The sequence below is a fragment of the Schistocerca piceifrons genome, unplaced genomic scaffold (assembly GCF_021461385.2).
Source record: "Schistocerca piceifrons isolate TAMUIC-IGC-003096 unplaced genomic scaffold, iqSchPice1.1 HiC_scaffold_1881, whole genome shotgun sequence".
In the NCBI taxonomy this organism is placed as follows: Eukaryota; Metazoa; Arthropoda; class Insecta; order Orthoptera; family Acrididae; genus Schistocerca; species Schistocerca piceifrons.
The window spans coordinates 125,868-196,904 of record NW_025727769.1 but is presented as its reverse complement, the minus strand read 5'-3'; the positions used below and the strand labels follow the sequence as shown (position 1 = coordinate 196,904).

Sequence of the window (71,037 nt, the reverse complement as noted above, 5' to 3'; positions counted from 1 at the left end):
CCAATTTAATGTGCCAGTTCGTTGTGACATTTTGGAAACTGTTTGGAGCGATTCTTTCTGAGTGATTGACACACTACATTTGTCAAGTGAGTCATCCACTACCAAAAATAATCTAAATTGACTGGGGGTGGGGAATGAGAGATTCTGTGTCCTCTTTTGGGTGTCTCCTCTCATTTTAATCAATTTTATTAGTGTTCTATGTCATTGCACGGTAGTAACAGACCGAATAAGGTTATTGTAGTGAGAGTATTTGTACTGAGAGCTCAAAAAATAATGTTCACTTGATTCCTATACGTGTTGGGTTACTTCCCTGGGTGGCTTGTGCGAGGCAACCATCGGAGGACGTGGCACATGGCATTTCCGGTTGGGGGCTGCACTTCCCTGAATCTGAGGGGTGCGTACAATAGGCTCAAGCCCCTGGTGGAACGACCTGCGAGACGTCTGAGTGTCGCCGCAGTTTATGTGTTTACCATTCCGGCGCGTCCGGAACGGAGATTCCTGGCACCGACTGACTGCATTCTCCTCGTGATTCTGACAATACTTGTGTCCACAAGTCTGGGTGCGACTGTCTGGCGCCAGATGGCCCGCGGTCTAGGCAGGTTGTTTTCGTAGCCAGTGAAACGGCAAGTTCAGTGGCCTCAGCTGAACAGCAGAGGCGTGACTGGTCAACTTAAACTGAGGCTGGTTGACGTCATAAAGCCCTGCTCGGAATTGCAGGGAACGGCCGTTATTGGCGCGAATGATGTTCCGAGACAATGTGCGGGAATTTTGCAATCAGCGGTTTCCGGGGAGAGTAGAGAGTTCAGCAAGGCTGGCTTCGCTCTTGCTTAGAATTGTCAGACAGCCTTCGCTGCCAGGGGTTGACACAGAGTCGCTGCACGGCACAAGTCGGCCCCTGCATCACCAGGACGCTGCCTGCCGACGGCGCGCTGCAGATTTCAGTACCGGTACAGCATTGTGCGGCTCCAGCATTGTAGGTCCTTATCAATACTGAATCACTCAGCAGCAGGCATGCTCACATTGTTACAAGTCCACCTTGTCTGTTTCTCCATGTGATCCCCTCTCACTGCTAATTGCGATACTGCTGTATAGTCGGGAGATTAATATTTGATTCATTAGGACCTCCAGTCATTATCGTCAGCCTGTTGCATCACAGACAGTAGGAGCCCCTTGTTCTCGAGCCAACTCTTATTCTCATAATATTTCAGTAACCCTACTCTTTAACGAAGTGTCTGTGTCGATAATCATGTGAATTTATGTTCTGATGTATAATAAATCTCGTTCTCATATTTAATCCGTATATGTTGTCGTAGAGATATGCAGAATCCCTTTTTTCTGAGTAGATTACTATTCTTATTAAATTATTGTGGGTGTGCACTCGTTATTTAACTAACTAGCAGGGGCCACCATCATTTTCCTCCATTACCATTGTGCGCATAATTAATTAGCTGGTAGATAAGGAGGGGGTCGATTGCATGTCTTGTTCTCATACAAAATTCGTCATAATTAAAGAGGTACAAACTCTTCTCCACTCGGCACCTCGCAAGATTTCATTAATGACTTAGCTGTCACGACAACTCTATGATGGCAGACATCTGTAGCTAAACCTTTCTCTTTCGTGCTTGTTTATCGTTGTTGCGAAGAAAATTGCAGCATTCATGCATATAATGCAGTAAGTAATTCGGTTCCCCTTTTACTAAGTATTCAGTTTATAAGGTTAGTCGCAACAGGAATGGCTCGGACTGGAGCAGTTGCTTCCTGGACAATTACATGACAGACGTAAGAGTGCTATATCGTGTGAGCATTTTGCTCAGTCTTTACCTAAGAAAAATACCAGAATAGTAACAGTAATGGTCAGCTTCGCCATGAATTACAGGCATAGTTTAGTTCATAAGAAGTGGTCTGATTCAATTGTGTGTAAAATAAAATGTGCCAACGACGATAACTTTAGTGAGTTTGTCTCTGTAGTGCGTAGCTTTAAATCTGGGTTTATGTAATAGCTGTTAACTCAGTCCCACTACGTAATTTATCGTTTAAATTCGTCATCGCATGAAACTACCAGAAACGTGCTGCTTGACTGCTAGATGCCGCGTTCTTTACTTCTTTCTGTTTTTATTCCTTTAATAGAATCACAATTTAACTGCCATCGTTCCGTGGCGCCAACACCAGTAATCGACCGCTGATGCAGCGACAGAGCTCTCTGGTCTGCAGGAGACGGAGAACAAACGGAAAGATAAACTCAGCTTCTACATTACTATGATCTGCATTTGCGATCAATGTCTGAGGTTGCTCACAATCAGTACAGTGTCACTATGAGAATCTGATGCTGCGTTCATGATTTTGAGGCTCGCGCGCTGGCTTTCCAGTGTGGTGGCGGAATACAGGCGGACGAATGGGCTGGGAGTCATTCAGTGAGCTGTGTGTAGCGTGCGTAAAAAGTGAATTATTTGAACAGGGCTGGTTGAGACAGGTTTGTTATCCAGCGCCGTTATACTGGGCGCGGAAAAAGTGCAGGGGGAAAGATAGCATGAGACATAGTATTTTGTGTATGGCCACTAAGGGTCGTAGCTGCACATTTCCTGGGCTACAGGAACGTAATTGAAATCTGACATACGAATGTCTTCACTCAAATGACTGGCAATTTACAGAAAATGTATACGTAAACACAATATTTGGACTAAACAATCGTCGCAATGAGAAAAAGGTAAATTTAAATTATCACTTTCACCTGTATCAGATTTAGCTGACGCACGCTAGACAGCATTGTTCCAGAAATGAAGAAATAACATGTCCATGTTTCATTTTTCAATACGCCTTAAAAGGGCCAAAAGGAACGAAAAATAAGCCACCAGTTAATTAACAAAATTATGTGGAGCAAATGTTCCAACTGACCACGGTTCACGCTGGCATAGCGCCTTAAATACTCAACTGCGACCTCTACATTCCTTCACTTGATGCTTTGGCTTTTGGTCAAATTCTCGTTCCGCACCCTGTATATGCCAGACAATGCGTGACAGAATGTTGGTCGAATGCTCAGGAGTCAAGTACACCTAACCTTTGGTGGAGAGTGCTAACAAAGGCAAAATGACGGTTGCGTCGGTAGCGATCAGTAACTTTAAAATTCAGAGGACAATAAGTATGATACGTTTGACAAAGGCGCTAAGAAAATAGATGTATAATACAAAAAGTCCTCTAGTAAAGTAGTAAATGTGTAAACGTCGTGACATGAGCGTCAGTCACGCTGTTATGGGGCAACACATGAGACCCTACGGAATCGGTATTATTGATAGCAAAGACTGTGCACCGCTGGTCGATTGCCAAAGCATTGAAAACGAAACAAAACTTTGGTCACATCGATCCTATCACCATGCGTAAAGACGGTATTTTTTAATATCGTCTGTGATTCAGTAGTGATGAACGAGAGACTGTTCAATACGGTGATATTAATTTCTTTTTGTATCTGTATATGTACCTAAAACATATGGGCAATGACCTAAGGTACCACGCAGACGTCGGCGAGAATTCAATATTTGCTGTGATTTTCCACGTAGCCTATTTACTGAGCAGGCAAGGTGAACGGTACGACAGATTCGACGTTTACACCGGACACAACATTCAGAAGGCGAAAATTTCGGAAACCGTTTTTCTCTACTTATGTTTACATATTAAACCTTGACAGGTTTTGCTAGTCCTTATTACGAGATTCATAATTTTTACGTGTATCGTCTCTGCAATGCAACTGTCCTTGGTACAGCGAACTTATCGGTGTTTTCCTAATATGGAGAGGAGACATTAACAATTATTGGAGGGTATGGATTTCTTACGTACGCCAGTGAAAATATAAGGAAGAGGGGAAGGAGGAGATTGCACGTAATGAGATGGTCAAAAGTACTATCCACGTCCGTTAAGGTGTTGGAAGGTGCTATATTGAGCGTCCAAAGTTAAGCTTACTGGTGCACGGTTGTGAATTAAGTGCAGATATAAGTTGCGCAGCTATTTGTTTTGCGGCTTTGTGGTATAGACTATTCAAACACGATGGAGAATGGACGGCATACTTGACAAGAGGTTACAAAAATCATAACTCTACGTGTTTCCACATTGTCAACAAGCCAAGTACGGGCCTGTTTTTATATACGACCGGAATGTGCAGGAGACCACAGCACCATATCGGGAAAGAAGACGTCACAGCGATGTAAACATGTCGTCCACCCGGCTCAAGCGATCCTTTTGCTGAATCAGGAGACAGCGATTAATAATTATATAGTTGGTAGCTGTAACCAGGAGAGCTAAGACCAGGCGGAAAGATGTCCGCCGTTTGCGTTTTCAAGGTGTATTAGGCGTAAACTAGAGCAAAAATGGAAAAAAATGCTTCTTTAGTAGGGTCACTCGATTACAGGGTTGGCGCGTTTGTCAGGGCAGGATCGCTCGTAATGAGTGAGTCGCGAGTGTCGATGTTATGACGTCACGATAGTGTCAGCGATAGACGCCCACCCGAGATCTCAATATATGTAACACCACTGAAGCGAAGGGAACAGTTGATTCTGGGAAGCCCGCCATATTTCCAACATTTTCCCTCGTTTGATACTTGCCTAATCTGAGCGTAATATTTCGCTAAGCGTTGTACGGAAAACTATTTGGAGCACTGTTAAAACGAAATATCGAGGAATACACAGATTCCTTTCTATAAGAAAAGGGCTTTACTTTTTCTGTCATCATAGAGGCCGCACAGATCAGATTTCGCAAACATGATTTCAACCTGTACAGCGGCTGTTCTGCAGAGCACTTCGTCGAATCATCTGCTTCCCGACTTTGGGGAACAGCGTCGCAGACGTCGACACCTTGTCTGGCAGCACGGCGATAGTGATGCGGAGACGAAAAAAAAAGGCGATGGACCTATCTGAATTAATGCTGAACTGCTACTAAAGTTCATCTCGACAAGAAACACGAGACGACGCCGCCACTCGGCTGATAACCCGAGGAGAATTCGTGGAGTGACCCCTCGGTTTCCGGGCTCGCGCCCCTCCTCCAGGCCCACCAGACTCAACTGTCTCAGCAAGCTGGAGAGAGCCTTTAATCTCCCCTGCACAGCCGACACAGCTGTAAGACTAGGCGACAGTGGTAAATGGGAGAATGGCGATGTTGAACAGCTGAAAAACTTTTTTTTTGTCGTAGCCCCTTTCATGGTTTCAGACCACTCTTTCTCACTTCTCTTTCGCGCTGCATCTGTCATTTCCTCACTGACGCAAAATTTCCGCTCTAGTTTCCTGTTGCACTTTCTCGGGCCCGCTCTTTGGCCGGCTTGTGTCCTGATTCATTCACAGGACTGCAGAGTTTTACTTCTGATCATTCCAAGATGAGGTGCCACTCCCCCTTGCGCAGTACTCATTTATGCCCTTATTTATCTAAGATTGCTGTAATTTTTCAGGGAATCCAGCGTAACTGGACTGTCTGTGCATATTTCTCGTGAGTCGTCCTGAGCTTCTGTGCCTATATCTGGAACAAGCAGCATTTTCTAAAATATATTTTCCAGTTCCTAAAATTATTCTCTGTTCCATGGCTCGAAATGCCTCGATAATGCCCACGCGTAGCTCATACATGTGAACAGTCACAGTTACTTTCATCATTTCCACCGGAGGATAGCGATGGATTTGCAGGTATGTGTGCAAACTGAGGAAGTAACTTAATGAACCATGATCGCTGCACCTCAGAACTCTGACGATGCTGAAATGACGGTCGAGTGGAGGATGCTTAAACTTTGCTATCAACACACGAGTGACTGGCCTTTTCCACTACCATAGACATATTTTTAAGGTACAAAGAACGAAATACAAAAGGACTGACACGTCAAAAAGAGTGAGAGGTAAACTATTTAGTGCTCGTTCCACAGTATCGAACGTGAAAAAGTGCTCATAGCTCATAAGGTATGCATTTTAGAACTTAGTTCACTGGACCGTTTCTCTCTCTGATCGCCCTTTATAGAAGTGTCCTTCTTATTCTACTGAACTGGATAATGCGCTGTATTGCAGTATCAGTAGCTTCAGAGACATTTAAGCTTGCCTCTCCATTACTTAGTACTTACGTATTCCACTTTCTTCCGTATCGTTTCTTCCTGACTAATGTTTCAAACTCAGTCTACTCTTCACCACTATTAAATTGTGAGCTGAGTCTATAACTACTCCCTGGGTATGCGTTACAATCCAAAACCTGATTTCGGAACCTCTGCCTGACTATAACGTAATGTAACTGGAATCCTCCTGTATCTCTCGGGCAGCATGCTCTCCAGACATAAGCCCTATCGAACATGGCTGGGACAGATTGAAAAGGGCTGTTAATGTGCGACGTGACACACCAACCACTCTGAGGGATCTACGCCGAATCGCCGTTGAGGAGTGGGACAATCTGGACCAACAGCGCCTTTATGAACTTGTGGATAGCATGCCACGATGAATACAGGCATGCATCATTGCAAGAGGACGTGCTACTGCGTATTAGAGATACCGTTGTGCACAGCAATCTAGACCACCACCTCTGATGGTCTCGCTGTATGGTGGAACAATATGCAATGTGTGGTTTTCATGACCAATAAAAAGGGCGGAAATGATGTTTATCTTGATCCTATTCCAGGTTTCTGTACCGGTTCTGGATCTCTCGGAACCGATGTGATGTAATACATTTGGATGTGTGTTTCTACAGGCAGATAGGATTTGCAAACCTTTTTAGCATCAAATGCTAAGCATTGTCCTAAGAGAAAGCCTGAAAGTAGTACTATTGGACCTGCTCTTACAAAGTCAATACCGTCTTCAGTTGCTCATATCTCTGTTTTAAGTATGTGGGTATTTGCAAGTAACTTGAACCCTTCTTAAGCTGTTTTAAATGTGTGTTTATATCGTCGAAATTTTTTGACACTGTACCATACTGGCTCTATTCACTCAATGAGTGAATATATTTACTGTATGTATGATTGAGGGTTTGCAGAATAGTATGACGTATTTATCATATCTGTAAATATCTTGCATAATATTTGTTTTGCACTGGTGCTCTTTCAATGAAAGACAAATACACATTTTAAATAACTTTGTTTATTAACGTTTTATACATGCACAAAATAAAAAAACAATTGTTGACTCATTTCTTAATATTCGCTCTGTCTTATATCCCTACATTATTCTTTAAATAACTGGTTTTTTTATGCTATAAATTCTGCTTCCATTGTGTTCAATGCAACAGGAGCGACGTCGTATCTCCGTCGTCTGTCTGTAAACCAGGCTGTACAGTTTCAATGTTTATAGGATTATAGTAGCAGCCCTTGGTGCTGCAACCATACATATGTTTACATATTGTTCTAAATCATCTTGTATGCAACATTCACTTACATAACATACAACATCGTTTAGTAACGCTTTCACATATACTTGCCACCGTATTTGTCTGTTGCAATCCGTAGTGCACTGCATAACCAATACAACTTCACGACACTTTTATACAGGTCGATGATGGTTGCCTTATTGCTACAGATGTTCATGTGAAGAGGAAGTTGAAAAGGATCGTAGTCTGTTGTTATCAACCTCTCAGTTTGCTTCATCGGCAAACAATGCTCCCCCTAACTCGTATCTGTAAATTGTGTTTTACATTACGACGGACATCCTCAGTTTCTACTATAACTTCACATTCACGATCTCATGCTAATCCTACATTTACATGTTTTGAACCATAAGCTAACATGTATGTACTGATAAATAGTAGCATTCTGAAACGAACTGATAATATCATAGAGCTGTATGGTTTATATACCTCTCTGCAGTATAGATGACCTCGAAATCCCAAGACTTAATGCAATAACATGCAAAAATTATATAGCACGACGACAGGGCAATTAACACACTTTCTAAGCAGTGAAGACATAGTGAAAATGACACTGTGCCGCGACTCCCGTCGGTAAGTACTATTTCAGTATCCACAGTCCAGTTCACTTCAGGATACAGAGACCAAGACCATGGGAGAAGCATAACTGATAAATCATACTCAATTATTTGATGAAATTATGACGTACACCTCAGGATCCAGAAGACAGCCCCTGGGTAATTACATATCCTGATGATTAAGCATGTAAATAATCGAATCAGCACATGTGAGGATAAAGAGATCTCTGGAATTAGGACGATTTGATCATGTGACGTCACAGCAGCGGGCAGGACGTGCAGCTGCCTCAAGTATGTTGCAACATGTGACCCTGTTTCTGTTATGATAATACTGAGGCCATTGAAACTGGAATATTTAGAAAGCGACATTGAATTGTCTGTAAAAAGAATACTTACCCCATACTTAAGATAAACACATCAGCCTTCTCCACTGCTAATCCATTTCAAGATCCTCTACTGATGTCTAGGGATATCGAATCCTGTCCGCATGAATGGGTCCTTGACTAGATGCTTGTTGACTATTGATGGCGGATTCCACTGAATTTCCCGTAAATGGTTGACAATCAAAGAGAACACAACGAGGTTTTCTGCTGTGCATGATGAGGGTTTCCCTGATTTCAAGTGTTGATGTTCTGCCTGTGGAGCATCTCGATGACTGGCCAGCTGAGGATTCTTCAGAATGTTCTTCCAGACCTTTAAGAGAGCTGGTTTCTTAGAGCTGGGGGTGGGATGATGCTGAGAACAGGAAGTCTTAGAGCGATTGTACTCTGAATACATTCCATAATACCTGATTCAGTTGGACATCTATCTTCTTAGTATGAGCACTATTGATCCTGGTCGAACAGTAATCTTCAGCAACAGAGCACCTATGATAGGGTTAGAGCTGTGGATCTCAAAACACGAGCATTAGCTCCCCATAAGATACCACCAAATTTTTGAAGACTGTTGTTTCTCGTTTTGACTTTAGGTGCTACTTGTAAGTCAAGAGTTCTATCTAGCGCTGTTCCTATGTATTATGGTGTAATGCAGTACAACGAGACTTGGTCTCTGAATCTGTCTTCTGGTGTGCACTCTGACTGTCTTCTGCATAGATGTAATGTAGATACAATTATTTTCTGTGGATTTAGGTGGAGCCACTATTTCTTGATGTATACATCTAAGACTCCCATATCAGTGGATAAAGAGGTTTCAGCATAATAAACGTTGAGGCTCTGAGCCACCAAGCAAATGTCATCAGCATAAATCAATTTTTTGAAGACTTTTGGTAAGCTGTCCATGTACAGACGAAAGTGGTAGTGGACTCAGAACAGACATTTGAAGTAAACTGTCATTTGGTTTAAGTACCCTGCATCTGTCATTGTGAGAATGGATATGAAATGCTCTATTGTTTAGCATGTTGTTAAGTAAGTCCTTAAATTTACGACACAATCGTGAATTTCTAAAGAAGTGCTTCTCACCAAGCAGTGTCGAGAACAGCTGATAGGGCCAAAAAGGCAGCTACACTTACTAATTTCTGCTCATACTCATTTTAGATATAAGTAACTAGAGAGAGTGTCTCTTCCTTAAATTACTTTCGCTTCTTAAGCTGGGCTAGCGCCTTTATTCTTAACGAAAGAGTGTGTTTCGATTGTTACTATATGTTGAGAGTTGCACTCTGTATCTTCGTTGGTGTAACCAATAGTCTATGGAAAATGTGGTTCATTAGTCAGCATGGTGTGTTTTCATTATTTCTATTTGCTTATTTCTTTAATATCTGAAAACAGTTTACTATTCACATTCACCCAATAGGTACTTTCAAATTACTTACACAGTTCCAGGAAATGCTATTAGATGATGGGGCTCAAGCCTACAGAATTCTTAGCCAGGTAGTATTTACCATGATTGGCAAATCATCACGCAATACTAAGTAACTTTATTAAATTTGGTTAAATCTAAGGCAATTCCCTGTTTATTGTTTCTTTTACAAGCTAACAATAGTTGTTTGGCAACCAAAACGTGTAATGAATGGTAAAGCAATGTGTTTTTGCGGTCAAGAAAATTAAAAGGTTTCGTAATTAAGTTTTAATGTTTTAGAAATACATAAGATCACTTACCTGCAGCACCTGATAAGTCAGGTCTTAATAACATGTCATTAATGTCAAGATCATTCGTCGACTACTTCAGACTGACTTTGTTAAAGAATGTCTGTTTCTGAGTAGCTGATCCCAGTTACAGTCACTGTTGACAGGGGAGAGGTGAAAATGAAAATATTTAAGTTTAGTACAAGCAGCAATGTGCCCTAGCAAACGAGTTACTCTTTGAACGGATATTCGCTTAATGATCTGGTGACGCTGTTCATCTTTAATCTGAGGCTCTTATTTGGTTTGGACACAGCGTGTAATCCTGGCGGATTGGAGAACGATGTTATTCTTACAGCTGAGTCCTGGCATTCGCCTTATGAGTGGGTTAAAACCTTCCTTTAAAAAAGCAGCACCCGCGTTTATTTGTCCATCGTTAAGGCATTTTGTTTCCTGTCACATTGTATTGGTAGTCTTTAAGACAAATGCTTAGGAACTAATCTCTAGTATGATACGAAGGGATTTGTAAGATAACTTTGTAAGTCAGAGGTAAGTGCTATGTTATGTGGGAGAAACTGCTGTCTGAATGGTGTAGTGATCTATGTCTTTGTATAGTCAATAGCATAGCTACATCATATTTATAATATCTGCTGTCATTACATTATATAGATTTTGTTTTCAGCAAATGTAGTTATGTCAGTTATATCTCACTGAAGGTAATATTACAGATAGGGAAGTGGTCATGGATGTAGATGAGGTGGGAGATGTAAGTACGAGATCAAATTTGACAGTGTTCTGGAATATCTAAGTCGAAACGCGGCCCAGGGAGTAAACAGTCTTCTGGCAGGATTACAGGCAGCCTCGGGAGAACCGGCCACGGCGGAGCTCTCCGACCTGTTGTGCCCGGCGTATGAGACAGGCGAAGCACCCACAGACCTTAAGAAGAATGTAATGTTATCAGTTCCAGAGAAAGCAGTTGCTGCTAGGTGTGAAAATTACTGAAGTATCGGTTTAATAATTCGTCGTTGTAAAATACTAACACAAATTGTTTACAGAAGAATGAAAAAACTGGTAGACGCCGACCTCAGGGAAGATAAGTTTGGATTACCGAGAAACGTGGGAACATGCGAGGTGCAACTTGACCAAATGGAGGGTCGGTTAGTAGGACACGTTCCGAGACGTCGACAGGTAACCAATTTAGTTTTGAAGTGAAGTGTAGAGGGTAAAAATCGTAGAGGAAGGCCAAGTGGTGAATACAGTAAGGTGATTGGGATGGATGTCGGCTGCAGTATGTACTTGGAGATGAAGAGGCCTGTAAGTTATACAGTAGAATGGAGAGCTATTTTTTAAACCAGTCTTCACACAGTTGGTGTATTTCTTCATTGTTTATAACTGACTGTCAGAGTACCTCTGAAGATGACGTGAGGAATACATATTTATTTAAAGTAGGGGTAGTTGAATACCACGGGTAGGTGATGAAGGATAGATTTCGTGGATCCACTGTATTTTAATCTACTCGACTTGCTTAGCGATGATTCCTGCTTGTTTTTGAAGGGGCTGACCTGCTCGTTAGTTCTGCCGCATGTCGGGCCCTGACAACAGTACGCAGTGTCGTCTGTGTACAGGGCTGTTGTTTCGATCCTCGACCTTTAGCGATGTCAGCCGTGTTGTTGGTGTGTAGCACTGGAGACGTGACTGTCCCACGTGGCGTCGCTGCGGCTGGCGTAATACTTGTCCAATGGTGATCACCAAGCAGCGCTTGTACTTACCTGTTTCCAGCAACGTTTTTAGTAAACTGCACACTTTGGCATGCGAAGTTCTAAAGTAACGTTTCAAAGAGCACTCCAGCATGCCACAACCAATGGAAGGCGCGTTCGCCGTCCACGAGAAAGCGTGCCGGCGTCGCGCCCGACGTGTTGCGTTCAGCCTGCGTCGCTCTGCTGCTCAGTCCTGGGACCGGGTCACCTGTGCTGTGGTTGCCGCTGAACCCGGCTTGTTCTTGTGCCATTATGTTGCTCTATTCCTTGAACAATTTTGGTCTGTCTCGAAAGCTTTCCCTGTCACTGAGAGCACGGTAACCTGTGATTTGGTGTTGTTTTTTGGTCTTTCGGGTTGGGAAATCATCTTAATTTTAGCTTGCTTCTATTTTAGAGAGACTATTTTCAGTTTCATGGCCGCGATGAAGAAACGTCTCGTGTCTTGTGAAAGGAGTGATTTATTTTGTTATCTTCCAGTGCTTCCAGTCTCTGAGCTGCTTTCTTTCCATTTCATATTCGTCAATCTTATAAAGTAGCGGATGTTAAGCGGTTGCATTCGGATTTTCGAATATTATTTCCTCGTCGGTTTCATCGAAATTTGGATACCACAGATGACCGTGAATGTTTTTGTAGCACTTTGAGGAACTTTTTTGAGGTCGTCAGTAATGAATGACATTCTCATCTGCTATTAAGGATGGCTGTTAGCAAATGGTGTGCTATGACCTGTTGGAACTTTTTTCCAAAAACTACTGCTATTGTGGGACCTAATTCTTGTGATTACCTCGCGCATCCTTTGGTGGGTTTCTCTTCTTATTAGGTCATTGAAAGCGTTCAAGCCAATCGTAGCATATCCATTTGGTTAGTGCCGTATGGTCTACAGAATTTCCCTACTGTTTAATTTTGTTTCTTATGTACGTCAGGAGTCTTCCTCTTTGTTATGTTATTTTCTTCTTAGGGTAGTTTTCTGTATAGCAGGTTGTATTGCTTCCACTTGTATTTGGTAATTACAGTATGTTATAAGGAGTGGTTTGAATAGTTGATTCGTTAGTTTTTGTGTTAAAACTTATCAATCTGAATTTTTCGACTATCCGATTTCGTGAGTTTATGATCGTTTTAAGTTTTTTCCTAGTTTTTGTGATTCACAGCATAATAAATGTGAGGTATTCCTTAGCTATGCAGTCGCCAAATTCAGTGTAGCTTCAGAATCTGGGTAGCTATGTTGTACGTAGTATATGTCCTAAGATAGAAGTGCCATAGTGATTGATAAAAGGCGGCGAGTGATTTCTGAGTCTAGCGTGATTCAAAATGGCTACAACAAGTTTAATATCTTTCTTGTTCAATTTTTCAGCAAATATCGCAGATCTAACACTGAGTCTCCTGTTCCTTTAGCTGGGCACAATGAGGGTATATAATTAACGAGATCAGTTGGCGGTTCCTCGCCAGGATACATCGTTGTGGTGTTTTATGTGAAAGACTATGAAGCATCTATCTCAGCTTCTACTACGGTCTGGTTTGCGTGACAGATACAGTTATCTAGATTGATTTCTCTACCTTCTCATGAGGTATGTGCTGCGACTATAATACCAACTTCTTTTTCTCTTACTATGCCTTTAGGGAGTTTGTTTTTACAGCAGAAACCCAGTGTGTTGACAATACAGATAGTGGCAACATCTTTCTTAGGCTTGAATGTGAAGGTTAATTCTTGTTTCCTGGCGTCTCAGGCTAGGTTGGGCATAGGCCTCCTTGTCTATCAATATGGCGATATAGACGTGGATCCGTGTTCGCCAAAGAACGTAGTAGGAGCTTTTTAGAAGCTGCTGTTATTATTTCCCTTCTTTCAAATATCATGTAGTGAGGACTCAGAGTATGTTTTCCGTTTGATTGTTATCTTGACATTCTTGGATGAAGACCATAATAGTTTGATCAATGCGCTTAATGTTTTCAGTTTTGTTTGCTGAGATGGGCTGTTTTGGTCTTTCTTTGCGACTCTCATCACTATTAACGTTATCAGTGTTGCAGCTCCTGTATTTTGGTGCTTCTTGTTTCGGGTCTATTTTGCAATTAAAAATTCGATGTGCTCGACTCGGTTCTTCACATTTCTCTTTATATCGCAGCTTTTCGTGGCTTATTGGAAAGTGTTGCAATATGGACGTAGCTGTTATTGAGGAGGTAGTGTTTAAATAGTCCAACCTTGTGAGGTACACAGTGCATTCTGAAATGGTGAACAAGTAGCTTGTTAGTTGGTTCTTTGTAACTATAGATGACTGGAAGGAATAGCGAGGAATTTTAATTTAGTTTCCTGGTACCTTTAGGTCCCCTTCAGTTTTTTCGTTTATTGTATCACGGTCAAAATTGGTTATCACAAAGGCGAGCGTGAGTCTGCGTGGGTTCTCTTTTGCTTGGTGTTTGGCGTGCGGTGTGATTTCTGTTACTGTTGCTTCAGATCGGCAAGTAACTCAAACTGTTCTCTCGGGTTTCGATATCTGATGGGTGTGTTGTGGTGAATGCAAATTTTTTCGGATTTTTTTGTGAACGACTTGGTGGCCCAGGCAACTGTTTTAGTGCAGGTTACAACGATTTGGCGGTTTCTTTGCCACCTTCTTAGTTTATAGTTTATTGCACGGTTTGCTAATGTGGCATAAGCTGTGTTAGATGTGCTTTAATTCCATCTGCACCCAACCAGTTGTAAACCTTGTTCTTCGTGAGATGTATTTGGATGAGTGTAAACTTTTTGTAATTGGAGTATCGTGTCTGTGGCGGCTTTGCCTGTTTACTTCGGGTTTCTTGTCCGGGATTTCGGCTAGTTCGCGTAGCGTTGCGTTTCTGGAGATCTGGTGGAGACAGAGTTCTCTACTTGAGTCTGGTGCGCTGAAAACTGTTGTTGCATATCGGAAACAGGACGCCCTGCTTGAGAACGCTCGCAGTCAGCGTTGAGTTCTGTGCCTTTAGCCTCGGCAGATGCGGGTTGGTCGTCCCTGTCTCAAGTGTGGCGGTTGTGCAGACTGCCGATCCCAAGTCTGAGTCGCTCTGGCAATGCTGCATTTGACGGCAGTGGCGCGAGTTACGCATGATGCACTTTGCAGGGGACATCGTCTGAGTAACACGTGTGCTGTCGAACAACTACGTACATGTAACAACAGTTCAAGCAGTTTCGGCTGCGAGAATGCTTGTCCCCAGATATATCAGAGGAAAGCCCTTAATAGGTATATCGGTTGCAGAGGTTAATGCTTGATACCCCACGAGTGAAAGGGTTGTAACAGGTGATTCCCTGACCACCCATATCTGCTCCCTGGTTCGCCTTTTTGAAGACCAGAACGTGACAGCAGCGGCTGTAAGCAGCAGCAGGGAGTGGCCAGTGGTGGGGCTTGCGGTCCTCTGCTGCTCCTGATTGGCTGAAAGGCCCACGTGTAAAAGGATTTCGTGGAGAGGCTCGGAGCTCGGGGAATCGAAAGCTGGCCGTCGGCGCCCGTGTGGCCGACGTGGCGGGTCGCGGGCGCTCTGGAGCGGAGTTGTGTGTCGCGACGCACAGTGTTCTCGAGTTTCAAAACGCGTTCGGATAGCGATAATCTCAGTTTGTTATCCAAATCTGGGAGTAATGTTTTTTGAGTGACTGTCTTCCTGTTGAGTTTTTGTGTATTTCGTACAGCCAGTCGAAAGTAATTTCCTGGACTCGGCTGTGAATGTTCCCAGTACTGCGGTCGGAACTCGGGATCTTGCCTGGGGGTAAGTAGGTAGCACGAGGGCCGTTACCTACTGGCTTTCGAGCGATGTGGTTCGATACTTTCCAGCGGGTCGAGGCCCGGCTGGCGACCACTGTGTCGGACCGACTTTACGCGTGTCCCGGTGGTGCAGGACGCTTGTGTGGGTGGGCCGCTAAGCGCCCCCAGTGCGCCCCGTGTCGGCTCTGGCCGCCACCACCTAAAGAGAAGGCCGCGGCGCGCTCTCGTGACGTCACGCAGAGCGGGCCAGGGTTGGCTTGGCGCTGCGCTGACAAAATAAAGGCGCACGGCCTGCAAATCTTCGTCAAACGGTTTTACAGAATCTGTTGAGCTGCCGGCGCCCCCCTGCGGCCAGCCGGGCTGCACCCGGCACCTGCCTCCCTCTGGTTCCACTGCGTCCAAACGGAAATCGCGGTTAACACTGCGGGTGCCTGCTAAGTGCGAAATTCACGAAAATCACTCCACGTAGTACTATTTATCACAGGATTTTCAGTTGGGCTGGATACTAAATTCACACAGACACTCCTTTACTTTGCTCACTCACGTTTTATTTGAACAAAATTGATTACGAATCACAACAATTTCGGCGTACTGTGTGCTTCTAGTGAAGCTACTATGGCACATGTTTTCCAGGACTCACAGTACTTGCACAAGTTTATCCTTCCACAGTACTGTTTCTGTAAATACGCCTTTAAGTAATGTTCTTCCTTGCTCAAGAGTGGCACGTGGAACATTAACTTTTAACATCTGCCATAGTACCCTTACAAACCTCTAGCTTAACAAATCACCATCTTGTCTCACAAACCCAATAATGCTGATCTCATAACTCTGCCATTCGACACTTTGCGTTCACTTCAAGCCACATTTCCCACAACACGTGATGTGTTACTTTATTACTATACCTGTTTCAGCCACTCTATGTAATCGAACCACTAATAAGCTGAACAAACCCATTTACACTTTCATGCACACACCACTTCAGTCATTCGCCCCTCTCTTTTGATTTTATAAGTATCTGAATGTCTCTTGTCATGGTACTTGAATTACAAATCATGTAAAAGTACATCTTTCACACAAATATGGAAAATTTCTCTGTGTCAGACATAATATGATATATACTAATATCATACATTATACATTAATAAAATCGACAAACTGCAAAGAGAGATCCTCGACGGAAAACGGAGAAAAAGCGTCATACGAACATGTGTCCAGAAATTCACCATCGCCACGGTAGATGACACTGACGAACGGGAATTCCTCCGACAACGTGCTGCGTTTTCCTTGTATATAACAGGCCGTGTGATTGACGCAGCCTATTGTATACACGAAGCATTTCCCAACAATTTTAGTGAGTAGTCTCAGTGCATTAGAATAGGTAGACAGAGCTACCACTCACAAATAAGCACACAGTTATAAATGAAGGAGACGTTAGGAAAGAGAAGTACTGGCTGTACGATATGAGATTTAATGACATTTAATATTGTCATACCAGGTAGAGTCCATTTTTATTGTTGGGCTTAATGCAGTGTAGTGTGGAGACAGTTATTTGCGAAAAATACTGAAGGAGGCTACAGCGAGGATTCTGAAAAGGGAGACTGTTCATTGTTTCTCCTGGCCAGATTCCTCTCGGCTGCCGAACACAGCTCTAGACCTGCAGGGATGTTGGTTGGGTTCCACCAAAGAAGTATCCTGTTCTTCAGTAGGGGAAGCGTCGTTCCATTGCAAACGAAACAGACGAAGAGCACTGGTCCTTGCACCATCGTAACTAGATGCATATAGTACACTACCTGCGCTATTCCCTGAGCCTGGTGGAACCCAATTCTAATAATAATTCCTGTTCCACTTAATATAATGGCCTTAACTGACATAAAAAGACACTCCTTCTTTGAGGCAAATTTCTTGTTATCAACAATTTCGAGTTGCCGCATGGAGCACCGATTACGTAGGTACATGTATCCAAGCAGTCCGAGACAAACGAAATTGAATCCCACAGACACTGAAATCCCTGCAAGGACTACTATGCGACTGTAGATCAGGTAATATTTACTCGTCTTTTCCAAAGCAACAGCTGCCACACACACTATACTCCACGGTATAAACACGCACAGCACCTCACGACGGAATAACTGGCTTACTTCAGCAGGTAGTAGCTGGTCAGGAAGCCTGAGATGGCGAACACAAGCGTACATGTGGTAGCAGAATGAATTCAGCCAGATACAGCTGAGAAGTGTGAGGGCGCTGTCTATCAGCACTGCTGTAGGTAAGTCAGGGACGCCTGCCATACGATACACGACCTCAGAACACAGGATCTGGACTATGCACGTGATCTGAAAGGACAAGAGTATCTTTCCAGGCAAGTTGCGCAACTGGGGAAGGTACATGTATACTCCGGCAGTCGAAAAACGGAAAATGATATTTATCAGTATAAATGACATTTCTAAAGGCTTCAAGCTGTCAATTTTGAAATCCTTGTATTTCAAGGTGGCGTTGGTTAAACTGTTTTTGTAGTTCAGTGTTTGTTCTGTTAGCTTTTGATCCAGTATACTACTCGTACTATAGGCCCATAGAGATCCCAACGTACTGAACGAACAATTATGGGAAGTCTTAATGGAGGAAAAGTCGCGACACTTTAGCAACAGAATAGCTCTGGAAACAGAGCAGATGGCGTCTGTAGCGTTCGACTGCAGACACGATTGATCGTCAGGACTATCGAAATAGCAGCGAGCATCGTGCACGGACTGTATCATACTGAACGGGACGTCCTGACAAATGCCGTACGAGTTGACAGCCATCCAGGCCAGCAGACAGAGCTTGACGTTTGCCCTCTGCGTGTAGGCCAGGTAGCTGGTGACGGGTACGTGGGGCGACCTCTGCACCACGTCGTCCCACAGCTGCTCGCGGCACCGCTCGCGCTGCTTCACGGCTTCCAGTGGCAGGTCTTCCAGCGGACACGTGGGGTGGTCCAGGGCGTTCACCAACAGCTGCACGCAGTCAGTGCCCACGGAGAGCGTAGCGTGGCTTCTGTCCTCCAGCTGCCACTCCTCGTCTGCAAGAAAACGACAGCAAGTAGGTGGTGGCCGTACACTGCAGGCAGCTGAATCCAAAGTCTTCTCTGGGTGACGAGCCTGGGCGTCGTTTACCCGCATTACCCTGGTTCAGTTACCCAGAACTATGTGAGGCGGCATGTCAACACAAAGTAAGAGTATTAACAAAGACAGGTATCATTCTTACTATGCACGTCTATTTCATCTACAGGGTGCCCAAGAAGTCCCTGCATCGCTCTTGACATAGTAAAAATAAGGAAGTAAATAGGTTTTATTGATAGTCCTGCACTGAAGATGTTAAAAAAATAATGTTATCAGAATTATATTTTTGTTTCAGCACTGCAGTCTTTGAGTTCCGAATCCATGAACCAACAGTTATCTTGTAAAGGAGAGATTAGTGGAGGATTCGTGCGTGCATGAACGTCCGCAGATAGGAAAAACTATGTAACGCATGATGAGACCATTTGCCTCAGTCCCCCTCGTAAAGTAGCCATGCCTGATTGAGATAAATGTCCTGTATTTTCAGGCTGTCTCAAAGACAGACCACATATTGGAAGCAATAAAAAGTGACAGGAAACGTGTGTCACCCACTCTTAATCAGATGAGCAGTCTCCAATGAAAATCATTTGCAAGAGAGCAGTTCGACTTCAAGCATCTTGTTCAACAATGCACGACCATATTGAAAAAATATGAATACGAAAGGATTTAGGCCCATGTTTGTTACTGAATTATCTGACAATGGTGTGGAGCAACGATTTGTAACCTACCGTACTTCGTTGTGGCGACTTCTGCCGTGTCTCGCTCAAGAGTGTTGTTTATGTATAAATGTGCCATATACCACTATTTGATCAGGAAAAAATTGTTTTCTTGTCTAAGGAAATTACCCATTACCAGCAAGAGTTGGAAAGGAACCTACCTCACCTTATGTGGGATATTATGTAATCAGAATACCTGTTAGGACCACATTCTTTTGAAGCTTACATGAATGGGAATTTCATATTTCTCAGTACAACAGAAGTTTTTAGTATCTCAGCTCCATGACAAGGCAATCACGGATCTTGTGTGGTTGTAGAAGGAAGGAGCTTGAGTCTCGTTTTGTTGGTCAGATTTGTGGATTTCTTAATGAACAACTTATTCTCGGATTGTATTTGGTTCTGCAGCATTTAAAGCCACATTAAGATCGTTACCACGAAATCCCAACATTACCACCTCAACAACCTTTTGAAATCGTCATGACAAACTTTTGATCTTACCACGCAAATAACTGAATATGAAGAATAATAAAGCCTCATGTGGCTCAACGTTGAAAGATTAATGGAAAATTGACACAAGTGTTGAAGAAGTCTTTCTAAGCAGAATTACTAGAACGATCCGCAATAAAGCAAGGGGGACAGCGAGACACATAGATATCTGAGGAAGGTGTGATCGTCCATACACTGATCCGTTGGATACGTATTTTTTTAAATATCTAACTACGTCCATATAGAATATACTCTTTTGACATAACTCCATAGGCGTCCTGTACAAAGAAATAGGATGCAGGCTGAATTCTCGTCTGTGTGATATTTCACTTTCCTCCGTGAACTTAGTGACCCCATCACGCAGCGTAAAAAAAAGTGATGGAGCATATTTGTCACCAGTTTGTTTCGTTAGCACGAGATTGTCGAGAAAAAGCACAACAAAATACAGTAACTGACGATTTAGGAAGTACCTTTACCACAATGAACGATTTACTGTTAATAGTCTGTTTGCATACGTTCAAAAACACGCAGAAAAATGTAATTACTTCGTCTCACTCGTACCTTGTGTAATGATAATAACGCAGAAATAAATGCAATTGGGACATATATGCCTCAGCTGCTGAGTGGATGAATGTGGGATTGCAACTCCAGAGATTTGGGATTCAGGCATTGCTCCCGAGATTCCTTCTGTCACTTATCTCTTCTTTCACCTCTGACACTGATTTATGGGAAACGAAAATGATGGAACTGTAGAATTGTTCGGAGACCCAATAATTAACTGTGTCCCGCAATTATTAACTGGGTAAGTTAGTTCATAAGTAGGAAGACGGCGAGTGACGACAACCTGCAGTAGGACAGCACTGTCGTGACCAAACCAGGCTTCAGCTTGATGACGGCTTTACCTACTGCATTCTGAGAAGTCCTGATGGTCGTTGTCCTCGAGCACTATTGCTGTTCAGAGTACAAATCAAAGGAGAGTGATACTGATATGCTACACGTCATCCAATGTATACCTCATTGGCGTGTTGAGCGCAAATGTATACCCAGTAAAACGAATAAGTTCTGAAAGATTCTTATACACAGGCACATCCTGTGGAAGGCCGAATGCACGACTTTGTCGTAAACACTCCATTTTCTTTGTTATTCATTCCATTCCCACCACATTATCGTGTGGTGCGCAAGGTTCAGACACTTTGCTGCTTTTTGGGGAGAATGAATAAAATGGTAGGTTTCAAAAAAATAAAAGCCATAGCGTCTCTACATAAACACATGTACATTGAAGCTGATGATGGTGCTATGGTGAAGATAAGGCTCTTGCTTCTGGCAAGTCACTGGCAGTCAGTTCCCAATATCTACTACGAGGGTAATACAGTATGATGCAGGTGCCGGCCAGAAAGGGTGTATGTATTCAAGGTGTTGGAGTGGGCTGGGAAGTTTGATTGACAAGTTGATGTGGGTAGAGGGAGGTGTGAGGGAGGAATGACAGTGGTCAGGAGGCTGGAAGCGGGATCATCTACATATTGAAGAGGCGTAGACGCTAGGATTATAGCTGGTTGGAGGAGTAAGTGTCTACATACTATTCTGGAACAGGGAGAACCAGCCAGCTGAAGTTCCGCTCGAATAGGATACAGAAGGGTGGCAAGTGGAGGGCGCACCAGAAGCCTAGGTATCCAGAGGATAGGCGAGAAAAATTGCTTTTGTTTCCCACGTTTATGGAACGTTTGCAATTTGTGACAAAGTTTGAGGAATCTCAGAAGAGAGGGCAATCTAATCAGCTGGTAGAGGTTGCGTCTGAGACTGCAAATATGATACAGAGTGCAAGGTGTTCTAAGACTGTAAGGAATGTTAAATTTTTGAGAGTGCTGAGATCCAAGCTATATTGGCGGAAGTAACACTGGGGCCACTAAGGCTTTTGGAAAGACGAAGGAAGAAACAAGATCAGGGGTTAACGTCCTGTTGGTGAAACAGCTATTAGAGCATAACCCAGAATAGGGAAGAACGGGGAAGCAGGACAGCTGCGTCCATCCATAGGAACCGTCGTGTCATTCACCCTACGCTGAGTAGGGACATCGCAGAGAAACTAAATTTGGTCGAAAATCAAGTTTGTAGCCACCAGCTTACCACAGCATCGCCTCGTTCAGTTGGTTTTTTCCAAGTACAGAGGATGGCTGGATGATGGAATCCCCACATTGTCGAGTTTGCTGTTTTCTTAATTTGAGTTTGTTGTAGGCTGTGGTTCCGTGATTATTCCAAGATATAAGAAAGTGAGAGTCCTCTGCCCATGTCAGCAGAGAGAAATGGAGCAGCAGGTCCACCGCCTTACTGCGAGCGCTTAGCTTCCTCCACGTAATTGGGCACTGTCCTTGCATTGTGAGAGAACTGTGACTCGGAGTTATCTATTGAATGTACATGACTGTAATGGATGCGTTAGGAACTTAACATCCACATCCGACACACATGTTGTTGTGTCTTGCTTTTAATAAATTTACAAGTACATAAATGAAACAGTCAAAAGAACGCCTTTTTGTTTGGAAAGCGATAAACTTATTTTTAGCTCCTCGCAGCTGTGACTGCAGGAGCACGTGTGGTATTAATTGGGGTTCAGATACACAGGAGCTGCTGAAAACACTGAGCGGCATTACAGTACAAGTCTGCAGATGATGAACACTGAACGTTTACTATAGTTGTGCCAAATATGTGTCTTTTGTGGGCCATCGACTCTCTGTACGTGCATGCTTGGCCTAGGCTTGACTGAGTGACGTTACGCCGACACTGCACTCTGAAGGCAGAAATTCGTCGCTTCTCTGCAGTCGTCATGGAACTGTTGATACCCTCGTAGACAGAACAGAACTCAGGCTGGACTCTGGCAGAACTCGTACCAGGCACTGGCAGAGCTGGAAATACTTGTCGTGTGTGGCGCCTCGAAGCTACAGGAGGAGTGGCTTACTGCTTCTTTCTCATAGGTGGTGGCGATGCTGCTTACGTGTACAGCATCTCTGCGGTGGTCGATTGACGATTTGCTGCAGGCGATTATCGTCGACACCACATGTGTCACCCTCAACAGTGTCACAAGCGTCATCAGTGTATCATGATACACTGAGGAGAGGTAATGTAATGTAGAACACTGACACGAGGTCTGGTGATGAGAAACTTTATGCTTCAATTCCCCCTCCCATTACTGGGGAAATACCAGCAATGCAAATTTCTTCCATCACCTGGATTCGAACCAGCTTACCTTTGAAGAGAGTACCACCACACAGTCATGTTTATGTGTGCCATGGTGGAAGTTAGGGAGAGAGAAATGATTGGTGGTATTTATTGTAATAATTCCTTGGGTTTTTAACAAAAGTGTTTTTGATGTAGCAGAGGCTACACCAAGAGGTGAAGTAGAGCTAGTAGGAAATAACAGTTTTACTTCTCTCTCTCTCTCTCTCTCTCTTTTTTTTTAAGGAGGTCGAAAGTAATGGAGTCATGAGCAGCCTCTCATAAGAATTTCCTGAAATTGTAACAAGTCGTGGTCTCCTTCATTGCTTCCATATTCCGCCCTCACAATCATATTCTGCACATCAAGGCGCTTCATTCGAGCCCAAACTCGATAAGATAAAGTCAGTATTGTATGAATTCATGTAAATGATATGCAAATAACTAATAAATCGCAAGTGCGCACCGTGGTTGAAATACCTGAGGCTGACGTACACACATACATTCCAGACTCGACGGTCACAGGAGTTTCTAGCTGGAGAGAGGCAATTGCACCCCAGGAGGCCGGTCCCAAGCTATCTACGTCGGCCAGTGAGCGCCTGTAGAGCAGACAGCGTTAGCCCGAGTGAAAGGACGACCCCGTGTTCGGCTTAAAAGCAAATTCCACTACATTGTGTGGGAGCGGTTAGCCTACGCATTCTTTACACATAGAACGCAGTTTCAGAGATTTTCACAGGGAGACAGCAAACGCCAAACACCGATACTACAGATTTCCGGATTGGTCACCTTAAACAAAACGCCATTCTCCCGTTTTAGAAGAGCAATGCTGACTGGCAGAGGATATTTCTGACGCCTTGAGCTGAAGGAGTAATGGAAGAGATCGAAAGATATACCCCTTCACGTCTGGCGTGCAGAGGGGCTGTTCCGTTGTCGCTCTTGGAGCGAGAACACGTAACGACAGCGTGCGCGCTCGTACGTGTACTCAAAGAGCGAGGAACAAGTCTCTCCTCAGTACTTCACTGGGAGAGCACCTCTGTCCAGAGCGAATCGAAGTGAAACTGTATATTGAGTCCTTGTGATTAAGCGTTGTTCACTGTGTTGGCCGCCACACTTATTGTGCGGTGTGAACGGACTGAGTTATAGTTAAACGCCTGCGAGCGAATTTTTGAGTGGCATCGCGGTGGACTGGTTACCTGACCGGTGTACCACGCCAATAGTTAGACTAGGGGCGAACAGGAGTCCTCGACTTCATCAAGGCGTAGGGAGAGTTTGATTGGCGAAGGTCAATCCAGATAGAACGAGAGTTGTCTTATTTGTCGGCAGCGAGCGGCGCAGACAGCAGTCATCGCAGCCACAGCTCTTGCGACCCCCACATTTCCTCCACAACAGTACCCTTCACTGCATATCACACGTGACAGCCTCCACTGTACCTAGCAGCATTCTAACCGATAATTATTCAAGTTGAGTAGGTGCGGCTCTCAGCCATTCTGCCAAGTCAATAACAATCTTAAACTTTGTATAGAAATTTCATTACCGAATCCTATCCTTAAGAGGTAACTTCACATTCTGAAAAGAACCCACAAATAACGTGTTCAATTCATAACTAAAAGTGCTATTGTGATTTCTCAGAATTTTTGCAAAATAAATAATAATTTTCGTTACTTTCATGTATATCTTACACTAACTAGCACTACTCCAGTACCCAAGTATCCCACTAGTTACGTAACACATTTTGTGAATTTTTATGTCATTTCCTTACAGTGGACGACTCCGGAAGGTATTTATTGCTGAAAGTTATTCAGGCATTTCTCTTTAGAACTTTAGGAGTGTCTGTCTGACTTCTGTAGTAGTGTGGGGGTGGAAATTGCATCTTGCAGGGGCAAAGGGTAAAGGGTACATCTCAGATTAATCTGTTGCGCAGAATGACAGAATAGCACCACCCCACACGCTCACAAAATGTGTGGCTTTATAGTCTTGTGTTGTAAATGCTATATTTAATTCGTTTTGTGGCGTTATAGACAGGTATTTTAAACTGGGACCAAGAGATATGGTGGTCGTATTTGTGTGACATTGTATGTACCGAATTGTCGAGCAGTCATTAGATACAGTGAGTATATCTTTAAGATATGAAGCACTGAGTCTGGCTTGTTGAGGTTGTTTGGTAACGTGTGGTTGTTATGGATGAGAGGAGAATGAATCCTTTTTCAATAGATTGTTCAGTTTATGGAAAATGTGGCAGTGTTTTTGTTCATGTGTATCACCAATCCCAGGGTTTCTGATCTGCAGAGTGAGGTGCTGGTATCAGGATGTCTCACAAGCACCCATTGGCAGTACCATCTGATTGTATGTTGTAGCAATTATCTGTGCTTTGTAGAGTGTATAGTGACTGGGAGTGTGTTACGAAACTGTAACAATTTTCATTAAAGTATAGTTGTAGCATTGAGATTACATGTGACTGATGAAGATCTTGTTGGAGCTGAGGGAACAGACATGTGGATGGAATGCTATGCTGCTGCTTTGTCTTGATGTTTTACGTGGCGAAACAAGGTTAGGTATAGGTTTTAAGCTGATGTTTTGGTGTGGCTGAAGATAAAGTTGGATTGCTTTTTGGAACAGGTGACTTGGATGTTAAAAGTGGAAGGTGACTGTTGGTGTTGTCGTCATCTGTTGGACGAGAGTAGAAGGCGAGTGAATGTTGTGGAAAAACTGGATGTCTTTCATGTTAGGGATGCGACACAAAAAACTGTTGAGATGATGACGGTGAGCTCGACTGATGGTGTAGAACACTGTGGATCTGAACTCAATATATTTGGTGGTGAGGATGCAATGCATGTAGTTGTTGGGATGCGGAATGTAAGTTTAGTGTCGTGAATAATGCGTTTACTTTATATTTATTAGATCATTCGAGTTGAGGCTGTGTAGATGATGCAGTTGTGCAAGGATTGTACATTTGGGCCCAGTTAACATGGGTGGTTTTACGAACTTCCAGTATGCTGCTGTAGTTTGGGTCAGCAACTTCTGGTAATCAGTGAACGAAAAACCGTTCCGAGGTTTTGTTCATTCGATGAGTTATCTGCATGCACTGCAAATGTTCATTGCACGTTTTTGACATCTTCGGAAATGCCATTTTCGACTATGTTATGGTGATTTGATAATGGGTCTAGGTCCGAAACAAATCATCGAATGAATAAAAAATAAAAATTTGCAACTTGGACTGGTCTTGTTTGTAATTGGGATAGGCCAGGTGGTTCTGCGATACCGGGTCAGATAGTCGTCACACAGGAAGTATTTTTGACATCTGTAGCCTCGGATTTGCGATTTAGTTGATTTTACACAATGGCAGCGACAGCAAATCAGGACTCAGTTCCTGATACGTTGGTCTGTTGTGGGCAAGCATCTAGTTCTGCTGGACAGTGATGCGTAAAACAGCCGACAGTAAAGCGCCACGGTTTTAATAGTGGCGAGGGCAACTCTTTCAGACAGGGCCGTTGTAGCAGCCCGCTGGATGTCGCAAGCCATCTCCAACATCGCCACGTGCTCAGAAGAGATTCGCACCCGTTTCTTCTTTCTCTCCCCCTCCCCCCCCCCCTCCCTATCTCGACCGAACTGCCACGCCACGATCTCTCCGATCTCTCTGGATTATCATGACAACTTTCCCCTGAAGATATCTTCAATGTCGGGCTTAAAGTTAGCTTCCAGACAAACGGTTAGTTGTCCACAACTCTGTAAGGTCTTGTCGCTGCTCATTCTTTAATATCTTGTCGCCACTCGTGAGGAATTGAAACATCAACTACAGCTCACACGTTTGTTCTCGGTGTCCATAACAGTTTCAGTCATAGTTATAGAGTTGCTGCCGAGTGCAGCTGAGTCTAGAAACAGATGGGGTAAAAGTCTGCCTGTTTAGTAACTTGCTAACAATGCGTATTTCCGTTTATGTGCCACTATTATTCTTATGAGTGTCTGCAGTAAATTATCGGCTGCAGCAGAAATTTTGTAAACACCGTTCTTCGCAGTATTACAGTCCGTGGTTCTAATATACGCGTATTCTTATGATAACTTACTTCTTTATGTGTTGTAACCCTTTTCGACCACCTTAGTTTTTTAATTAGTTGGTTTACTACCAATTAGAACCCTGCAAGTTCGATTGCCTGAAGCGGTCAAGAGTGACAACGGCAGGCATAAATAATTTTTCCGCTGAGGGAGCACAAGCCCACTGTCTCCCCTTCCTCTCATTTAAGTGGAGTTACCCCCTACCGAACAAGAAGCTATCAGACAGTTACAAAGAAAGAAATGAATGGACGATTACAGCTCGTTTCATGTCTGGTGCAACGATAGATAGATGATCGAGTAAGAGATAAAGTCCAGCAACGAGAGCAAAATAATAAATTTAAAGAATATAGTGATTCGAACAAATAGAGTTGATTACCAGACAGGTTTGATAGCTGAAAATACAGTGTTTCCTCAGTCCTACTACAGTTCATAGTACTGACACTTCAAAGGATAATATTAACAGTGTACCTCATACAATTAACTGTTCTGTTACAAATCGAAATATTGTTCGTCAAAGAAAATTAGTAAATACGAACAGTATCATGCCAGGATCATAGACGAGAAATGTAGAACACTACACGTTACAGTATTGACTAAACATTAGCTTGTCTGAAGCCGTTAAGTTGCAGAAACCATTCGCCATTTTCAAAACAAGCCTTAGACTAGGTCTGAAAAGAAAAAAAAAAAAACTACGTGTACAGAAGTTTAGAGCGTTTATAGAAGATAAGAAGGAACACTTTTTTATATGAGGCACGTGTCGCACATATATGAAGGTCTTATCTGCACTGGCGTTCAGAGACGGAGTTCAAAGTGCTGTGGGATGGGCCCTGTTTTAGAGGTGCTGCGGGCCTCCTACGGGAGGGAGACGAGTTGTTCAGTGTACCAGACACTGGCGGACACCCCAGGCGACGTGGTCGCCTGTTAGGCTGAGGCTGCAAACATTATTTGTGAGACACCCACTTGTTTCGAGTGTGTTGCACAATCATTAGCAGCCAGCTGGCACTTGAGTAACGTCTCCAGAACATCACACAGCCTCTGTACATCGCCGGCATCGAAACCTTCACGGGCCACGAGCAGCTGGGGGTACACCTTTGACCTTTGTGTCACATAAACTTGTCATAGATCCAGACGGAGAGTTGCCGAGGAATCTAAACACTGACTTTGGAAAGAGCACCAGAGATTACCTTGCGTGGCATGCAAAATCACGCAAGAGCTAAAACTACATATTCAGAAGGATATTTGAATTTCATTCCTCGAACAACTTGAACACTTGTCAGCGCATAACCGTGAAGTGGCCGGGTCCCAGTATTAAACTTACCTACAATCTTGACAACATCTTCGTAGAATAAATCGATGTGGTCAGCTGCAGTGTACCAGTAGAAACGATGGAAGGCGTACAGTTCGTCAGCGAGGCTGAACATTTGCGACGCCTCTGGCTGCCGCTCCTTGCACAGCGCACTGAAGTCGTCGTCAGAGGAGGGGTTCCACGGCTGATAGCGCAGCAGGCGTTCACTCAACAGCGGCCGCCTGTAGCACACAAAGTGCCAGGTTAAAAGTTAAAGACCTAGCATGTATAGTTTATGCAAGAGCGTACAAGTATCCAAAAATGTGTGTGAAATTTTATGGGACTTAACTGCTAAGGCCATCAGTCCCTAAGCTTGCACACTACTTAACCTAAATTATCCTAAGGACAAACACACACACACCCATGGCCGAGGGAGGACTCGAACCTCCGCCGGGACCAGCCGCGCACCCCATGACTGCAGCGCCTGAGACCGCTCGGCTAATCCCGTGCGGCTAAAAGTATCCAGAACGGATTTCCACTCAGCAGTGCATAAGATACTTCCTGGTAGATGAGTACTGTGTGCCACACTGGCACACAAACCTGGAACTTTTTCATTCTTTAAAGGATGCATAGTAACACAGCAAACAAACGCAAACCCATTGGTCTTTTTAGCATTTTCATTCTTTAAAGGATGCATAGAAAGACAGCAAACAAACGCAAACCCATTGGTGCATTTCAGCGCATCGAGATTTCATCTTTAGATTTCAGAGCACTTGAGTGATATACCGATTGTAACTATTTCTTGCAGATCATCCACTCCGTTGTGTGCTACTATACCGTTTTAACTGGTTCAGACACATCAAACAGCAGAACTGCAGCGCTTGCCGCAGAATACCTCTTTTCTTTAAAGAAGAATTTCGTATTCATTGCAAGAGAGTGAACATGTGATATTTATGTTAAGGATATGAATGACTTGTTCGAATTTGTTATAGATGATTTTAGACGCTGACATGTAGACATGTCTGTCATTAGCTGAAGCAAAATCTTCCACATTACCACTTGAAAATGGATCAAAAGGTCGAAACTGCAATTGTAAAACAATTTCTAAAGTCAATGGCGAATATGACGTCCTTAAAAAAATAGAGCTGGGCAGGCAGGAACCGAGAGCCGGCGTCGCAGCCTTACTTCCGCCAGTAGCTCAGCCGCTGCCTTCCAGCCGTCACAGAAGCTCCCCTGCACGGCTGGCGGGACCAGCGCTCCCGGAAGGATGGGCACTGCAGTGACCAGAGGCCTCGGGAGTTGCTTCCTGGGCGAATCCTCACTCTGCAGTGGAGAGTGCAGTCACTTGAAACGTCGGGGATCCGACACACGGCTCTGACCTGCCAGGGAGTTTCCTATCTGCTTTAGGTGATGTGGCATCTGCGATAATTTTCCGTAAAGACTGTACGACAGCTGAAAGCAGAACTCCCACAGGAAGAAGAGCTCTATGGACAATCGTGAGTGTACCGTCAAGCAGGTCCACTTATTGAGTCCCTTTCAACTAATCCAACGGCTAAGGACAGCGCGATACGATAACTTAAGCTATTTCAAAACCGTCTTTGCAAATACCAAACATGTGTTTTTATTTCACAATAGGTCTTTCGTTTTACTCATTATACCCTTATCAGTTGTGGCATTTTTATAATGTTTCTGCTTACATCCGGCAGTGTGCATCCCACCATCTCACACTGCTATGCTTGACGTGCAGAAGTACATGTCTGCTGACGTAAAACTTGACAAAATGACGCTTCACTATTGCATAAAAATGTTTGTTTACTTGGCTCTGAAGCATTCGCTCCGTCTCGCTTCGTGATTGGTTGGTGCGGGTGTCTAGTTTGGCAGTGAAAATTATCATACAGAAATTGTTGGCCTAAGGTACATCGATTCGATGCATATGTGTCAGGTACATATTATGATGAGAATGGAGCCCTCAGAATCTGGTATGAGACAATTTTTTCCTGATTAATCTACGACTACATTCCCTATAGCCCATCAACGATGGAAAGTTTCCATACTGCCAGATACAATGCAGAACAATCCGTACTCCCTGTACTCCTTGTAGTATGGTCCTTGGTTATCACTGTTACTTGACAACGTCGTTGCCAATTAAAGCATGAAGCTGCATCATAATGAGTTCCGTGTGATGTCTGGGTCCCCAGTTTGACCGGAAAGCTGTCCCTCCCATAAGACATGTGGTGCCATGGTGCTAAGGCTCGCAAATCATTTCCACGCCACGTACACCAGCACGCTGTTCTGCTTGGAGGTACAGTACCACACCTGCAACACTGACAAGCTGGGACTCAGAACCCGTGCCGTGATGAAAATCATCATTTCTACGCCCCAGATGGAGGATGTACGTGCATACTGACAATGATCTGAGTAAACATTATACGGAGATTTGGTTGTGGAAGAATTTCGGGAAAGGGCTGTTTTTAACGTTCATTCCGTAAGGCAACGAAAGAACGGATTTAAATGCAGCAAGGAAGTGAACAAACAATATCCACTGAAACAAGCTCTAAAGAAAATCTGGACAGTTGGGAATGTACTACACAGCTATAATGATACAACACTGACTGCCATATTCAGTTTAGGAGCAAGTGCGTTGCCACACAAAGTGGCAAATCAACAGAGGACGCAATACATACTCGCCACATGGAGCTGGAGTGTCGACAAGCGGGGCAGACCGCTGCGACGGAAGTCAATCGTCGACAATTTGCGTGCAGAGGCAGGGGTCTGTGTGCTATAGGCGGCTTTGGCCTGTAGTGCTGGAGCCATTACTGGACGTACCATGCGAGTCCAGTAACGAAGTGGATTGACGGAATTTAGAAATGACCGACTGTAAATGGCGATACGTGAACTACAGAAGAGACACGAAATGGTGCGCTGCCTGGACTAGGGGGGCGCTACCTAAGCTGCACCACTGCCTCTGTGGCCCCTCATGCGTCTTTGGTTCTCGCCTTTGTATTGACATCCAACAGAAGGTAAACACGCTGGGTCGTATGAATAAACAAGACGACGTTCTCTGGAGAAGATTCTCGGAGCAAAAGAACATTCTCAGGGAAAGTTCTTACGAGCAAAACATTCGAAGCCATAATCTCTGACGAGAGGGTTCCTTTTTCTCACTACCTCTGCTCCCTGCTGAGTTCTCGGTGTGTGTGGTCTGCCGTGTCCGGCACAGAAAGCACGTGCAGTGTCACGTGTCATTCAGCTCGCTCAAACGGGCGACATGTCTGGAACCGGCACCAGTGTGTTCAGGCAGAGTTGCACTACGTTTCATTTTGTTTATTTTATGTGCGGCAACAAATTATGAAGACAATTACGTACAGCTTATGAAAATGCATTTTCTTGAGGTTACCGAATTTACAACATGCGGAAAACTTTTCAGTTATAGAAGTTAGGCGAAGATTATGCGAACGAAATCTTAAGATTACATGACTTTTTACCTACTCCAAGCTGGAACTCTGTCAGAGTTCTCTAACACGAGATAATTTTGGTTAAATACGGCCCACAACTGTCTGCTCGCTTGGAAAGCACGTAAGCGCCCCACCATGCGTCCCTTACGAGTACCAGGTAGCTACGTTTGCGATAAACCAGTTATTAATTTTTCTGGCAACCCTACTTATTTCTAACATCACACTATATAAGACTTATGCTGTGAGAATAGATGATGGTGAACGTCTGGAAAAGTCAGCGACACGGTTGTTTGGTGTAGGCCTACAGCTAAATGTTCTCGTACGTCAGTCTGAAAACTTGGGTCTACTAAATAGCAACAAAAATGTTTCAATTTTCACTTCTTTTGAGAGGTCGTCCGCAGATGATGTTCTTATTGTCAAAGCGATATAAACTTCTACAGCTCCTCAATTCAGCACTTCGTTGGGCTATATATTTCTTTTTTTGCCTCCCAAGCAATATGAATTCTGCCATCATTGCCAAAATGTAGGTAAAACTTAACAGAACTTACTCAGCCCGAAGACTGCTACAGATCTCGCTTCAATATTTTCCGATTGTGAGAAGCTCCTCTAGTTTTATTCATACGTAATCGGAGAACGCTCTTTGTTTTGAGCAACATCCCTCACCCTTTTACTCGCGATGAGCACATTCTCGGCTGGAGTATATTCTCTGACTCGCTTTACTCATGTTAACCTCAAAATGTCCTCCCAAAATTTCCAGTACGAAGTATATCCTCCGTTTTACTGACACGCCCCACTACACTTCGCCAGCACCTCAGCTCTCACCTGGACTCTCCCAGTGGTTCTTCGCCGACAATCTCCCACCCTTCGTCGTCGTCTTCATTGCTTCACCACTCACAGACAGCCGTAGTCCGGCAGCTCCTTCGCCACTGCCTGCGTCAAATGCTCCACCACCGTCGCCACCACCTGCGCCACCGTCGACTCCCTCTCCAGCAGCCTCTGCCGCTGGCTCTGTCGCCAACACCGTCGCCAGCCCCAAACCGCGGCCCGCCCCAACGCCCCCACCACTGCCGGAGCCAGAAGTTCCAACCACATCCACATTCGTCACCGCCGTCATAAACTCCTGTCAATGTCCTTATCTACACACAACTGGGGCCACCTATTACACCACAACCCTCATGCATGCAGTCACAAGACTCAAACAAATGAAATAGAATAGATAAAACCTCACGATTCCAAATGAAACCAAGCCAAAAATGATTTCACTAAATTTACGGACATGAAACCAATAATTCCTCTCAACTATCGTCTTTTGTATCTACATCTACATACATAATCCGCAAGCCACCGTGCGGTGCGTGGCGGAGGGTATCCTGTTCCACAACTAGTCGTTGCCTCTCCTGTTCCGCTCGCTGACAGAGCGAGGACAGACGCCTGTCTATATGCTTCCTTAGGAGCCGTAATTCCTCGTATCTTGTCTTCGTGGTCCCTACCAGAAATGTATGCTGGCGTCATTAGGATCGTTCTGCAGCCAGGTTCTCTACACTTGTTTTCTTCGAAATGAGTGTCTTCTTCCCTGCCGCTGCTCACATCTGTTACTTTCCCCTCTTTGGGGAAGTGTGAGGGGGAGTTTGTAGCCTTTCGGCTTCTACTCCCCTGTGAACGTGCGTGTCTGATTTTTCTATAGTTTTTTGGTGTCTGTGACTTGTTGTGAGTCTGGTACTTGCCTGAGGTAGGCGAAGACATTGGTGTTATATGGGAAAGAACTGGATTAGGGATTGGGTATTGGGATTTTCTCTTCGACTTAATCGTCGAAGATCGTCATAGGGCGCTTATGCTTATCGCGGGACATGTCATACCGACCTAGGGAGTGGATGAGTGCGTTTCCGGATCTGGAAGAACCCTCATAGAATCTGCTGCTGAGCTCCAGAAGCATATACGTAACACTTGCATGCTGATCGAACCTCCGGTAAGAAATCTACCTGCTCCCCCTGAATTGTTTCGACTGTGGTAAGCAGGACACTTGGAGTGCCGTATCCGGATATTGCGGGTTCGTTTTTGCTACTCATCCGCTTTCTTCTACAGCAAGAGCCACCTGCCATTCATCACACCAACAACAAATTTTGTCGACGTCATCTTGTGTCAACCTGCAGTCACTCAACTTATTCCAATTGCTCGTTCTTCCGTTATCACCCCGCAATGGGACACCGTGTCAAATGCTTTCGAGAAATCTAGAGATATGGAATCTGTCTGTTGCCCTTCATCCATAGCTCTCATGCGAGAAAAGGAAAAGGTGAGTTTCACAGAAGCGATGCTTACCAAAACCGTGTTGATTTGTGCACATAAGCTCCTTAGTCTGAAGAAAGTTGATTATGTTCGAACTGAGAATATGTTCAAGGGTTCTGCAGGAAACAGGGATATTGGTCTGCAATTTTGTGGGTCCGTTCTTTTACCTTTCTTCACTTGCACTTTTTTCCATTCGCTTGGTTCTTAGCGCTGATCGCAAGATTCGCGGTAAATGCAAACTAAGTAAGGGGCCAATGCCGTACACTACTCTTAGTAAAACCAAACTGGCATTCCACCTAGGCATTGCCACTTATTTATTTTCAGCTGTTTCAGCCGTTTCTCTACGCCAGCGGTACTCATTACTATGATTTCCATACGGGACTCTGTGCGATGGTCAAACGACGGCACGTTTGTACCATTCTCCTGCGTGAACGATTTCTTAAACGAGGAATTTTTAACTTCGGCCTTCCTTTTGGAATATTCTAGCGCCAAAGCAGACTGGTCAACGTGTGACTGTAATGGAAGCGTTAGATCCGCTTAACGATTTTGCAGAGGACCAAAACTTTTTCCGGTTCTCCGGTGGTACCTGTTGTATGATTTGCGCACAGATCTTTTCACAGACGCACGAATCTCTACAAACCTTGCTGTCCTCATTTGGGCGTTCTCTTTTGAACCGAGAATGTAACAGCCTTTCGTTCCTCAGCCTTTTCCGAATTTTGTTATTAAAGCACGATGAGTCTTTTCCGCCCTTGATCCACTTAGTAGGTGCATACTTTTCCGGATCACGATTTACAATCTCTTTAAACTTTAGCCATAATTCCTCTATGGCCATAATTCTGGAATTAAATGATTGTATTTTACTGTCTTAGTGAGACGCTGACAACTGCATATCAACTCTCCTAGCGTTCTTGACTGATTTACTGACTTTCGTAACCATAGTTGCTATGATGAAATCACCATCACTAATCCCCATCTCTATGCTGACGCCATCGATAAGGTCCTGCCTGTTTGTGCTGGCTGCCGAACTAGCTGCTCAACACAATTTTCGGAAAATGTGTTCCAAAGTCCTTCACAAGACTGTCTGTGAGCACGACCTGCAGTGAATCCATAGACGTCCCAGCCTATACTCGGTAGGTTAAGGTCACCGCCAGCTAGTGTTGCGTGATCTGGATATTTATGCAATGCTGATTCTTTGAATGGCTCCACATCTGTCCCAGCGGAGTCGGGTGGGTGGTAAAAACATCCAACAACTGATATGGTTTCACCTAGTCCTGTTATGTGCGACCACGTAATTTCACTATTGCACTCAAATTCAACCTCAGTAAAGAGAATATTTTTTGTCAACTGCAATAAACACTTCCCCTCCTACGGCGTCGAATATGTCTTTCCGATAAACATTCCAAGACTCGCTAAATATCTCAGAGTTTTTTTTTACTTTGGGTCTTAGCCAGCTCTCAATTCAAGAATAATTTGAGGCTGAGAACGTTCATGGAGGAGAGTAAATTTGGGAACTATGTTACAAATACTTCGACAGTTGACTGATAAAAGTTTCAGAGTCGAACTGACTTTACTCTGAAAGCTATCTGATTTCCCTAAAGGTGTACCAACTGGCGAGTGTTCATGAGAGTACCTCAAACTACTGGCTACCCTGAAACCCCCCACGTGCACTCCACAAGTACTCTGCTATCCGATCAGCTGCTTCCTTTGTGTAGTGCACCCCTGTCTTGAAATCTACCCATCTCCGATTTTCAGTTCACCTTCCCAACCACTGTTACCTTCATTCCCACTGCCTGACACAATATCGATAGTTTTATCCCGTCACACTATCTGCATGTGTCCGTACACAGTGAACCGGTAACCCACTCACAGTTCTGATGACAGATGTGGAGTAGCAAACCAAAAATCCCCACACAATAAACGTTGTGGAGTAACAATACCGTTCCTCAAAAACAGCTCCAGTTGGCTACAAGTCATGTTCAATCATCCTGCATAATACTTTATCCTGAGTGTGTATTTTACCACCCTGACCGTGATCTGTCCTACTGCCTGTCTCTGTCCGAGAAACCCTATAGCACATAATTTCGTTCCTCACACTGACCACTGCCTCTCCACAGCTGTTTATCCACATCAGTTCCCATGATGAACTTAACTGTAGATGTCGGATGATCACCTTCGTTTCAAAAGACCTAGTCCATTTCCCAGACACACTCATCCCAAAGTAGCTCCCCTACCGACATCTTCAGATATAACTGCAGAAGTCTTTCATCCTATTGATAGCAATCACGACTGAGTCTAATTGTCCATCCTAATCCATGTTCTCCACCTCCATAGCTATCCCACAATAAGCCACCTGAAAGAGTCCAACAACACCGCCACAAGACCTGGGGTGCCTGCTGGGAGCTTGCCCATTCCCACATAGGAAGCCACCTGGTCACCCTCCATAGTGCCAACATATCTCCTACAACACTCCATTCCACGGCCCCATATGTCAAACACTCGAGACACTATTCCGCTTTCCTCCCGCTCACAACCTCCACTATTTACGCTCTATACTACGGACTGATTTAAACACACCAACCACAGGACAAAATATAAGAACGATGGCTATCCGCTTCCTGCCCTCTGCTGACGTCTTCCCATCTTCCCTCATCGCTGCTTAGATTTTTCCTCCATGTATTGAGATGAACATGACTTGTGGCCTCTTTCCCTCACCGACTGGATGCCAGTATCTGGACTAGAGTCGCAACTACACGGTATTTCCGTAATTTCTCCCGAAGTGATTTTTTTTTTTTTTGGTCCCGAATAAGACGAGAACACGCTCACTTTTCGTGTCAGGTTCCACATCATTGTTTCCACAAATTATGAAAACTTCGGAAGTGTCTGTAACCATCAATGCTTTCTCTAGTAAATGCAGTAGCATCGTCTTTTGTGTCAGTTTTCTCCGCTGGTCTGTTACGTAATACGTGGCACATTTTAAGACACAATACGAATCAAAAAATCGAAGGCTAAGCGGAGTCAAAAAACTTTGTAAATCACGAGTTTCTGTAACCATGTCCTTCACTACTGTCTCTTAGTGCTAGTTCTTTACTCCATTTTGAATTAAATGATCCCTGTGTTTTCTATAACTGTAATGAATACTTTAATGGATAAAAGTGAGATAAACTCCAATAAACCATAGTGAGTGCGACAGACATTTGAGTGTACACTGGTCTATACCTGATTATCACGTGCCCTGGCCTGTCCTTGTCTTCTTCCACCTCGTAGTGCTCCACCTGTTTGCTGGCTAATTGCATGTCATGTACACATCCGGTTAATTTCGTGCGCAGCATGTCATTCACACGTTCCATGTCCTTAATCCAACCGTGGAGTTGCTGATCACTTGCGTGGTTACCCTGAGACACACAGAAAATAGTTGAAATTACTTTCATAACATCCACAAGCAGCAGCCTGTCTTAGTATACAGTTACATGTAGCACTATTACATGACACTGAAATTACTGCCAGCGCGTGAGTGTAGTACATTCAGTTTTGTGCAGGCATAAAAACATTAATTCACAGCAGATGCCTAGTGGGGTTTTATTAAATAAATACATTTCTCAAACTGTGACATCCGATAAGAGAGGTGCAGATATTTCTTGGTAGTTGACATTACAGACGTCTGAATGTATGAATGTATACTCCCGTGACGATGTATCCAACTGAAATGTTCTGGAGCTGCCAGCAGCGTCGAGTTCCTACGTGTAAAGCCACATGGCGTAGCTGGAACTCTGACGAGATTCTATTCAAACTTTTGAACGATTTTCGAAAATAGAATGGCCAGACTGTTGACAAATCCGTCAAAATCCTACTCGTTACCAACGCTGTGACAAACCTGAACACATGTTATGACCTTCTACAAACGCAACGATAGACATCCGCCGCTCCATATCTGAAACATTGTCTGAGTTTATTGTGCACACACGAAATGTCAGTTTGACTCAAAATGTTGTAGCGTTTGTCTGTTGCCTGGCTGATCGCTTTTGCCGAAAATTTGCGTTTGTTGCTCGTCATCTAACACGATGTCGTCTGTATCTGAACACGTCTCGAATATTGCAGATTTGAAGGAATGTATTGACTGTCCGAGTGTTAAGATCATTTTTTCTGGACCATTTTCGGGTACGAAGTTCACATTTGTGTCACATATTAAGGTCTATGTTACTTTGGCGTTGTAAAAATCTTAAGCTTCTAAGTCAATGCAATAAAGATACGGCCATTTAAATTATATATTTTGATACTCGAAACATCACTCATAAAATCAATATGGTGCTTCCTGTTGATTTAGAATCATGACATTTTGAAAAAAGCCAGATTTCACAGTGCAAATAAATGAAAAAAATCTTAAAATCCATAATTGGTAACTATATAACTCTAGAAAATACTTTTCGTATTATTTTTTATCAGTCTGTCTATTTGTCTGTCCATCTGTTGGGAATCTTTTTCTCTGGATACGTTGTGGGTATCATGTTCAAATTATGTCACATACAAAGGTATACGGATCCTTGGCGGCGTAAAATCTGTAAGCTTATAACTGACTCCAGTCAACAGATACGGCCGTTTATGTCTCGTGTTTTGATAATCGAAAACTCAGTCATCGAAACCTATAGGGTGCTCTCCATTGACTTGGAATCGTGAGATTTGGCAACAACTAAGTTTTCCGGTACAAGTAGAGCAAAAAATCTGAAACTTGTTAATTTGTCATTATATCACATAAAAATGTCGTTTTCGATTTGGACATACATTGTATTCATGACCTGTTGAAAGTATAACATACGAACATTACTGCATCCAAACATAAAATGTATATTATATTCATGATTTAGTACGTAAACGGAAATATGTTATTAAATCTTCTCTCCCTACATATGTAAACTAAAGTCCTCTGCTTGCTTGTTCTTGTTTGTTTGGGCTGGGCTGAGGAAATAACGAAGAATTTCTGGACCGATCTTGGTATTGCTGGGAGCAGTATCTTGCCAGTAAAGTTACAGAGTCTCGATAACAGGCAAAAATCATTGGGAATCTCGATTCCCAGGACGGGGAGTTTGTACAGAACCCTTAGTGCGTGAGTCCCTCTCGCACTTGCCCATTCTGTTTTCCTTTCTTCTATCTACCCTAGCATCACCCAGTATGTTGTTCTGGAAGGTGAGTGCTCACCACAGACATGGGTGCCGTCGGGAGTGTCTGAGAGAAGTGGGACAGAACTGCTCTTGTTCTCTGTACGTGGGGTCCCCAATCCTTTTGGGTCACACTGAAACAGGTGACAGTGGTTCAAGAATAGATTATATTGAGGTAGGGAACCAATACTCGAAAGTGCATATTTATTGTGTTAAGGACATACACAGCATACACCACCTAACAACAATGCAGCTCACAGCAATTCTTCAAAGCAACGACTGTCAGTCTGAATGAATGCATGTATTGCAATGATGCCTGCAGTTCTTCACACTCTGGCAAAGATCTCGGGTGTCCGTTGTGCACTCGAACAGTAACAGCTGATAAACAGTGTAGACACCTGACCACCAAACGGACCTACTGTGCACAACTAGGCTCGTAGCACTCAAGCATCTCAGTGGCGCATTAACCTGTGCTGCAAGCACACCACTGACCCTGCTGTCAGCTTCCATTGCATCAGATAGCTTGTGTCGTGTTCATGGTGAGGTGTGTTGCTGTGTACAGTGCACAATGAGTAATCACAGATGAAATGTGCAAGCACTGCAACGAACGGATTTTGAGCCCTATGTCTGCTTGTGTCAATCCAGTATCGTTCACAGAGCTGTACTTTCCAACTTCATACAGTTCGTATTGTTTGCGGGTGAGGCCTGATTCATCCGCGATGTTGTTTTCAAAAGCCAAACAGGCAGATCTAGAATGAGGACAACACCCACGCCACCCATATCGGAGGCCAACAGCAAAGATTCTCAGTCAAGGTATTTTAGGACATTATCCAAGATCATTCCACTTTGATGTTAATGTTTGCAAGCACCAAGCACCTGAAGAATACTCACACTCATTGTAGTACTGGATAGGGGGGGTCTTCTCTGATGGCCATGGGATCGCTGGATCTTACAACGCTCGACTTGATTCTCTGAGGTTATGCCAAGATGTAGGTGTACGAAACACGTGTAGATGCAGCTGAAGACCTGCTTGCCAGGGTCCAAGCTGCCCGCCTCCTGGTACAACATTGTTGCTCACGAGCGAGGCCTCCACGACGAGTGCGGCCGCTTCATGTGTTTCGACAAGTTTCTACACAGTTGTCACTTCTGCCCAGCTGCTCAGAACAATAAAGTGTGACATGTCTTGGAAGACAGTAGCGTGATTGACTCGATCCCACTATCGCAGTAGCCGCCACGATACAGGAATGACCTGTGAGGATATGCTGACGTCACTCCGAAACTGTGATCACAGAGAGAGCGTCATGCACGTCAAAGGTCGTGAGGTGGTGGCAAGAATGTGGGAAATTTTCAAGAACACTGCCATCCTGAATTTGGAATCATTCAACTGTATGTCAGTCAGACACCTTAGGCAAGTGTACGGTGGTGGAGAGAAAAACGGATTTCCAGAATGAGATTTTCACTATGCAGCGGAGTGTGCGCTGATATGATCTGCCAGGAAGTTTCAAAAACGGATTTACTTGTGTTGCAGATATGTGCAAATATTATTTTCTTAATAAAATTTTTGTATTTATTTAGATACTCCCGGGCTCATTTTTTACAGTTCTTTTGTCAGCTACGTTTATTTACCAGGTGACATCTACACTCTTTTTGGAGAACTGTCGAGATGATTTCCCAAGTTTCTGCAATGTGTCGCTCAAAAGTAGCCGATCAGCAGCTACTTGCAGCCAGCATATTCCATTTCGTGCGTTTCTGTCACAGCACAATCCCACTCGTTTAATATGTGGAAGTTCTTCTTCTTACGAGAAATAAATCCGTTTGTGCTGCCTTGCGTCCCCGCTTGGTAATTAATGAGAGTAGTAGCAAGTTGAGAGAGGCGTGTTCAAATGTGTACCAACACGCTGGGCAGTGTCGCAATGCGCTATGTGTAAGTAATGTTAGTGGGGAGAGAAGGAGCGTGATGGACTGCGACTTGAATTGCTGATCAGCGCACGCTGCGTGGCTGAAGGGGTTTGTAAACAGCCCTGCGGAGGGCGACCCGAGTCTTTCTCCCTCTCCGACTGCCAGCCAGCCCTGATATCGGAGTCAAGCGCTCGTGCGGTATCCGTGACGACGATGGTGACTGCAGTCATGGCCACGCACGTTGGACAACAATGACGACGCCGCACTGCTGTCACTGTTTACCGACGACGCTGTGATGTCACTCATCGTGGTCACCTTGGCTGAGGATGAAAGCAAGTATACAAATTTTCTATAGTGTTTTTGTTTATACACTACTGGCCATTAAAATAGCTACACCACGAAGATGGCGTGCTACAGACGCGGAATTTAACCGACAGGAAGAAGATGCTGTGATATGCAAATGATTAGCTTTTCAGAGCATTCACACAAGGTTGGCGCCGGTGGCGACACCTACAACGTGCTGACATGAGGAAGGTTTCCAACTGATTTCTCATACACAAACAGCAGTTGACCGGCGATGCCTGGTGAAACGTTGATATGATGCCTCGTGTAAGGAGGAGAAATGCGTACCGTCACGTTTCCGACTTTGATAAAGGTCGGATTGTAGCGTATCGCGATTGCGGTTTATCGTATCGCGACATTTCTGCTCGCTTTGGTAGAGATCCGATGACTGTTAGCAGAATATGGAATCGGTGGGTTCAGGAGGGTAATACGGAACGCCGTGCTGGATCCCGACGGCCTCGTATCACTAGCAGTCGGGATGACAGGCATCTTATCCGCACGGCTGTAACGCATTGTGCAGCCACGTCCCGATCCCTGAGTCAGCAGATGGGGACGTTTGCAATACAACAACCATCTGCACGAACAGTTCGACGACGTTTGCTTTTGCGCGAGTTTGTGTGATCCGTTTTTCGGTTTGTATTTGCGTCTTTGAGTGCGTTTTTGCCTGGGACAGTAAGGTCGTATCGAGGTGAAATTTGTATGACGTACTGAGGTCGGTGGTCTCTTGGCGGTGTCAAAGTTTTAAGATTTGAAGTGAGGGCATCGAGGAGTTAGGGACGTTTATGCAGCGTATTTTGAGACGATGAGAAGAGACGCGCCGCGCCGCCTGTCCCAGTAAGTGTAGTTTGCTTTGATATAGGACCGTTTGGCGACGTAAAAAAATACTAGTTTCCACAGTGGAATGAAAGGAGAGTAACGGAAAGTGTTTAATTTGCAAGTACATCAGACGAAAAAGTAGCTTTTGCGCGAGTTTGTGTAATCCGTTTTTCGGTTTGTATTTGCGTCTTTGAGTGCGTTTTTCTCAGGGACAGTAAGGTCGTATCGAGGTGAAATTTGTATGACGTACTGAGGTCGGTGGTCGCTTGGCGGTGTCAAAGTTTTAAGATTTGAAGTGAAGGCATCGAGGAGTTACGGACGTTTATGCAGCGTATTTTGAGACGGTGAGAAGAGACGCGCCGCGCCGCGCCGCCTGGCCCAGTAAGTGTAGTTTGCTTTGATATAGGACCGTTTGGCGACGTAAAAAATACTAGTTTCCACAGTGGAATGAAAGGAGAGTAACGGAAAGTGTTTAATTTGCAAGTACATCAGACGAAAAAGTAGCTTTAGCGCGAGTTTGTGTAATGTAGGTGACGTGTCGTTTGATTCGTTGACGCAGTAGATATTCCGCGCACGGCTTAGTGTACGCGGACCTCTCGCTGTCACTTGGTCGGAGTGGCCGCCTTATAACGTAACTGGAAGCAAGCGGAGCGCAGCGGAGTCGCATTGCAAAGTTGCTTGCTAAGTCGGGCGGCTAGGAGGGGGACATAATGCATGCTGCCAAGCCAACAGGCTGCGCACTACACTTACCCTCCCCCCTCCCCTCCCACACACACAAACGAAAACGGCCACAAACCACACCAGCGATACAAATGTGACTGTTGCTAAGTCGGGCAGCTAGGAGCGGGACATAATGCATGCTGCGAAGCCAACAGGCTGCGCACTACACTCACCCTCCCCCCCCCCCCCCCACACACACAAACCAAAACGGCCACAAACCACACCGGCGATACAAATGTGACTGTTGAAATAATTTGGTTGCGACATCGCTTGTTAAGTTCATCGCTTGTTAAGTTGGGAAACAAGTAAGCAAGCAGTTCGTGCGCTGCCAAGCCATCAGACACACCAGCCCCCAAGCAGCAATTAACATAGTCGCCGTTAATTGTATTAGCAGGCGTGACACCCCCGCCTCTGATGGCGTGTATTACAGCGGATTTTTTTTTCCCCTGGATTTCCTTCTGGACACCCTTTCACTGCTGTCACACAGCACTGCTTGTGGTTTAATTATTATGTAATACTCCAATTATTTTAATACAGCCCAATTGCGACGATTTGTGTGTGTGTGTGATCTGTAAATTTCTGTTTTGCTTTCTCAGTCGGGAAGCTGCTGTTGCAACAATATTACATTGAAGCCTGCTAACTCAGGAAGTGCAGCCTGGAAGCAAAAAGCTGAACATGAATGTTCGCCATGTCGATATGAAAGTGCTGAGTGTGAACAGTCAAAATTTTATGGCGCCTCCAGGCGACTGTGAGAGGCTGTGCTCATCGCTGGAATCGCACCACGGGATATCGGCCGCGAGCTGCGAATTCCGACGAATGACGGGCCGCATTTTGTGCCCCTTAACCCCCCCCCCCCACCACCACTCCCCCTATCGCAATACTGGACCGCGCTTTCCTACGTATTCCGTCCTTGGCGTACAACGTATCGGCTGCCCTGTGTCCCACGCTCTTCACACTTTCCTTTCTTTTATTGTTACAGTCTATAGAAATCCCTCCGCGTTTTCGGCAGGCACTTCATTTGTAACACTACGTTATGTGAATGGGCGGCACAAGTGGCAGCGTGGATTTATGCGGCATTATGCATGTCTAGCAGTTCTGATAAGTCTGTCTCTCATCTATTGTATTACAGTGGATTTATTGCCTTTGATTCTCATCTGACAACTTGTTATTTGGCACCACACAGCACAGCTTATGGTACTGATTATTGTAATGCTCCAGTCGTTGCAGCACACACTATTACTGTTCTATTAGCGAAAACTGCTGAAAGTGAAATTCTTCCTATTCATATCAATATATCTGTACATGCAAGTGTTACTGTATACAGAAAGGTTGCTGCAAATGGAACAGTTACTGAATGTACAATAGTTATGGCACTACAAGGTTAATCACAAGGTCTACTACCCTTGCAAGTTGTGCTGTCCTCTCAAGTTGTGCTGTCCTCTTGAGCTGTCCTCTCTAGTTGAGCTATCCTCTCAAGTTGAGCTGTCCTCTCCAGTTGAGCAGTCCTCTCAAGTTGAGCTGTCCTCCCAAGTTGAGCTGTCCTCTCATGTTGAGCTGTCCTCGCAAGCTGTGCTGTCCTCGCAAGCTGTGCTGTCCTCGCAAGCTGTGCTGTCCTTGCAAGCTGTGCTGTCCTCACAAGCAGTGATGTCCTCGCAAGCTGTGCTGTCCTCGCAAGCTGTGCTGTCCTCACAACCTGTGCTGTCCTCGCAAGCCATGCTGTCCTCGCTTGCCGTGCTGTCCTCGCAACCCGTGCTGTCCTCGCAACCCGTGCTGTCCTCACACGCCGTGCTGTCCTCGCAAGCCGTGCTGTCCTTGCAAGCCGTGCTGTCCTGGAAAGGCGTGCTGTCCTCGCAAGCCGTGCTGTCATCACAAACTTTGCTGTCCTCTCAAGCTTTGCTGTCCTCGCAAGCTTTGCTGTCCTCGCAAGTTGTGCTGTCCTCGCAAGTTGTGCTGTCCTCTCAAGTTGAGCTGTCCTCTCAAGTTGAGCTGTCCTCTCTAGTTGAGCTGTTCTCTCACGTTGAGCTGTCCTCACAAGTTGAGCTGTTCTCTCAAGTTGAGCTGTCCTATCAAGCAGTGCTGTCCTCGCAAGCTGTGCTGTCCTCGCAAGCTGTGCTGTCCTCACAAGCTGTGCTGTCCTCGCAAGCTGTGCTGTCCTCACAAGCTGTGCTGTCCTTGCAAGCTGTGCTGTCCTCGCAAGCTGTGCTGTCCTCGCAAGCTGTGCTGTCCTCACAAGCTGTGCTGTCCTCGCAAGCTGTGCTGTCCTAGAAAGCCGTGCTGTCCCGGCAAGCTGTGCTGTCCTCACAAGCTTTGCTGTCCTCGCAAGTTGTGCTTTCCTCTCAAGTAGTGCTGTCCTCTCAAGTTGAGCTGTCCTCTCAAGTTAAGCTGTCCTCTCAGGTTGAGCTGTCCCCTCAAGTTGAGCTGTACTGTCAAGTTGAGCTGTCCTCTCAAGTTGTGCTGTCCTTTCATGTTGTGCCGTCCTCTCAAGTTGAGCTGTCTTCTCAAGTTGAGCTGTCCTCTCAAGTTGAGCTGTCCTCTCAACTTGAGCTGTCCTCTCAAGTTGAGCTGTCCTCTCAAGTTGAGCTGTCCTCTCAACTTGAGCTGTCCTCTCAACTTGAGCTGACCTCTCAAGTTGCGCTGTCTTCTCTAGTTGAGCTGTCCTCTCAACTTGAGCTGTCCTCTGAAGTTGAGCTGTCCTCTGAAGTTGAGCTGTCCTCTCAAGTTAAGCTGTCCTCTCAAGTTGAGCTGTCCTCTCAAGTTGAGATGTCCTCTTAAGTTGACCTCTCCTTCAAGTTGAGCTGTCCTCTGATGTTGAGCTGTCCTCTCTAGATGAGCTGTCCTCTCCAGATGAGCTGTCCTCTCTAGATGAGCTGTCCTCTCAAGTTGAGCTGTCCTCTCAAGTTGAGCTGTCCTCTCAAGTTAAGCTGTCCACTCAAGTTGAGCTGTCCTCTCAAGTTGAGCTGTCCTCTCAAGTTGAGCTGTCCTCTCAAAATGAGCTGTCCTTGCAAGCCGTGCTGTCCTCGCAAGCCATGCTGTCCTTGCAAGCCGTGCTGTCCTTGCAAGCCGTGCTGTCCTCGCAAGCTGTGCTGTCCTCGCAAGCCGTGCTGTCCTCGCAAGCCGTGCTGTCCTCGGAAGACGTGCTGTCCACGCAAGCCTTGCTGTCCTCGCAAGCCATGCTGTCATCACAAACTTTGCTGTCCTCTCAAGCATTGCTGTCCTCACAAGCTTTGCTGTCCTCGCAAGTTGTGCTGTCCTCGCAAGTTGTGCTGTCCTCTCAAGTTGAGCTGTCCTCTCAAGTTGAGCTGTCCTCTACAGTTGAGCTGTCCTCTACAGTTGGACTGTCCTCTCAAGTTGAGCTGTCCTCTCAGGTTGAAGTGTCCTCTCAGGTTGAGATTTCCTCTCAAGTTGAGCTGTACACTCAAGTTGAGCTGCCCTCTCAAGTTGAGCTGCCCTCTCAAGTTGAGCTGCCCTCTCAAGTTGAACTGCCCTCTCAAGTTGAGCTGCCCTCCCAAGTTGAGCTGTCCTCTCAAGTTGTGCTGTCCTCTCAAGTTGAGCTGTCCTCTCAAGATGAGCTGCCCTCTCTAGTTGAGCTGTCCTCTCAAGTTGAGCTGTCCTCTCAAGTTGAGCTGTCCTCTCAAGTTGAGATGTCCTCTCAAGTTGACCTCTCCTTCAAGTTGAGCTGTCCTCTGATGTTGAGCTGTCCTCTCTAGATGAGCTGTCCTCTGTAGATGAGCTGTCCTCTCAAGTTGAGCTGTCCTCTCAAGTTGAGCTGCCCTCTCAAGTTGAGCTGTCCTCTCAAGTTAAGCTGTCCTCTCAAGTTGAGCTGTCCTCTCAGGTTGAGCTGTCCTCTCAAGTTGAGCTGTCCTCTCAAGTTGAGCTGTCCTCTCAAGTTGAGCTGTCCTCGCAATCTGTGCTGTCCCCGCAAGGTGTGCTGTCCCCGCAAGCTGTGCTGTCCCCGCAAGCTGTGCTGTCCCCGCAACCTGTGTTGTCCTCGCAAGCTGTGCTGTCCCTGCAAGCTGTGCTGCTCTCTCAAGCTGTGCTGTCCTCGCAAGCCGTGCTGTCCTCGCAAGCCGTGCTGTCGTCGCAATCCGTGCTGTCATAGCAAGCCGTGCTGTCCGTGCAAGCTTTGCTGTCGGTGCAAGCTTTGCTGTCGGTGCAAGCTGTGCTGTCCGCACAAGTTGTGCTGTCCTCGCAAGTTGTGCTGTCCTCTCAAGTTGAGCTGTCCTCTCTAGTTGAGCTGTCCTCTCTAGTTGAGCTGTCCTCTCAAGTTGAGCTGTCCTCTCAAGTTGAGCTGTCCTCTCAAGTTGAGCTGTCATCTCAGGTTGAGCTGTCCTCTCAAGTTGAGCTGTCCTCTCAAGTTGAGCTGTCCTCTCAAGTTGAGCTGTCCTCTAAAGTTAAGCTGTCCTCTCAAGTTGAGCTGTCTTCTCTAGTTGATTTGTCCTCTCTAGTTGAGCTGTCCTCTCTAGTTGAGCTGTCTTCCCTAGTTGAGCTGTCCTCTCTAGTTGAGCTGTCCTCTCTAGTTGAGCTGTCCTCTACTGTTGAGCTGTCCTCTACAGTTGGACTGTCCTCTCAAGTTGAGCTGTCCTCTCAGGTTGAGGTGTCCTCTCAGGTTGAGATTTTCTCTCAAGTTGAGCTGTACACTCAAGTTGAGCTGCCCTCTCAAGTTGAGCTGCCCTCTCAAGTTGAGCTGCCCTCTCAAGTTGAGATGTCCTCTCAAGTTGACCTCTCCTTCAAGTTGAGCTGTCCTCTGATGTTGAGCTGTCCTCTCTAGATGAGCTGTCCTCTGTAGATGAGCTGTCCTCTCAAGTTGAGCTGTCCTCTCAAGTTGAGCTGCCCTCTCCAGTTGAGCTGTCCTCTCAAGTTAAGCTGTCCTCTCAAGTTGAGCTGTCCTCTCAGGTTGAGCTGTCCTCTCAAGTTGAGCTGTCCTCTCAAGTTGAGCTGTCCTCTCAAGTTGAGCTGTCCTCGCAAGCCGTGCTGTCCTCGCAAGTTGTGCTGTCATCGCAAGCTGTGCTGTCCTTGCAAGCTGTGCTGTCCTCTCGAGCTGTGCTGTCCTCGCAAGCTGTGCTGTCCTAGCAAGCCGTGCTGTCCTCGCAAGCCGTGCTGTCCTCGCAAGCCATGCTGTCCTCACAAGCCGTGCTGTCCTCGCAAGCCGTGCTGTCCTCGGAAGCCATGCTGTCCACGCAAGCCTTGCTGTCCTCGCAAGCCGTGCTGTCCTCACAAGTTTTGCTGTCCACACAAGCTTTGCTGTCCTCGCAAGCTTTGCTGTCCTCGCAAGTTGTGCTGTCCTCGCAAGTTGTGCTGTCCTCTCAAGTTGTGCTGTCCTCTCAAGTTGAGCTGTCCTCTCAAGTTGAGCTGTCCTCTCAAGTTGAGCTGTCCTCTCAAGTTGAGCTGTCCTCTCAAGTTGAGGTGTCCTCTCAAGTTGAGCTGTCCTCTACAGTTCTGCTGTCCTCTACAGTTCTGCTGTCCTCTACAGTTGGACTGTCCTCTCAAGTTGAGCTGTCCTCTCAGGTTGAGGTGTCCTCTCAGCTTGAGATTTCCTCTCAAGTTGAGCTGTACACTCAAGTTGAGCTACCCTCTCAAGTTGAGCTGCCCTATCAAGTTGAGCTGCCCTCTCAAGTTGAGCTGCCCTCTGAAGTTGAGCTGCCCTTTTAAGTTGAGCTCTCCTCTTAAGTTGAGCTGTCCTCTCAAGTTGAGCTATCCTCTCAAGATGAGCTGTCCTCTCTAGTTGAGCTGTCCTCTCAAGTTGAGCTGTACACTCAAGTTGAGCTGCCCTCTCAAGTTGAGCTGCCCTCTCAAGTTGAGCTGCATTCTCAAATTGAGCTGCCCTCTGAAGTTGAGCTGCCCTTTTAAGTTGAGCTGTCCTCTTAAGTTGTGCTGTCCTCTCTAGTTGAGCTGTCCTCTCAAGTTGAGCTGTCCTCTCAAGTTGAGCTGCCCTATCAAGTTGAGCTGCCCTCTCAAGTTGAGCTGCCCTCTGAAGTTGAGCTGCCCTTTTAAGTTGAGCTGTCCTCTCAAGTTGAGCTGCCTCTCAAGATGAGATTTCCTCTCAAGTTGAGCTTTACACTCAAGTTGAGCTGCCCTCTCAAGTTGAGCTGCATTCTCAAGTTGAGCTGCCCTCTCAAGTTGAGCTGCCCTCTGAAGTTGAGCTGCCCTTTTAAGTTGACCTGTCCTCTCAAGTTGAGCTGCTCTCGCAACCTGTGCTGTCCTCGCAAGCCGTGCTGTCCTCGCAAGCCGTGCTGTCGTCGCAATCCGTGCTGTCCTCGCAAGCCGTGCTGTCCTTGCAAGCTTTGCTGTCAGTGCAAGCTTTGCTGTCGGCGCAAGCTGTGGTGTCCGCCCAAGTTGTGCTGTCCTCGCAAGTTGTGCTGTCCTCTCAAGTTGTGCTGTCCTCTCAAATTGAGCTGTCCTCTCAAGTTGAGCTGCCCTCTCAAGTTGAGCTGCCCTCTCAAGCTGAGCTGCCCTCTGAAATTGAGCTGCCCTCTGAAGTTGAGCTGCCCTCTCAAGTTGAGCTGCCCTCTCAAGTTGAGCTGTCCTCTCAAGTTGAGCTGTCCTCTCAAGTTGAGCTGTCCTCTAAAGTTGAGCTGTCCTCTCTAGTTGAGCTGTCCTCTCAGGTTGAGCTTTCCTCTCAGGTTGAGCTGTCCTCTCAAGTTGAGCTGTCCTCGCAATCTGTGCTGTCCCCGCAAGGTGTGCTGTCCCCGCAAGCTGTGCTGTCCCCGCAAGCTGTGCTGTCCCCGCAACCTGTGTTGTCCTCGCAAGCTGTGCTGTCCCTGCAAGCTGTGCTGCTCTCTCAAGCTGTGCTGTCCTCGCAAGCCGTGCTGTCCTCGCAAGCCGTGCTGTCGTCGCAATCTGTGCTGTCATAGCAAGCCGTGCTGTCCGTGCAAGCTTTGCTGTCGGTGCAAGCTTTGCTGTCGGTGCAAGCTGTGCTGTCCGCACAAGTTGTGCTGTCCTCGCAAGTTGTGCTGTCCTCTCAAGTTGAGCTGTCCTCTCTAGTTGAGCTGTCCTCTCTAGTTGAGCTGTCCTCTCAAGTTGAGCTGTCCTCTCAAGTTGAGCTGTCCTCTCAAGTTGAGCTGTCATCTCAGGTTGAGCTGTCCTCTCAAGTTGAGCTGTCCTCTCAAGTTGAGCTGTCCTCTCAAGTTGAGCTGTCCTCTAAAGTTAAGCTGTCCTCTCAAGTTGAGCTGTCTTCTCTAGTTGATTTGTCCTCTCTAGTTGAGCTGTCCTCTCTAGTTGAGCTGTCTTCCCTAGTTGAGCTGTCCTCTCTAGTTGAGCTGTCCTCTCTAGTTGAGCTGTCCTCTACTGTTGAGCTGTCCTCTACAGTTGGACTGTCCTCTCAAGTTGAGCTGTCCTCTCAGGTTGAGGTGTCCTCTCAGGTTGAGATTTTCTCTCAAGTTGAGCTGTACACTCAAGTTGAGCTGCCCTCTCAAGTTGAGCTGCCCTCTCAAGTTGAGCTGCCCTCTCAAGTTGAGATGTCCTCTCAAGTTGACCTCTCCTTCAAGTTGAGCTGTCCTCTGATGTTGAGCTGTCCTCTCTAGATGAGCTGTCCTCTGTAGATGAGCTGTCCTCTCAAGTTGAGCTGTCCTCTCAAGTTGAGCTGCCCTCTCAAGTTGAGCTGTCCTCTCAAGTTAAGCTGTCCTCTCAAGTTGAGCTGTCCTCTCAGGTTGAGCTGTCCTCTCAAGTTGAGCTGTCCTCTCAAGTTGAGCTGTCCTCTCAAGTTGAGCTGTCCTCGCAAGCCGTGCTGTCCTCGCAAGTTGTGCTGTCATCGCAAGCTGTGCTGTCCTTGCAAGCTGTGCTGTCCTCTCAAGCTGTGCTGTCCTCGCAAGCTGTGCTGTCCTAGCAAGCCGTGCTGTCCTCGCAAGCCGTGCTGTCCTCGCAAGCCATGCTGTCCTCACAAGCCGTGCTGTCCTCGCAAGCCGTGCTGTCCTCGGAAGCCATGCTGTCCACGCAAGCCTTGCTGTCCTCGCAAGCCGTGCTGTCCTCACAAGTTTTGCTGTCCACACAAGCTTTGCTGTCCTCGCAAGCTTTGCTGTCCTCGCAAGTTGTGCCGTCCTCGCAAGTTGTGCTGTCCTCTCAAGTTGTGCTGTCCTCTCAAGTTGAGCTGTCCTCTCAAGTTGAGCTGTCCTCTCAAGTTGAGCTGTCCTCTCAAGTTGAGCTGTCCTCTCAAGTTGAGGTGTCCTCTCAAATTGAGCTGTCCTCTACAGTTCTGCTGTCCTCTACAGTTCTGCTGTCCTCTACAGTTGGACTGTCCTCTCAAGTTGAGCTGTCCTCTCAGGTTGAGGTGTCCTCTCAGCTTGAGATTTCCTCTCAAGTTGAGCTGTACACTCAAGTTGAGCTACCCTCTCAAGTTGAGCTGCCCTATCAAGTTGAGCTGCCCTCTCAAGTTGAGCTGCCCTCTGAAGTTGAGCTGCCCTTTTAAGTTGAGCTCTCCTCTTAAGTTGAGCTGTCCTCTCAAGTTGAGCTATCCTCTCAAGATGAGCTGTCCTCTCTAGTTGAGCTGTCCTCTCAAGTTGAGCTGTACACTCAAGTTGAGCTGCCCTCTCAAGTTGAGCTGCCCTCTCAAGTTGAGCTGCATTCTCAAGTTGAGCTGCCCTCTGAAGTTGAGCTGCCCTTTTAAGTTGAGCTGTCCTCTTAAGTTGTGCTGTCCTCTCTAGTTGAGCTGTCCTCTCAAGTTGAGCTGTCCTCTCAAGTTGAGCTGCCCTATCAAGTTGAGCTGCCCTCTCAAGTTGAGCTGCCCTCTGAAGTTGAGCTGCCCTTTTAAGTTGAGCTGTCCTCTCAAGTTGAGCTGCCTCTCAAGATGAGATTTCCTCTCAAGTTGAGCTTTACACTCAAGTTGAGCTGCCCTCTCAAGTTGAGCTGCATTCTCAAGTTGAGCTGCCCTCTCAAGTTGAGCTGCCCTCTGAAGTTGAGCTGCCCTTTTAAGTTGACCTGTCCTCTCAAGTTGAGCTGCTCTCGCAACCTGTGCTGTCCTCGCAAGCCGTGCTGTCCTCGCAAGCCGTGCTGTCGTCGCAATCCGTGCTGTCCTCGCAAGCCGTGCTGTCCTTGCAAGCTTTGCTGTCAGTGCAAGCTTTGCTGTCGGCGCAAGCTGTGGTGTCCGCCCAAGTTGTGCTGTCCTCGCAAGTTGTGCTGTCCTCTCAAGTTGTGCTGTCCTCTCAAATTGAGCTGTCCTCTCAAGTTGAGCTGCCCTCTCAAGTTGAGCTGCCCTCTCAAGCTGAGCTGCCCTCTGAAATTGAGCTGCCCTCTGAAGTTGAGCTGCCCTCTCAAGTTGAGCTGCCCTCTCAAGTTGAGCTGTCCTCTCAAGTTGAGCTGTCCTCTCAAGTTGAGCTGTCCTCTAAAGTTGAGCTGTCCTCTCTAGTTGAGCTGTCCTCTCAGGTTGAGCTTTCCTCTCAGGTTGAGCTGTCCTCTCAAGTTGAGCTGTCCTCGCAATCTGTGCTGTCCCCGGAAGGTGTGCTGTCCCCGCAAGCTGTGCTGTCCCCGCAAGCTGTGCTGTCCCCGCAACCTGTGTTGTCCTCGCAAGCTGTGCTGTCCCTGCAAGCTGTGCTGCTCTCTCAAGCTGTGCTGTCCTCGCAAGCCGTGCTGTCCTCGCAAGCCGTGCTGTCGTCGCAATCCGTGCTGTCATAGCAAGCCGTGCTGTCCGTGCAAGCTTTGCTGTCGGTGCAAGCTTTGCTGTCGGTGCAAGCTGTGCTGTCCGCACAAGTTGTGCTGTCCTCGCAAGTTGTGCTGTCCTCTCAAGTTGAGCTGTCCTCTCTAGTTGAGCTGTCCTCTCTAGTTGAGCTGTCCTCTCAAGTTGAGCTGTCCTCTCAAGTTGAGCTGTCCTCTCAAGTTGAGCTGTCATCTCAGGTTGAGCTGTCCTCTCAAGTTGAGCTGTCCTCTCAAGTTGAGCTGTCCTCTCAAGTTGAGCTGTCCTCTAAAGTTAAGCTGTCCTCTCAAGTTGAGCTGTCTTCTCTAGTTGATTTGTCCTCTCTAGTTGAGCTGTCCTCTCTAGTTGAGCTGTCTTCCCTAGTTGAGCTGTCCTCTCTAGTTGAGCTGTCCTCTCTAGTTGAGCTGTCCTCTACTGTTGAGCTGTCCTCTACAGTTGGACTGTCCTCTCAAGTTGAGCTGTCCTCTCAGGTTGAGGTGTCCTCTCAGGTTGAGATTTTCTCTCAAGTTGAGCTGTACACTCAAGTTGAGCTGCCCTCTCAAGTTGAGCTGCCCTCTCAAGTTGAGCTGCCCTCTCAAGTTGAGCTGCCTTCTCGTTGAGCTGCCCTCTCAAGTTGAGCTGCCCTCTCAAGTTGAGCTGCCCTCTCAAGTTGAGCTGCCCTCTCAAGTTGAGCTGTCCTCTGATGTTGATCCGTCCTCTCAAGTTGAGCTGTCCTCTCAAGATGAGCTGCCCTCTCTAGTTGTGCTGTCCTCTCTAGTTGAGCTGTCCACTCAAGTTGAGCTGTCCTCTCATGTTGAGCTGTCCTCAAAAGTTAAGCTGTCCTCTCAAGTTGAGCTGTCCTTTCAAGTTGAGATGTCATCTCAAGTTGACCTCTCCTTCAAGTTGAGCTGTCCTCTGATGTTGAGCTGTCCTCTCTAGATGAGCTGTCCTCTCTAGATGAGCTGTCCTCTCAAGTTGAGCTGTCCTCTCAAGTTGAGCTGCCCTCTCAAGTTGAGCTGTCCTCTCAAGTTAAGCTGTCCTCTGAAGTTGAGCTGTCCTCTGAAGTTCAGCTGTCCTCTTAAGTTGAGCTATCCTCGCATGCTGTGCTCTCCTCGCAAGCTGTGTTGTCCTCGCAAGCCGTGCTGTCCTTGCAAGCCATGCTGTCCTCGCAAGCTGTGCTGTCCTCGCAAGTCGTGCTGTCCTCGCAAGCCGTGCTGTCCTCACAAGCTTTGCTGTCCTCGCAAGCTTTGCTGTCCTCGCAAGTTGTGCTGTCCTCGCAAGTTGTGCTGTCCTCTCAAGTTGAGCTGTCCTCTAAAGTTGAGCTGTCCTCTGTAGCTGAGTTGTCCTCTCAGGTTGAGCTTTCCTCTCAGGTTGAGCTGTCCTCCCAAGTTGAGATGTCCTCGCAATCTGTGCTGTCCCCGCAAGGTGTGCTGTCCCCGCAAGCTGTGCTGTCCCCACAAGCTGTGCTGACCCCGCAAGCTGTGCCGTCCCCGCAAGCTGTGCCGTCCCCGCAAGCTGTGCTGTCCCCGCCAGCTGTGCTGTCCCCACAAGCTGTGCTGTCCTCGCAAGCTGTGCTGTCCCTGCAAGCTGTGCTGCTCTCGCAAGCTGTGCTGTCCTCGCAAGCTGTGCTGTCCTCGCAGGCTGTGGTTTTCTCTCAAGCTGTGCTGTCCTAGAAAGCCGTGCTGTCCTGGCAAGCTGTGCTGTCCTCGCAAGCTTTGCTGTCCTCGCAAGTTGTGCTGTCCTCGCAAGTTGTGCTTTCCTCTCAAGTAGTGCTGTCCTCTCAAGTTGAGCTGCCCTCTCAAGTTGAGCTGTCATCTCAAGTTAAGCTGTCCTCTCAGGTTGAGCTGTCTTCTCAAGTTGAGCTGTCCTCTCAAGTTGAGCTGTCCTCTCAAGTTGTGCTGTCCTTTCAAGTTGAGCTGTCCACTCAAGATGAGCTGTCCTCTCAAGTTGAGCTGTCCTCTCAAGTTGAGCTGTCCTCTCAGGTTGAGGTGTCCTCTCAGGTTGAGATTTCCTCTCAAGTTGAGCTGTACACTCAAGTTGAGCTGCCCTCTCAAGTTGAGCTGCCCTCTCAAAATGAGCTGCCCTCTCAAGTTGAGCTGCCCTCTCAAGTTGAGCTGCCCTCTCAAGTTGAGCTGCCCTCTCAAGTTGAGCTGCCCTCTCAAGTTGAGATGTCCTCTCAAGTTGACCTCTCCTTCAAGTTGAGCTGTCCTCTGATGTTGAGCTGTCCTCTCTAGATGAGCTGTCCTCTCTAGATGAGCTGTCCTCTCAAGTTGAGCTGTCCTATCAAGTTGAGCTGTCCTCTCAAGTTGAGCTGTCCTCACAAGCCGTGCTGTCCTCGCAAGTTGTGCTGTCATCGCAAGCTGTGCTGTCCTCAAAAGCTGTGCTGTCCTCGCAAGCTGTGCTGTCCTCGCAAGCTGTGCTCTCCTCGCAAGCTGTGCTGTCCTCGCAAGCTGTGCTGTCCTTGCAAGCCATGCTGTCCTCGCAAGCGGTGCTGTCCTTGCAAGCCATGCTGTCCTCGGAAGCCGTGCTGTCCACGCAAGCCGTGCTGTCCACGCAAGCCTTGCTGTCCTCCCAAGCCGTGCTGTCCTCACAAGCTTTGCTGTCCTCACAAGCTTTGCTGTCCTCGCAAGCTCTCCTGTCCTCGCAAGTTGTGCTGTCCTCTCAAGTTGTGCTGTCCTCTCAGGTTGAGGTGTCCTCTCAGGTTGAGATTTCCTCTCAAGTTGAGCTGTACACTCAAGTTGAGCTGCCCTCTCAAGTTGAGCTGCCCTCTCAAGTTGAGCTGCCCTCTGAAGCTGAGCTGAGCTCTCAAGTTGAGCTGTCCTCTGAAGTTGAGCTGTCCTCTCAAGTTGAGCTGTCCTCTCAAGTTGAGCTGTCCTCTCAAGTTGAGCTGTCCTCGCAAGCTGTGATGTCCTTGCAAGCTGTGCCGTCCTCGCAAGCTGTGCCGTCCTCGCAAGCTGAGCCGTCCTCGCAAGCTGTGCTGTCCTCGCAAGCTGTCCTGTCCTCACAAGCTATGCTGTCCTCGCAAGCTGTGCTGTCCTCGCAAGCTGTGATGTCCTCGCAAGCCGTGCTGTCCTCGCAAGCTGTGCTGTCCTCGCAAGTCGTGCTGTCCTCCCAAGCAGTGCTGTCCTCGCAACCTGTGCGGTCCTCGCAACCTGTGCTGTCCTCGCAAGCTGTGCTGTCCTCGCAAGCTGTCCTGTCCTCGCAAGCTGTGCTGTCCTCGCAAGCTGTGCTGTCCTCGCAAGCTGTGCTGTCCTGGCAAGCTGTGCTGTCCTCGCTAGCTGTGCTGTCCTCGCAAGCTGTGCTGTCCTCACAAGCTGTGCTGTCCTCGCAAGCTGTACTGTCCTCGCAAGCTGTGCTGTCATCGCAAGCCTTGCTGTCCTCGCAAGCCGTGCTGTCCTCGCCAGCCGTGCTGTCTTCGCAAGCTTTGCTGTCCTCGCATGTTGTGCTTTCCTCTCAAGTAGTGCTGTCCTCTCAAGTTGGGCTGTCCTCTCAAGTTGAGCTGTCCTCTCAAGTTGAGCTGCCCTCTCAAGTTGAGCTGTCCTCTCAAGTTGTGCTGTCCTCTCAGGTTGTGCTGTCCTCTCAAGTTGAGCTGTCCTCTCAAGTTGAGCTGTCCTCTCAAGTTGAGCTGTCCTCTCAAGTTGAGCTGTCCTCTCAAGTTGAGCTGTCCTCTCAAGTTGAGCTGTCCTCTCAAGTTGAGCTGTCCTCTCTAGTTGAGCTGTCCTCTCAAGTTGAGCTGTCCTCTCAAGTTGAGCTGTCCTATCATGTTGAGCTGACCTCTCTAGTTGAGCTGTCATCTCTAGTTGAGCTGTCCTCTCAAGTTGAGCTGTCCTCTCAAGTTGACCTGTCCTCTAAAGTTGAGCTGTCTTCTCTAGATGAGCTGTCCTCTCTAGATGAGCTGTCCTCTCAAGTTCAATTGTCCTCTCAAGTTGAGCTGTCCTCTCAAGTTGAGCTGTCCTCTCAAGTTGAGCTGTCCTCTCAAGTTGAGCTGTCCTCGCAAGCTGTGCTGTCCTCGCAAGCTGTGCTGTCTTCGCAAGCTGTGCTGTCCTCGCAAGCCGTGCTGTCCTCGCAAGCCGTACTGTCCTCGCGAGATGTGCTGTCCTCACATACCGTGCTGTCCTCGCGAGCCGTGGTGTCCTCGCAAGCCGTGCTGTCCTCGCAAGCCGTGTTGTCCTCGCGAGGCGTGCTGTCCTCGCGAGCCGTGCTGTCCTTGCAAGCCGTGCTCTCCTCGCGAGCTTTGCTGTCCTCGCGAGCTTTGCTGTCCTCGCGAGCTTTGCTGTCCTCGCGACCTTTGCTGTCCTCGCAAGTTTTGCAGTCCTCGCAAGTTGTGCTGTCCTCTCAAGTTGAGCTGTCCTCTCAAGTTGAGCTGTCCTCGAAAGTTGAGCTGCCCTCTCAAGTTGAGCTGCCCTCTCAAGTTGAGCTGCCCTCTCAAGTTGAGCTGCCCTCTCAAGTTGAGCTGCCCTCTTAAGTTGAGCTGTCTTCCAAAGTTGAGCTGTCCTCTCAAGTTGAGCTGTCCTCTCAAGTAATGCTGTCCTCGCAAGCTGTGCTGTCCTCGCAAGCTGTGCTGTTCTCGCAAGCCGTGCTGTCCTCTCAAGTTGAGCTGTCCTCTCTAGTAGAGCTGTCCTCTCAACTTGAGCTGTCCTTTGAAGATGAGCTGTCCTCTAAAGTTGAGCTGTCCTCTCAAGTTGAGCTGACCTCTCAAACTGAGATGTCCTCTCAAGTTGAGCTCTCCTTCAAGTTGAGCTGTCCTCTGAAGTTGAGCTGTCCTCTCTAGATGAGCTGTCCTCTCTAGATGAGCTGTCCTCTCAAGTTGAGCTGTCCTCTCAAGTTGAGCTGTCCTCTCAAGTTGAGCTGTCCTCTCAAGTAATGCTGTCCTCGCAAGCTGTGCTGTCCTCGCAAGCCATGCTGTCCTCGCAAGCCGTGCTGTCGTCGGAAGCCGTGCTGTCCACGCAAGCCGTGCTGTCCTCGCAAGCCGTACTGTCATCGCAAGCTTTGCTGTCCTCGCAAGTTGTGCTGTCCTCGCAAGTTGTGCTGTCCTTTAAAGTTGAGCTGTCCTCTTCAGTTGGACTGTCCTCTCAAGTTGAGCTGTCCTCTCAAGTTGAGCTGTCCTCTGAAGTTGAGTTGTTCTCTCATATTGAGCTGTCCTCGCAAGCTGTGCTGTCCTCGCAAGCCGTGCTGTCCACGCAAGCCGTGCTGTCCTCGCAAGCCATGCTGTCCTCGCAAGCTGTGCTGTCCTCGCAAGCTTTGCTGTCCTCGAAAGTTGTGCTTTCCTCTCAAGTAGTGGTGTCCTCTCAAGTTGAGCAGTCCTGTTAAGCTGAGCTGCCCTCTCATGTTGAACTGCCCTCTCAAGTTGAGCTGTCCTCTCAAGTTGAGCTGTCCTCTCAAGTTGAGCTGTCCTCTCAAGTTGTGCTGTCCTCTCAAGTTGTGCTGTCCTCTCAAGTTGAGCTGTCCTCTCAAGTTGAGCTTTCCTCTCAAGTTGAGCTGTCCTCTCAAGTTGAGCTGTCCACTCAAGTTGAGCTGTCCTCTCAAGTTGAGCTGTCCTCTAAAGTTGAGCTGTCCTCTCAAGTTGAGCTGTCCTCTCACGTTGAGCTGTCCTCTCAAGTGGAGCTGTCCTCGTAAGCTGTGTTGTCCTCGCAAGCCTCGCTGGCCTCGCAAGCTGTTCTGTCCTCGCAAGCTGTGCTGTCCTCACAAGCCGTGCTGTCCTCGCAAGCCGTGCTGTCCTCGCAAGCCTTGCTGTCCTCGAAAGCTTTGCTGTCCTCGCAAGCTTTGCTGTCCTCGCAAGTTGTGCTGTCCTCGCAAGTTGTGCTGTCCTCACAAGTTGTGCTGTTGTCCCAAGTTGAGCTGTCCTCTCAAGTTGAGCTGTCCCCTCAAGTTGAGCTGTCCCCTCAAGGTCAGCTGATTTTGTAAGTCATACTGCTTTTACAAGGTGTGCTGCGTATGCAAGTCGTGCTGTGTTGCCATGACATGCTGTCTTGGCAAGACATGCTGTCTTCGCAAGGTGTGCCATCTTTGCAAGTCGTGCTGTCTACACATGGTGTGCTATCTTCACACAGTGTACTGCCTTTGGAAATCGTACTGTCTTTGCTGTCTTGGAAAGGCGGCAGGCAGCACACACTGTAAAGGCAATATGCACTATAAAACAAGCACACAATGGAATGGCAGCACAAGCTGCAAAGGCAGCACATGCTGCAATGGCTGCATATGCTATAAAGGCTGCATATGCTACAAAGACTGCACACCATGTAAAGGGTGCAAACGCTGCAACAGCAGCACATGCTGCAATGGCAGCACACACTACAAAGGCAGCACATGCTACAAAGGCGGCACACAATACTAGGCAGCACACACTGCAAAGGCAGCCCATGCTGAAAAAGGCAGCACAAACTGAAAATTCAGCACATATCGGAAAGGCGTCACACAATGGCAAGGTACTGCACACTGAAACCCAGCATGCACTGGGAAGCAAGCATACAATGAAATAACAACACACTGTAAAGTGTCACAATGTGGATAGGCAGCACACACTGAAAGGCCGGAAACACTAGAAAAGCAGAAGACAAAGGAAAGGCACCATGCATGGCAAAGGCAGCCTGCACTTTAAATGCAGCACACGCTGCAAAGGTAGTAGGCACTGCAAAGAAAACATGCACTGCAAAGGCAGGACACACTGCAAAGGCAGCAGGCCCTGCAAACACTGCACATGCTGTGAAGCACATGATGATAAGGCAGCACCTGGTGCAATGGCAGTACACACAGCATAGCCAGCACTCGCTGAAAAGGCAGCATACATTGGGAATTCAGCAAATGCTGCAAAGGCAGCATGCACCTCCCTCTATAACAGCACATGCCTCTATAGCCACACTCGCTGCTATGGCAGCATGTGGTCCTATGGCAGCACATGTGGTAATGTCAGCATGCGCTACATTGGCAGGATATGCAGGAAAGGTAGCACATGCTGGAAAGGTAATACACACTGCAAAGGCAGCACATGCTTGCACATACATCGGAAAGCAATATACACTTGAAAGGCCGCACACACAGCAAATCACACACACTGGGAAGGCAGCTCACCATGGAAAGGCAGCATACTCTGGAAAGCCAGCATACCCCAGAAAGGCAGCACACCCTGGAAAGGCAGCACAACCTGGAAAGGCAGCACACCCTGGAAGGGCAACACACCCTAGAAAGGCAGCACACCCTGGATATGCATCACAACCTGGATATGCAGCGCGCACTATAAAGGCAGCACACTTTGGATATGCAACACACACTATAAAGGCAGCAGACACTGGAATGCATCACAAACTGGACAGGCAGCACTCACTGGAGATGCAGCACACACTGGAAAGGCAGCACTCAATGGAAATGCATCACAAACTGGATAGGCAGCAGTCACTAGAAAAGCGGTGCACACTAGAAATCCACACACAATGGTAGGCAGCACAAATTGGAAAGGAGCACATGCTGCAACGGCAGAACACGCTGCAATAGCAGCACACACTGCTGTGGCAGCAGCACGCTGCAATGGCAGAACATACTGCCATGACAGCACATGTTGCAAAGGTAGCACATATTAGAAAGGCAACACACATTGGAAAGTCACCTCATATTTTAAAGACAGCACACATTGGGAAGGCAGCACATATTGGGAAGGCAGCACACATCGGAAAGGAAGCACACATTTAATATGCAGCAACACTGGAGAAGCACACATAGTGGAAAGCACCACGCTGGAGTCCGCAGCTCGTGGTCGTGCGGTAGCGTTCTCATTTCCCACGCTCGGGTTCGATTCCTGGCGGGGTCAGGGATTTTCTCTGCCTCGTGATGACTGGGTGTTGTGTGCTGTCCTTAGGTTAGTTAGGTTTAAGTAGTTCTAAGTTCTAGGGGCTGATGACCATAGATGTTAAGTCCCATAGTGCTCAGAGCCATTTTGAACCACACTGGAAAGGCACCACACACTAGAAAGGCACCACGTACTGAAAAGGCATCACACACTGGTAAGGCTGCAGTCGCAGCGTGTGCTGCCTCACATTGTGTGTGGTTTTCAAGTGATGTGGCTCCGCAGTGTGTTCTGCGTTTCCAGTGAGTGTTGCCTATCCAGTTTGTGATGCCTTACCAATGTCTGCGCCTTTCCACTGTGTTCTTCCTTTCCAGTATATGCTGCTTTTCCAGTTTGTGCTGCCTTTCCAGTGTGTTTCAGGCTTCTCAATGTGTGCTGCCTTTGCAGCATGTGCTGCCTTTGCAGCATGTGCTTCCTTTGCTGCATGTGCCTCTTTGCAGTCTGTGCTGCATTTGAACATGTGTTGCATTTTCATTGTGTGCCGCCTTTGCAGCATGTGCTGCTTTTGCAGGGTATGCAGCCTTTACAAGGTGTGCATCCTTCATAAAATTTGTAGTATTTGCAATGCTTGCAGTGATTTCAAGGTGTGCAGCATTCGCAATCTGTGCAGCTTTCACAAGGTATGCTGCCTTAGCAAAGTGTGCTATGTTCACAATGTGTGCTGCCTTTGCAATGTTTGCAGCCTTCACAAGTGATTCTGTCTTCGCAATGTGGTTCAAATGGCTCTGAGCACTATGGGACTTAACATCTGAGGTCATCAGTCACCTAGAACTTCGAACTACTGAAACCTAACCAACCTAAGGACATCACACACATCCATGCCCGAGGCAGGATTCGAACCAGCGACCATAGCAGTTGCGCAGGTCCTGACTGAAGCGCCTAGAACCTGTCGGCCACCGCGGCCGGCTTATTCACAATGTGTGCTGCCTTCATACGGTATGCTGCATTTATACAGTGCACTGGCTTCACAAGGTGTGCTGCCTTCACAAGTTGGCCCTCCTTCACAATATGTACTGCCTTTGCAGTGTCTTATTTCTTCACATGGTCTTCTTCCTTTGCATGCTGTGCTACCTTCGCAAGGTTTGCTACTTTCGAGAGGTTGACTGCCTTCACCAGATATGCAGCTTCCGCAAGGTAACCTTGCAAAGGCAGCACATATTGTGAAGGCAACACACCTAGCTAATGCAGCATTTCTTGTGAAGCAGCACTCCTTGAGAAGCCAGCACATTTTGTGAAGGTAGCACATCTTCTGATAGTAGAGGCAGAAAACCTTGCGAAGGTTACACACTGTGTCAAGGCAGAACAGCTTGCAAAGGCAGCACACCTCACGAAAGTAGCACACCTTGCGAAGACAGGACAGAATGCAATGGCACAAAATCTTGCAAAGGAGAACACCTTGCAAAGAACAACTGCCTTGCAAAGGCAGCACACCTTGTGGAGGCTGCACACATTGCAAATGCAGGACACCTTGCAAAGACAGCACATTTCCTAAATACAGCCCTCCTCCAAAGGACAGCACATATCCCAAAGGCAGCACACCTTCTGGAGACAGTTTACTTTCGTGCATATTGTCCACAAACTGAGGAAAGAAATATAGGATGTGAAGTTACCTTCCCAGTCCTGCATATTTTTGCGGGAACGGTCGCAGCATTCGGCATCTGGCAGTAGGTGTGCAGGGTTGAGGTTCCGTCCGTCATGACTTCTGGTGTGGTGGGCGCCCTGTCGCTCCACATCAGCTGTGCACGCGAGTGCAGCGTGCTCAGTGCAGCTGCTGCGCCACACTTCTGTGTGCAGCACGTTGGTCTCTGTTCCACAGGTGTAGCCTGTACGAGCGACCTTCCAAGCAGTTAATAATTAATGTAAACCCAGCCATGTCGCTGTTTTATGCTCTACGTGTTAATTTAATGGTACTCTTGTCTTACGTTTTATAATTCAATAGAAGAGTTCCTATTAGGAGATTGACCTCTTGGACGTAGAATGCCTTTCATATCTTCTGCCAAAATGATATTACCTTAATGAAATCTGAAGAGAGGGACAATTTTGTAATTAAAGGAACTCTGCTCGTTTACGTAGTTTACTGCTACCAGGTTGAACATATATATTAAATAGCCAGGTGTTGTAAACAGTACAAGCTACAACTGTATTACATGTGAGTTTTCAACGTGATCCACTATTATGCCCTCTTTCGCGAGTATCACGGTCTCTAATTCATCTCCAGTTCCAGCATTAATTACAGCGCTATATCCCAATACAACGTGTAGTGCAGTATCCTTTACTTCTGTAACTAGAATAATATCAATGTTTGGCTCATACATAAAGTCTTTCAAGGTACTTGCTTTTAGGGAGCTCCCTGTGCTGTTTATGGATTCATAATGTATCACATTTCATAAATTCAACTCTTTCATCGCATGCAGTCAGTATGAAAGCTATGGATAAGTGTCACATACGTATCTACCTCTGTCGCTTCGTTTGGATGAGGTAACCATTCCCGTCCCCCCTTGCAATCTTAGTAAGCATGCAGCGAAAATCGTGCACAGACACACATGTGAAACTCTTAAATTGACCGAATCAGTTCGATAGCTGTGATTCAGGGCCTAGTGTAATGCCACCATGTGTTTGAAACCTCCGCAAAGAATTCTGTTGCATGGTTCATACTGATGTCTCGATATCGCCATCGTGTAACTTACAGCAAGTATTTTATTCTTGTCGCTCACCTACATTAAGGAAAATGGGAAACATTTACCACCTTCCGATATTGTTGTCATTGTTAGTAAGCAGAATGAAAGTAGTCTCTGGTCAGGAGAAACTAAAAGCGATTATGTGTTTCCACAGACAGAGCTTAACAATTCGTATCAGTACACTGTCCCATCCAAGGGGCAGATTCGTTACTCTGTCGTATGCATATAACGAGATAACATAAAGACTTTACGTCACAGCTACTCAGTTTATGGGGCTAGGTAACCTACACACATCGACATCATTCACTTCTTCTTCGCTGAGATAGTATAAATTTCCTAAGTAAAATGACATTGCAAGTTGTTGTTGTAGTGAACATCTTCTAAATGCTTAATGCAAAGACACTATTTACACACGATCATCCTGACTGACGATGCGAGGAAGTAAATTGACTGGCTCGGTTAAGAGGTGTATATAATTTTGATTCGTTTCACAATAGATTCACGTAGAATGGTCATTTTTGAAAGTTTCGGCGAACAATACAGTTAAGACTTTGATTACGATACATGCATCACATTCTTGTAAAGCTATTGTATTAAACGTGTGCTACTTTCGATATTAATCACAATTGCAGAAAGCAGCAATGAATATGTCTCGTCTCGTTTCTCCGACCGTTTCCCGTACTGTGCGACCCACAGAGCTTTATCGCTGCATCAGCGGTCGATTGTTGCTGTTGCCGCCACGGAATGATGGCAGTTAAATTCAAATTTCCTCCAAGTATAAGGGATTCTACGATATAAATGAAAATGGAAAGAAGTAACGAAAGTGGCAACTAGCAGTCAAACTCAACGTTCCTGGTGGTTTAATGCTATGACAATTTTAAACAATAAACTACGCAGTGGAACTGAGAGCTATCACAGGAATCTGCAATATACCCTCGATGGACAAACTGATTAAAGTTTTCGTCCTTGCCACTTCTCATTTTACAGGCAACTGATTCTGACTACTTCTTATGAGCTGAACTGAGGCCATAACTCATGTCGAAGTTGTCTGTTTGTATTACTACTATCGTATCTTTCTTAGGTAAAGAACGAGCAAAATAGCAGTTTTGCGTTTAGCATGCAATCATCCAGGATACAATTTCTAGTCAGAGCATTTTCTGTTGCGGCATAGGAATGATTATGTGATTACTTCTATATGGAATTCATCTGTAACTTTATGAACTCAATATTTAGTAAGAGGGCCAACCGAATTACATACCGCACAGTGTGAATAATTGCTGCAATTTTGGTGGCAACAACAACAAACAACCAGTCAGTGCCGAGATTTGGCTGTAGAATAGTGGCAACACAGAGCTACCGTTGCAGCCGAGTGGTTCATGAAGCCTTGGCCGTGATCACAGCGGCTGAGGCGCGTCTACAGCTGTAGCAACCGCACAGCAGCCCACACTGAGGTGTGACGTCACACGGCACCCCTGTCTCGGTTGACCACCCACAACGTGTTTCGCTACATTTGATCAATTCACTATTTGCTCATACCTGAAACGTTAGTAAGTTTTTTTTGTGATCGGTATAAACAAATGAAACGTGTTGTATAATACTCCCCTACGAGGGGCATTACTATCAACAATTTTACATTCAATTTTTATCAATAGCTTATTTGCTAGTTACCCCATTTCCTCTTTCTACGCTCAATTAGCGTCAAGCAAATCACGCGTACCTTCGAAACTTGGACCTTTTTACCAGGTACATCTCTAGAAGTATTAGGTACATAACATGTCTTTGTAATTTACACGCAGAACTAATCTTTCTACGAAAAAGACAGACGTCAATCCTTATCTCTGTTTAAGATACGCGTCGGAATCTCTCCCTACTTGAAGCGGCGAACGTATGTCCGAAACTCCGCCCATAGCTCATCCCCGCATATACTGCCGATTGCAACGTGCGCGCCCAGTAGTCACTGATCAGTTACGCCATTGTAATCTGTCCAGAGTGAGCTGTTTCGCCGTCCACAGATTATTACAGAACGTGCACGGCCTTTATATCCAGTTTATGTATTTTAGACTTTCCGTTTCAATGTTTGCCAAATGACAGTCGCTCCCAGTCCGTGTTTCACGACCGCTTTCTTTGCAGTCTGCCGCCGATTGTGAACTTAGCTCCTTTTCCAGTCACATAACGTTTCTTCCAACGTTTATTCCAATGACTGATGCCTCTTGTTACTCCATGCCATGAATGGTTATCTGCATTCCGAAGAGCTAAATGAAAATTAATGCAACGTAGTCTATTATTTTAAACTGATGGAAGTAACAGTTCTTAGCGAGTAGCCTCGAACCCGATATTCAATTCAGAGTTTACCTCGGACGAGAAAAAACGTTCTGTGTAGTGTTGAAAGCTGTGACGAAAAAAGGGATCTATTTATTTCCATTCTCTACAAAGGCAGTACAAAAAAATCAACTTATCCCATACCTGTAATACAAATTTATTTGAAAGCGCTGGCCATCGCTACGGTCGTACGAAGGCAATCCAAAGTTTATTCCACACCGCCAGACTGCGTTACGCGATACTCTCTGGCGCTGTGTGCTGACGGATTTGAAATCGCAGCCGCCTGTCTCTGTGACGTGGCAGTCTTGTTCGCTCACAGTTATTTCATATTTCGTGTTAACTCCTTTCATGCTAAAAGACCGCAGCCTTCTCTCCACGCACACAAAAACAGATTTCTATTTTTTTTATTCATTTCACGAAAATGCGTGATTCCCGCCGAACCAGCGATACGGAAAGACACCTTCTATTGGCGCCTCGCGTGGCAGAAGACGTTGACTGCGAAAGGAGTTTCGGAGGACGCAGTGCAGCCGTTGGTCGACAGATGGCAGTGGGCGACTTGCAGTGTACGGCAGTGATATAAACAATAAGACGCTAAAAAGAAAGAAACAGCGCGGAAAAGAGTAACATGTCTACTGGGCATCTTGTGACACGCGGCGATCACGGACATTGTATATAATAGTGCACACGAAAATTCTGATAGCCTTTTGTTGAGAATTGTAAATATCGAAAGCGGGAGAAATGTTAAGCGTAAAAATAAAATCTTTGCTTCTCTGTGTTTCCGTTTTGTAACAGGAAAGGTATGTTAATATTTACTTTCATTGCGTGAAACAAAAAGTAAAACATTCCTTAGCAGTTCTGCGTATGTCTACCGAGTGTGTTTTTCACAAACCGATCTTTCACCACCGCTTGTGGTTCGTCATGTAAACACTATCATATCGGTTTTCGAAATGCGGTTACCGGTTACGGATTTTTTACTGTATTTTAAAGGTAAAACACACTACCACCACATTCCATCATTTTACCGTTTGTAGCACAATCATTTTATCAGAGACTAAGTAAGTATTGAACTCCTGGGAATGCGGTCAGCGCTCACGTCGGCTCATCTCTGGCATGAATGACGGTGCACGATGACAAAATCTCGCTTAAACAGCACTGCTTAAGTTACGCCTTTTTTCACATACGTGGCACATACGTCTCTGGATGACTTCCAAACGGGTCGTCCCCCCATGTTCCGCCACGTCACTCGAATACCAGCACTGGTTACACGAAATCGCCAAATAATGACATTGTATTGACTTTGAACGTATTTAATTATGCTTGCAGATCTTAGTAACGTAGAAGCCGAATGTATTTTTCTGTTGATTCTCCCTCTTCTGCAGCCCACAGAGCTTTGTCAGTGCCCCAGCCATTGATTGTTGGTGCTAGCCTTCCGCAACGTCGGCAGTTGAACTTTCTAGCTAGTAATGTCGATTTTATGAAGTAAATGAAAACGGAGGAAAATGATAATAATTGCACAACCACCAGTCAAACGTACCGTTTAGCGAAGTTATAGGCGAGCAAAGCCTTAAGCCAAAAATTACGACAATGGGGCACACATAACCGTTATTGCATAAATCCACATTCAGAGTTGGGCCTTCCACGCACAATGTCGCAAAAGTTACCGTTATGTCCAAACGAAATTACGCATCGTATTCTTCGATGAAAAATGCCACTGACTTCCAGTAATCAGTTGTGGCGTAATGTTTTCATAACACTTCAACCTCACTACAATAAACGGCTGTGAGCTCTATTACACATTCTGTCCGATGTAGAAGCACTTCAATATTTCCGAAATAGTAATTTAGGAGATACTCAAAGCTGTCTCCTTTGGTCCTCTTAATTATCACGTCAGTATTCACATATGTTATGTGAGCGTCGACCACCGGTTTGCTCACACGGAGAGATGATGATTTGTTGTCATCAAACAGCACATGTGGAAACCGAATCACAAAACTCGTCGTTCATCCGAACATGAGTTAACTATCGTGTTCGCCTCTAGAAAACAGTACTTATTGATAAAAGCGACAGTAATTTCCGTAACCGTTCTCTTTCCATAGCTAAATGTTTCGTCAACTGTTAATTGCATTCTTCTTAGTTCAAGGGTTTTCAGTTCTTCAGCAATACATAAAGTAACAGTTTCAAAGACGAGATATTTAGGAAATGCCACTAAAACAGCACTGCGCCGAAAATTCCGTTACGACTGTGGACGGAGTGTGTCGCAACGACATTCTTCTGACACACACTTCCGGCGTTCTTGGCCGGCTTAGACGTGAGTAACAAATCGAGGTTCGGATGAATGTCTCCACCGCCTATTCCTGGACCAGCTGACACCAGCCGTGCTGCCAAGCGAGGTGTCGACGTCTGCGACGCTGCTTCCCCCGTGCTTAAAACGTAAACGAGTCTTGAGACTCCTCTGTCATCTGTCGATGCTACGGCAACAGCCGCCGTGCGGCTACAAGTTGCTGCTGTACATTCTCCTCTCTGCGGCCTGTCTTTCCACACAAGTGATGGGGCTCGGTTTTACGTGAATATAAGTAACGTAACTATTTTTGCGTACTGCACCACAGCCAATATTTACAGTTACTAGTAACTGCTTTTTCGCATTACTCATCTTAAATGTATTCAGGTTTTGTAATACCTTAACTGTTTTCGTATGTGCTTGTGGTCGTCGGCAAGCAAATGCATCATTACCAGCGCAGAAAACTCATCGTCGTCAAACCGGCATCGGAGACGAATTTGCGTACCTGGAAAGGTAGCAACTTACGAGAGTTTACATGTATTCCGGAACCTACACAGCTTACTCTGTTATTGGCCACACTAAGAAAATAAAATTAGCACTCGAAAAATTCCGTCTGTTTAGGAGCTTAGGGAATGTCAAGGGCGCACTTTTTGTTTGGCTCTAGCTTTAAAACGCCATAAAAACATTTAGTCGTGTATATGTAACATTTTGCAACTGTGCACCTTACAAATTATTTTTCTCGCCTTACCCGTGTTTCTACTAGCTGACTGGTGACATGTTTTCCTTATTACAGCATTTTCCATTGCGAAGTGGGGCTGTGGGCCTTTACATATTCCGGCCACATATTAAGAGAGTATTATGATTGTCCTGATGACAATGATGATGGAAAAGAGAAAGTTGTTCTTATTGTGTCTCGTACTATCAAGAGCTTAGTGAGTATCTATGCAGTTTCTTTGCGACAGTACTTTATTATCTAAAGATCAGAGCAGGCATCTCTTGCTGATACACTATGGTGACGTCATAACATCCACACTCGTGACTCATTCATTACGAATGGCTCTGCACTGCCACATATGCTAGCTCTGTAATGGAGTGTGGCTGGCCTCACATTCTCCTCACTAAAATAATACAGTGAGTGCTCTGACACATTATGGTTTTTTGAAAAACGTAAATTCTTCGCCATTTCAAAGCGTCTCAATTTTGTTCTACTGTAAGTGTAAAACAGTTTTAAAACGTGGAAATGGCGGATATCTGTTCGACTGTGTTTTACTCTCTGGGCGATAAGCGCAAAAATACTTTTTTAAGGCATTGTCTTCGCCTCGACCAACAAATCTCCTGTCCTCTGTTGACAACATGCTGACATTGTTCCCGTCACGTCTTCCTCCTCGAAATTCTACAGTAGTCTGTTTCACATTTTTGCTATACGTTAAAAAAATACCGCATTTTTTTTTTTCTACGAAAAACGAGATTATCATTTTTATTTCTTCTTGTGAAGTGTGCCATCCGTCGCGTTTAAATGACCGACATTGCACAGTTGTACCACAGATTGGCACGATTTGTGTATCTACATACTTCTTCAGAAATCATTGCCCATTCTAATCAGGAAACGTATTTAAATCTTGCTTCGTAACGATTTGGTTAAATGTATCACATGTGCTTTTACGTAGTCACTGTGTACTGAACTTCAAAGTTATAAATCGCTCGTAACGCATTCCGTCATTTTGCCGTATTTAGCACTTTCTACCATAGACGAAGTGTATTGTATGACTTGAGAATTCGACCATTACTGTCGCGTCACGTCTAGAACAAACAGGGTGGGGAAAAACAATTTGACCGAAAGTGCAGAGCAGGAAGGCAGCATCAAATGAAGGAATTTCGGTATTGCAAGTGTCAGTTGAATATTTCGGGCGCTATGCCAACATGGCAACTGTGGTCACTTTGAAGATTTGCTATGACATACTTATAGCAATAAGTGGCGGCTCCCTTCTTACTCATTTTCACCTTTTTAAGACATACTGAAACATGAGACATGCACATCTGATTCTCTTCATCTCTAAAAACGTGCAGTGTCCTAAGTCAGCTAAGTGCGATACACGTGTAAGTGGCGCTTTAAATTTATCTTGTTCTCATGGTGGCGGTTGGTTAGTTCACACAGCCTGTGTTTACGTATACATTTTCTGTAAACTACCAGTCATTTGGAGCCAAGACGGTCGTGTGTGGGATTTTAATTACGTTCCGGTGCCGCCGAAAATATTCAGTCGCGAAGCCTAGTTGGTATACTCAAATTTTTGTGTTTCATGCTGCGTTTCCACGATACACTGTTGGTCACATTGTTTCTATGCACCCTGTATGACGACGCCGGATGGCAAACTACGCTGAATCACAACAGCTTAAATTTTTCTTTTCTTACGAACGCTGGGTGACTGCCACCCATATTCTGCCACGTCACTGGAACGCTAGCACGCGACATATAAAATCACGAAACCAGGATCAGATCCGCGTAATTACACTGTACCGATTATGTGCATATTTAAACGTTAATCACAAATGTAGATTGCAGTAATGTGTAAGATGAATTTCTTTCTCCATTAGTCTTCCGCGTCCTGCAACCGACAGAGCTTTGTCGCTGCCTCAGCGACTGATTGTTGCTGCTACTACGCAGAACGATGTCAATTTTAAAGTCTGCCGCGAGTAATGGCGGTTTTCTGAAGCAAACGAAAGCGGGAGAAAAATGTATATGCATAATCTGATCGAGAGTGAATCCCTAATTGGCACAGCGACTTAATTTTTAATATTTACGAGCAGCAGAGCCTGGCGTAGCCGTCCAGTTGCGAGATGCGTGTCCATTCCGACACGTGAATCGCACCCCTAGTCGCTGGCAGTTGTAACATTGTAATGCATTCGAAGTGTGCTCTTTCGCACACCGCACCTACAGTACATGGATGGTCTTGTGTCTCAGCTGCCTCCAGCTGATTGTATCCTACACTCCTAAGAAGGAGACCATTCTGTGAGAAAATCTTCTGGAAAACACGTTTAGAAATCGCCAAAAAATACCTTCAGAACCTTTCTATCCAAGCCAGTTAACGCTTGTGCTTCTTATATTATGCTCACTTTAATGACACACGTGGTGCAGAATATGCGTAGCGGTAAGGGATGGAACTTATTTACACCCCACGGCTTTGAAAACGTATGATGGCTAGAAAAATTCCTCTCGGCCCGAGGCGGAACCTTAAACAAGTACACAGGATTAGCAGATATGTTGTCACCACCCATCGATTGTCAAGGTTTAATAAACAAGTTGACAGCGTCGTCTGTTTCCCATCGACGTGGAATATAATCGCAGTATGAGAACATGTTTTACTTCGTGGCAATGTGTCCAGCTGTTG

The 71,037-nt window shown here is 46.1% G+C and overlaps 3 protein-coding genes across 3 annotated transcripts; 1 reads left to right on the top strand and 2 right to left on the bottom strand.

The window, feature by feature from the left end:
* Positions 1–15,562: 15,562 nt before the first annotated feature.
* Positions 15,563–41,366, bottom strand: LOC124741180. Its single transcript, XM_047248685.1, has 5 exons — positions 41,301–41,366; positions 37,228–37,403; positions 28,310–28,518; positions 18,205–18,501; positions 15,563–15,720 (listed from the first exon to the last, which is right to left on the bottom strand). Exons 1-5 carry the CDS (start codon positions 41,364–41,366, stop codon positions 15,563–15,565), a joined length of 906 nt encoding a protein of 301 aa, XP_047104641.1.
* Positions 41,367–51,394: 10,028 nt separating this feature from the next.
* LOC124741179 (pinin-like) lies at positions 51,395–53,159 on the top strand. The gene is made up of 3 exons (XM_047248684.1): positions 51,395–51,401; positions 51,844–52,493; positions 52,542–53,159. Exons 1-3 carry the CDS (start codon positions 51,395–51,397, stop codon positions 53,157–53,159), a joined length of 1,275 nt encoding a protein of 424 aa, XP_047104640.1.
* A 1,191-nt stretch (positions 53,160–54,350) lies between these two features.
* Positions 54,351–54,893, bottom strand: LOC124741178 (seminal vesicle major clotting proteins-like). The gene has a single exon (XM_047248683.1). It carries the CDS (start codon positions 54,891–54,893, stop codon positions 54,351–54,353), a length of 543 nt encoding a protein of 180 aa, XP_047104639.1.
* Between the last annotated feature and the right edge of the window lie 16,144 nt (positions 54,894–71,037).

What these genes read in the sequence shown, in the direction of transcription:
- LOC124741179 (XM_047248684.1), top strand. An exon ending in CTGTGCTGTCCTCGCAAGCC is followed by an intron (nt 52,494 to 52,541) that starts GTGCTGTCCTCG and finishes GTGCTGTCATAG; the next exon opens with CAAGCCGTGCTGTCCGTGCA.
- LOC124741178 (XM_047248683.1), bottom strand. Translation starts at nt 54,893, where the DNA reads ATGACAGCACAACTTGCGAGGACAGCACGGCTTGTGAGGACAGCTCAA.
- LOC124741180 (XM_047248685.1), bottom strand. Translation starts at nt 41,366, where the DNA reads ATGAGTGACATCACAGCGTCGTCGGTAAACAGTGACAGCAGTGCGGCG. An exon ending in CGTCGTCATTGTTGTCCAAC is followed by an intron (nt 37,404 to 41,300) that starts GTGCGTGGCCAT and finishes TGTGTGTCTCAG; the next exon opens with GGTAACCACGCAAGTGATCA. An exon ending in AGATGTTGTCAAGATTGTAG is followed by an intron (nt 18,502 to 28,309) that starts GTAAGTTTAATA and finishes GTTTTCTTGCAG; the next exon opens with ACGAGGAGTGGCAGCTGGAG.